This window comes from Musca domestica, unplaced genomic scaffold (genome assembly GCF_030504385.1).
Source record: "Musca domestica strain aabys unplaced genomic scaffold, Musca_domestica.polishedcontigs.V.1.1 28, whole genome shotgun sequence".
NCBI classification, from domain to species: Eukaryota; Metazoa; Arthropoda; class Insecta; order Diptera; family Muscidae; genus Musca; species Musca domestica.
The window spans coordinates 2,483,085-2,555,173 of record NW_026712293.1 but is presented as its reverse complement, the minus strand read 5'-3'; positions in this window follow the sequence as shown (position 1 = coordinate 2,555,173).

Below are 72,089 nucleotides of genomic sequence, written 5' to 3'. Positions count from 1 at the left end.
ATAACGGCTATATTCGGTATTTTTAAAATTTTAACAGCATTTTTTAAGGATTTTATTTTTGAAAATTTCCAAATTCGTTGCAAATGGTGGAGGGTATTAAAAGTTCGGCCCGGCCGAACTTTCTGCTTTTTAACTTGTTTTTTTTTTTTGTTTTACAATTATTTTTATACCCTCCACCATACTATGGAGGGCATATTAACTTTGTCATTCCGTTTGTAACTCCTCGAAATACTCATGTCCGACCCAACAAATTATATATATTCTTGAGGTCCGTTACGATAAATTCCTAATTTAACTACAGCCACGAATTTAACAGAGAAAATAATATAGCTATGTTAGCGTTAACAGAGTTACATAAAAATAGTTTTTTCCTTAATATTTTTGATTTTTAATTACTTATCGTATAAAAACGCTAACAAAATGCATTATATAATCATAATTAAATTATATTCCAAAGATTGTAAGGCTACATACACCCATTAACTCGTAGCACAATACTATGTGTCAGGACAAGTTTACACCAAACTTCCAGGACAATTCTGCCGGTACAATATAGGTACATATGGAAAGCTTATGAAGTCTACTATACATTGGCACTAAGAAAATTAAAGGAAGTCAAATAGTCAAATAGATCTGCGAAATTCACGGCAGCATTTGTAAATGGTCGAATGGTGTTTTTTTTTTTTTTTTTTTCAAGAAAATACATTCTTTATAACGAACTTCCAGATTCTAGACTGTATGAAGAACGAACCAAAATCTGCCAAAATGGGCGGAAGAGTAATAATTCAGAGGGACACATGCTTCCGAAGACAACTAATACATGATACCGACTGTGATTGCAATATTTTCTTGTATCCGACATACACGATTAGCAACGAATGTTGTTCATAAGCAAGGAATTTTGTAAGCCAAGCAAACATCATAAGGAAATCTGTCTAACAATATATTTGATTATATTAAAAAAAGTTCTTAGCTAATAATTTATTGTTTTTACTGTTGCAATTTCTGGAGTTTTGGGATTTGATTAGATGTTAACAGTTGGGTGGTGGGCGTGTGTGTGAGTGCAGTAGTATCCATTAAGAGCTTCAAGTACGGAATTTGAAACAATTCTAGTAAATAATGTCTTTACCGAATACCAAAATAGGGAATATCGGAAAGTAACTCAAAAAAAAAAACAAGTTAAAAAGCAGTAAGTTCGGCCGGGCCGAACTTTTAATACCCTCCACCATTTGCAACGAATTTGGAAATTTTCAAAAAATAAAATCCTTAAAAAATTCTGTTAAAATTTTAAAAATACCGAATATAGCCGTTATTTTGGGGTCTATACGACCTGGACATGCATAGGCATTGTTGGTCATAAGCCATTACCATATTCAAATTCGAAACTTGAAATAAACGGTGATCAATGTAGCTAAAATCATCAAAATACCGAATATAGGGAGGTACCGTTATATGGGGGCTATACGAAGACCTGGACCCGCACAGACAATTTTGTGTCACAGACTTTAGTTCCCATAACGAACTTCAAATACCAATTTTAAAACAATTCCGGTGAATAATGTCGCTAAAATCATCAAAATACCGAATATAGGGAGGTACCGTTATATCGGGGCTATACGAAGACGTGGACCTGCACGGATAATTTTCCGCCTTAGGATGTAGTATCCATTTTGAACTTCAAATACCAAATTTGAAACAATTCCCGTGAATAATGTCGCTAAAATCATCAAAATACCGAATATCGGGAGGTACCGTTATATGGGGGCTATACGAAGACGTGGACCTGCACGGATAATTTTCCGTCTTAGGGTGTAGTATCCATTTTGAACTTCAAATACCAAATTTAAAACAATTCCCGTGAATAATGTCGCTAAAATCATCAAAATACCGAATATAGGGAGGTACCGTTATATGGGGGCTATATGAAAACGTGGACCTACATGGCCCATTTACGAACTTAACCTGCCTACTGGAAAAATAAACATGTGTGCAAAATTTTAGCCACCTATCTCAATTCATTCGAAAGATAGCGTGATTACAACAGACAGACAGACGGACAGACAGACAGACAGACAGACGGACATCGCTAAATCGACTTAGAATTTTACGCTGATCAAGAATATATATACTTTGTTGGGTCTGATATGAGTATTTCGAGGAGTTACAAACGGAATGACAAAGTTAATATACCCTCCATAGTATGGTGGAGGGTATAAAAAAAACCAGTAAAGAAAGTCTTAAAGTCGGGCGGGGCCGACTTTATGATACCCTACACCACTTTGCTAATTTAGTATAGCTCCACATAACAATTAAAAGTTTTTATGGGAGAATTCAATCATACACGCTATGATTATAATTATAATTTAAAGTTCAAAGGACTAAATATGCCGAAGCATTTGTATCTTTTAAATTCGGAATTGTATTGCCCATTTGGTGCACAATTAATTTGAAATCAGATAAAGATATATATGTATATTATATATATATATAAATCTGAACCGATCTCGATAAAATTTTTCAAAGATATTTCTGAGCTGTATTTGATATATTTCCCTGAATATCGTTGTTACGGAGTGCATATTACGTTTGTGGGTAACAAATATAACAAATCGGATGAATAATATATATGGAAGCTATAGCTATATCTGAACCGATCTTCACCACATTCGACATACTGGCTTTTAGACTTAATTCGGTCGTAAGTGCCAAATTCCATCCCATTTGCACAAAAATTAGACGTTTGATGCACAATAAAAGGTAAATCGGACGAAGTTATATATGGGAGCTATATCTTAATCTGAACCGATCTCGATAAAATTTAGCAAATGTATTTATGAGCTGTATTTGATATATTTCCCCAAATATTGTTGTTGCATAGTGCATATTACGGTGGCGGTGGACAAAAATAACAAATCGGATGAACAATATATATGGGAGCTATAGCTATATCTGAACCGATTTCGATCAAATTTGGCATACATATTTTCAGGCCTAATTTGGGTGTATATGCAAAATTCCATACAATTCGGGCTGACATTACTTACCAGTCGAAAATTTTCGTATAAACGCTTAATGGTGTTCTTAGAAGGCGCACTTCTCACATTTTTTAATGTTTTAAAAGCACGTTGAGTTTTCACAATTGACTTCTTCTGTTGAATGTAAATTTCAACTATTTCAGAGCGCTCGCGTGGCGTGCATTGGCTCATGGTAAAAATCTGCTTGGACTGACGCTTCAAACGCGGTATGTCATTAAGCGATGTGACATCCCTGTCAAACGTTATGGCGTTGCCAAATGGGTCCGTCGAATATGGTTAACCCTGTATATGAAAACAAACTAATTTCCTGTATTAGGTTGTGGTGCCCATTACGAAATTCAAATTCGAAATTTGAAACAATTCCTATTAATAATGTTTCTATAGCCATAAAAATAACGAATATGAGGAGGAACCTCATAAAAATAAAGAATATTGGGAGACACCATTATATGGGTGCTATACGAAGCCGTTTTCCTGCAAACACTATTTTCTGTATTAGGTTGTAGTACGAAATACGAAAATTGAAACAATTCCTGTGACTAGTGTCACTAAAATTAATAAAATACCGAATATCGGGAGGAACCGATATATGGGTGCTATACGAAGACGTGGGTCGACGTACATATTGTTTCGGTCGCATGGTGTAGTATTCATTAAGAATCTCAAATACGACTTCAATTAAATTATCAAAATAACGAATAAAGGGAGGAACCGTTATATGGGACTATACGAAGACGTGGACCTGCATATACAATTTTTGGGCCATATGGTCCATTAAGTTTCTAATCCACTAGAATTTTAAACTAGAACCATATCAATTCTAATACACTTGATTTAGAATTCTTGTTCCTGGCGAAATATAAAATAGATAATCTTGTGAAAATTTACTGTCATTTAATTAAATTGCTCTCAAGGTCTTACCCATTTAACAATGAATACATTGTCTGTCGAGAACTAGCCATTTCTTTCTCCAGAAATTTGAAAGAATTCTGCATTTTTCAAAATAGGGGAAAATTGTGTTGCTAATTCGACAATAAAAATTAGACTGAATTGCTTGTTTAGGTTCAACCCGGTCTTATAACAAGAAACAGATTTTTTTGTGAAGCTCCGAAAAATTTGTGTTATTATCAGACAATATGGAACAAGGACTGTGGTGAGAAACTAATCTATGAAACGCAGCAGTCGACATTTCTAACTCTGGTCCAAATGAATTGCCTTTGTGACGAAACAAAGAAAGATACATATGTAGCCGTTGGAAAGGCGACAAGACCACATAGGTAGAATTTATATAAAACTTAAACTGCGCAGTTCACGGCAGCATTTTGTAAGTGGCTGAATGCGTTTTTCTTTGAAAGAAACGAACTACCAAATGACCAAAAACTGCTACAATATGCGGAAAAATAATAATTCTGAGGGACACCCACCCCGACATTATAAATCTGCGTAGTTGTCTTCGGATAACACATGATACCAACTGCGATTGCAATATTTTCTTGTATTTCGACATATACGATTAGCAACGAATATTGTCCATGAGCAGGGAGTTTTTCAGCCAAGCAAACATAAAAGGGAGATCTACATAACGATGCATTTGGCTATATTTAATTCATGTTTTATTTATCAAACATCCGCACCTATTGCACAATGATAACAACATAATAACAACGGCCGCTGCAAGAATGGAAGCAGTGCGACACTAAAAGCACCAACCAACTACCACCAGAATGTTCACAAAACACGGTCATAGGCAGTCCACAAGGCGACAACATAAAAAACCAACAAGTACGCCATTCGTTGGGCACTTAGTAAACAATTTCGGTGGTAAGCCGTTCACAGCATAAGGTAAATAATTCGCAATGACTTAGTAAGACCGGTCACATATAGTGTTCGGTTTGAGGTGCGGTGGGAAGGCTTGCTACTGCAAGGGGCTTGCCAAAGAGTATCTAGTGATTTAATAAATCATCTGCCGTCCTCCAACTAACAAAAGCGTTAGACGGGTCGGTAATTCATTAACACAGGAGTTTCGTCTCGCTGTTTCAGAGGGTTTTCGGCTCGCCGTTCCAAAGGGGTTTCGTCTCGCTGTTTCACAGGGGTTTCGGCTCGCTGTTCCAAAGGGGTTTCGTCTCGCTGTTCCACAGGGGCTTCGGCTCGCTGTTCCACAGGAGTTTCGGCTTCGGTAGTAGAGTAGTCGTAGTTATAAACCGTAGCTAGACCAGTTACCTCGCCCCTGTAGACGACCCAAATAAAAAAAAAACCGAAGCAGCCCCGTTCCATCTACAAAGACTTAAGCATCGGTTGACGAATCTACCTCAACAAGCTTCCGAACCCGAACGAGCCCCGATCCATCTACAAAGCCTAACGCATCGGTTTCAGACTCTGCCTCAACGATTATCTTCAAATCGTCAACAACCCTCATCACCCGAACACAAACATCGTAATTCCTGATCGTAGACAACCGACGACCACAAGATCCCGATTACCTTCAAATCGTCAACAACCCCCATCATCCGAACACAAACGTCGTAATTCCACAACCGACGACCACAAGTTCCCGATTAACTTCAAATCGTCAACGCAAACATCAAGCGAACGCAACATCGCAATTCCAGGTGTTTTTTAACCCGACATCATCATTCCCGATTGTCCAAGAGTAGTACTCCTTTTTGCCTACGATACGAGTAAACGTCGAATTCCCGATCATCAATTCCGCAACACTAATTTGAATTCCTGAACACTTCCGAAGTCCATTCACTAACCCGAGTAGATAAAGATCAGTACAATATCAGATTTATTATTTCATAAGGTTTAGTGGGTCCTTATGGAGGCCCTAGGTACAGATGAGCTTACCTCAGCCGACGAGAAAACCACATTATAATACAGCCAGCAATATTTTTTGTAGAGCTTCAAAATTTGGCACAACAATTTGTACTGAGTCTTGTATGGTTGGTATTAAAAATGAGTCCACGTTTGGTTTGCCACCATATAGCGGTACATTCCCATATTCAGTACATTGATTTTTTTCCATATTTCTCTACGGATTTATCTACAAATTGGTATTTACAGGTCATAATTGTTTCTAGCCCCGGTGGCAGAACTAGATCTATGTTCTCCTATAGCGCACATATGATAGTACCCACCGATATTCGGTATTTTGATAATCCTATTCACATTTGCCCACAAATCTATTTAATTTTAGTATCTAATTTTTAATTTTTTTTTCCGCAGTGGGAATTTTAGACAAGATGCCGTATAAATTGAACTTAAAGACTCTGACAACTAAATGAGATTTTAAAATAACAATGGATAAGTAAACATACAATCACATGCAGTTTGAAATTGCAAGTACTACGAGATGGAATATTATAAGTAACTTGCAGGCAGAGTCTAGTATAGTTAGTATTGAAAACGAGTTCACGTTTTGGTATAACCGCAACGTTATTCTAGGCATTCGGCATTTTTATGTTTTTTTTTTTTTTTTTTTTCATATTTCTCTACGAATTTGTCTAAAAATTGTTCTCTGTAGGCCAAATGTGTTCTAACTCCGATAGCACATGTAATGGTACCCACCGATATTTTGTAATATAATGCTTTTGATAATCCCATTTACCCACGAGTTTTTTTTCAATTTTAGTATTTAAGACTCGCAATAGATAACAATCGCTGTTATATAAAGCTGTCTATATAGGTACCCGTTATGGCATGACCCCATATAACGGCCTCACTCACTTCATGGTTTTGTGATAAGTTTAACTGCATTGTCCAAACTGTCTGATTGAAGTTTAGAGTGGAATTCGCTTGATCAGATACTCTTATATAAAAAAGTTTTCTTTACCCAAAGTGGAGGGTATTTAAAGTTCGGCTCGTCCGAACTTAATGGTTTTTTGCTTGTAAAACTATAACAGGGATGTTTCAGAATTTTAAGTTTTACTTAAAATTTTATTTAATTTTTTTACCACTTAAAACTATGTTGGCAAGTTTGAAGATTTGTGGTTTAATACAAAATACAAAGCTAGTTTACAATCCACAAGTTCACTATTGTATGAAACCGTATATGTTAGAGCAGGTTTTAGCATGTGTAAATAGTTTATGTATTTGTTTTAATTTCACTGATATTTTTTTTTTTTGTTAGCAACAAAATTTTTTATTCAATTGGCGTTTATATTTTAATCGTAACTTGGCCGTTCGAAGTTAGTATTTTGTTTCGGCGGTTTGGTCTGCTAAGGCTGAGTTCTGTTGGACGAAGGAAAATGCTATATTTACTTTGGACCTGCGTACTTAAATTTTGGGTTATATGCTGTAGTACACACGAATAATGTCGATAAAATCATCAAAATACTGAATATCGGGAGTAACCGTAATGTGGGGGCTATACGAGAACGTGGACCTGCGTTCACAACTATTGGGTCGTATGATGCAGTATCCGTTTAGAACTTCAACTACAAAACTTGAGACAAGTCCGGCGAATGATATCGCTAAAATCATCAGAATACCGAATGTCGAGAAGTATCTCATCAAAATACAGATTATTGGGGGCTATACGAAGACGTGGACAAACATACGCAATTTTCTACATGCTGTAGTACACATTAAGACGTTCAAATTCCAATATTAAACAATTCTGGTAAATAATATATTATAAATCATTAACAATCCGAATAAAGGGAGGTACCGTTATATGTGTGCTATAAGAACACGTTAACCCGAATGGACAATTTTCTGTCATATATTGTTGTATCCATTACGATTTTCAAATATGAAATTTTTAACAATTCCGGTAAAAAATGTCGCTACAATCGTCAAAATACCAAATACGAAAACGGACCGACATGGCTCATCAAATTAACCTGTCTACTGGAGAAATACTTATCTGCTCTGTTACTAATTCATATATCGATTTGGTTCTTTTATGTAATTCGACCAGATATTCTAATTTCCAACTGTTATTTGAGTCGTTTCCAATGATTACCTAAAGTACGGTCAGCGACTGAAATGTCGTGTTCAGATGAGGTAGGGACAGAACATGGTAGAAGAATACAGGTAAATGCATCAACGCTTGGGAACATTGATATGTCAAAAAAATTAATGTTATTTAAAAAAAAATAGTTTTTATATGTTTTCTTATACGACGTTAATCGGAGGCTTTTGGACTTTCAACAACTTTTACAAATTTGTATAATGTATCATTCAAAACTTTCAATTCCAAAATTGATATGACAGTTCTTGTTCCAGCAGCTGAGTCGATGCGACTACCTGTCTTCTTCTACCATGGGATAAATGCTCCTATTATATAATAATCTAAGGACAATGCAGAAAAATCGTTGTGGTCGTCGCTAGACGGACTTATGGGTCAAGAATTTAGACAAGACTCAAGTTGTGTTAACATGGTCGCAAATTCTTTAAACGTGAAATTCCATTTGGGCATACATTCACGTAGAGATTCGAAGGATTTAGCTTCGGTTTCCACAAATCGATATGACGATTAGTAACTCGTTGTTTCTAGATATATGGCCTTTGCAGCAAAGCTAACAAAAGGAACATGTAAACATTTAACCTTTTCCATTTTCCAGTTGATGAGTTGTCATCATTTAAGCAGAGAAATTTTTATTTTTAAAAGTAGTACAAACACAGGTAAAAGATGTACGTGAATAATAGAAACCAAAGAAATACAAAATTATTTTGAGATGAAATGAGTGTAATGGTAGTTACCTACTAAGTTTTTAACATTCCTAACAGTGGAATACACAAAACATTGCTGTATCCGCATGATTGTAAAAAAGAAAGAGAGAACGATTTCACTGATCACAATATAATTGTTTGTGCAGCTAAGTATCAGAGCCAATGATTCTAACTTTTTGCAAAAACGGTGATGTTGGAAAATTCCTTGGTACGTATTTTTTTTTTTGTTCGTTCCCACGCGTCTCACTTCCACCCAATGTCGAGTCTACAGTCTATTACAACAGCCGGCAAAAAAAAAAGAATCTAATGTTACACATACTACATTTATATGCAAATGTAAACAAATAAACAATGAAAATATTATGTAAAACAAACTAGGTGCCGTATAAATTGAACTTAAAGACTCTGACAACTAATAGAGAGTTTAGAATAACAATGGATAAGTAAACATAGTATTGAAAACGAGTTCACGTTTTGGTATAGCCGCAACTGTATTCTAGGCATTCGGCATTTTTATGTTTTTTCCATATTTCTCTACGAATTTGTCTAAAAATTGGTATCTGTAGGTCACAATGGGTTTTAACTCCGGTAGCAGAATATGGAATATCTAGATCCATGTTCTCTTATAGCGCACATGTAATGGTTCTTCGAATATGGACAACCCTGTATATGAAAATAAACTAATTTCCTGTATTAGGTTGTGGGGCCCATTACGAAATTCAAATTCGAAATTTGAAACTATTCCTATTAATAATGTTTCTATAGCCATAAAAATAACGAATATGAGGAGGAACCTCATAAAAATAAAGAATATTGGGAGACACCATTATATGGGTGCTATACGAAGCCGTTTTCCTGCAAACACTATTTTCTGTATTAGGTTGTAGTACGAAATACGAAAATTGAAACAATTCCTGAGAATAGTGTCACTAAAATTAATAAAATACCGAATATCGGGAGGAACCGATATATGGGTGCTATACGAAGACGTGGGTCGACGTACACATTGTTTCGGTCGCATAGTGTAGTATTCATTAAGAATCTAAAATACGACTTCAATTAAATTATCAAAATTAAGAATAAAGGGAGGAACCGTTATATGGGACTATACGAAGACGTGGACCTGCATATACAATTTTTGGTCCATATGGTCCACTAAGTTTCTAGTCCACTAGAATTTTAAACTAGAAACATATCAATTCTAATACACTTGATTTAGAATTCTTGTTCCTGGCGAAAAATAAAATAGATAATCTTGTAAAAATTTACTGTAATTTAATTAAATTGTTCTCAAGGTCTTACCCATTTAACAATGAATACATTGTCTGTCGAGAACTAGCCATTTCTTTCTCCAGAAATTTGAAAGAATTCTGCATTTTTCAAAATAGGGGAAAATTGTGTTGCTGATTCGACAATAAAAATGAGACTGAATTGCTTGTTTCGGTACAACCCGATCTTATAACAAGAAATAGATTTTTTGTGAAGCTCCGAAAAATTTGTGTTATTATCAGACAATATGGAACAAGGACAATGTGGTGAGAAACTAATCTATGCAACGCAGCAGTCGACATTTCTAACTCTGGTCCAAATGAATTGCCTTTGTGACGAAACAAAGAAAGATACATATGTAGCCCTTGGAAAAGCGACAAGACCACATAGGTAGAATTTATATAAAACTTAAACTGCGCAGTTCACGGCAGCATTTTGTAAGTGGCTGAATGCGTTTTTTTTAAAGAAAAAACATACTATGTAACGATTTACCAAATGACCAAAAAATGCCACAATATGCGGAAAAATAATAATTCTGAGGGACACCCACCTCGACATTATAAATCTGCGTAGTTGTCTTCGGATAACACATGATACCAACTGTGATTGCAATATTTTCTTGTATTTCGACATAAACGATTAGCAACGAATATTGTCCATGAGCAGGGAGTTTTTCAGTCAAGCAAACATAAAAGGGAGATGTACATAACGATACATATGGCTATATTCAATTCATGTTTTATTTATCAAACATCCGCACCTATTGCACAATGATAACAACATAATAACAACGGCCGCTGCAAGAATGGAAGCAGTGCGACACTAAAAGCACCAACCAACTACCACCAGAATGTTCACAAAACACGGTCATAGGCAGTCCACAAGGCGACAACTTAAAAAACCAACAAGTACGCCATTCATTGGGCACTTAGTAAACAATTTCGGTGGTAAGCCGTTCACAGCATAAGGTAAATAATTCGCAATGAATTAGTAAGACCGGTCACATATAGTGTTCGGTTTGAGGTGCGATGGGAAGGCTTGCTACTGCAAGGGGCTTGCCAAAGGGTAGCTAGTGATTTAATAAATCATCTGCCGTCCTCCAACTAACAAAAGCGTTAGACGGGTCGGTAATTCATTAACACAGGAGTTTCGTCTCGCTGTTTCACAGGGGTTTCGGCTCGCTGTTCCAAAGGGGTTTCGTCTCGCTGTTCCACAGGGGCTTCGGCTCGTTGTTACACAGGAGTTTCGGCTTCGGTAGTAGAGTAGTCGTAGTTATAAACCGTAGCTAGACCAGTTACCTCGCCCCTGTAGACGACCCAAATAACAAAAAACCCGAGCTGCCGAACCCGATGCAGCCCCGATCCATCTGCAAAGACTTACGCATCGGTTGCCGAATCTACCTCAACAAGCTTCCGAACCCGAACGAGCCCCGATCCATCTACAAAGCCTAACGCATCGGTTTCAGACTCTGCCTCAACGATTATCTTCAAATCGTCAACAACCCTCATCACCCGAACACAAACATCGTAATTCCTGATCGTAGACAACCGACGACCACAAGATCCCGATTACCTTCAAATCGTCAACAATCCCCATCATCCGAACACAAACGTCGTAATTCCACAACCGACGACCACAAGTTCCCGATTAACTTCAAATCGTCAACGCAAACATCAAGCGAACGCAACATCGCAATTCCAGGTGTTTTTTAACCCGACATCATCATTCCCGATTGTCCAAGAGTAGTACTCCTTTTTGCCTACGATACGAGTAAACGTCGAATTCCCGATCATCAATTCCGCAACACTAATTTGAATTCCCGAACACTTCCGAAGTCCATTCACTAACCCGAGTAGATAAAGATCACTAAAATATCAGATTTATTATTTCATAAGGTTTAGTGGGTCCTTATGGAGGCCCTGGGTACAGATGAGCTTACCTCAGCAGACGAGAAAACCACGTTATAATACAGCCAGCAATATTTTTTGTAGAGCTTCAAAATTTGGCACAACAATTTGTACTGAGTCTTGTATGGTTGGTATTAAAAATGAGTGCCCATATTCAGTACTTTAATTTTTTTTCCATATTTCTCTACGGATTTATCTACAAATTGGTATTTACAGGTCATAATTGTTTCTAGCCCCGGTGGCAGAACTAGATCTATGTTCTCCTATAGCGCACATATAATAGTACCCACCGATATTCGGTATTTTGATAATCCTATTCACATTTGCCCACAAATCTATTTAAGTTTAGTATTTAATTTTTAATTTTGTTTTTCCGCAGTGGGAATTTTAGACTAGATGCCGTATAAATTGAACTTAAAGACTCTGACAACTAAATGAGATTTTAAAATAACAATGCATAAGTAAACATACAATCACATGCAGCTTGAAATTGCAAGTACTACGAGATGGAATATTATAAGTAAATTGCAGTAGACCCTGCCTGCAAGAAATATAGTTAGAATTGAAAACGAGTTCACGTTTTGGTATAACCGCACCGGTATTCTAGGCATTCGGCATTTTTATGTTTTTTTTTCATATTTCTCTCCGAATTTGTCTAAAAATTGTTATCTGTAGGTCATAATGGATTCTAACTCCGATAGCACATGTAATGGTACCCACCGATATTTTGTATTTTGATAATGCTTTTGATAATCCCATTTACCCACGAGTTTTTTTTTAATTTTAGTATTTAAGACTCGCAATAGATAACAATCGCTGTTATATAAAGCTGTCTATATAGGTACCCCATATAACGGCCTCAATCACTTCATGGTTTTGTGATGAGTTTAACTGCATTGTCCAAACGGTCTTACTGAAGTTTAGAGTGGAATTCGCTTGAATTCAGATACTCTTATATAAAAATGTTTTCTTTACCCAAAGTGGAGGGTATTTAAAGTTCGGCTCGTCCGAACTTAATGGTTTTTTGCTTGTAAAACTATAACAGGGATGTTTCAGAATTTTAAGTTTTACTTAAAATTTTATTTAATGTTTTTACCACTTAAAACTATGTTGTCAAGTTTGAAGATTTGTGGTTTAATACAAATAATTCTTAAGTAAGAAAATACAAAGTTAGTTTACAATCCACAAATTCACTATTGTATGAAACCGTATATGTTAGAGCAGGTTTTAGCATGTGTAAATAGTTTATGTATTTGTTTTATTTTAACTGATATTTTTTTTGTTTGTTTTTTTTTTGTTGTTAGCAACAAAATTTTTTATTCAATTGGCGTTTATGTTTTAATCGTAACTTGGCCGTTCGAAGTTAGTATTTTGTTTCGGCGGTTTGGTCTGCTAAGGCTGAGTTCTGTTGGACGAAGGAAAATGCTGGGGCTGTAAATTTAGTTTGTTTGGAGGTATATTTACTTTGGACCTGCGTACTTAAATTTTGGGTTATATGCTGTAGTACACACGAATAATGTCCATAAAATCATCAAAATACTGAATATCGGGAGTAACCGTAATGTGGGGGCTATACGAGGACGTGGACCTGCGTTCACAACTATTGGGTCGTATGATGCATTATCCGTTTAGAACTTCAACCACAAAACTTGAGACAAGTCCGGCGAATGATATCGCTAAAATCATCAGAATACGGACCGATATGGCTCATCAAATTAACCTGTCTACTGGAGAAATACTTATCTGCTCTGTTACTAATTCATATATCGATTTGGTTCTTCTTTGTAATTCGACCAGATATTCTAATTTCCAACTGTTATTTGAGTCGTTTCCAATGATTACCTAAAGTACGGTCAGTGACTGAAATGTCGTGTTCAGATGGGGTAGGGACAGAACATGGTAGAAGAAGACAGGTAAATGCATCAACGCTTGGGAACATTGATATGTCAAAAAAATTAATGTTATTTAAAAAAATAGTTTTTATATGTTTTCTTATACGACGTTAATCGGAGGCTTTTGGGTTTTCAACAACTTCTACAAATTTGAATAATTTATCATTCAAAACTTTCAATTCCAAAATTGATATGACAGTTCATTGTTCCAGCAGCTGAGTCGATGCGACTACCTGTCTTCTTCTACCATGGGATAAATGTTCCTATTATATAATAATCTAAGGTCAATGCAGAAAAATCGTTGTGGTCGTCGCTAGACGGACTTATGGGTCAAGAATTTAGACAAGACTCAAGTTGTGTTAACATGGTCGCAAATTCTTTAAACGTGAAATTGCATTTGGGCATACATTCCCGTAGAGATTCAAAGGATTTAGCTTCGGTTTCCACAAATCGATATGACGATTAGTAACTCGTTGTTTCTAGATATATGGCCTTTGCAGCAAAGCTAACAAAAGGAACATGTAAACATTTAACCTGTATATGCTAGCTCTCATCTTTCTGATTGTTTTTACTTTTTTCACATAATTCATTATAAATGAGTTTCTTAATATAACATGGTATATATATGGTTTCCAGTTGAAGAGTTGTCATCATTTAAGTAGAGAAATATTTATTTTTAAAAGTAGTACAAACTCAGGTAAAAATAAATAGAAACCAAAGAAATACAAAATTATTTTGAGATGAAATAAATGTAATGTTAGTTACCTAATAAGTTTTTAACATTCCTAACAGTGGAATACACAAAACATTGATGTATCCGCATGATTGTAAAAAAGAAAGAGAGAACGATTTCACTGATCACAATATAATTGTTTGTACAGCTAAGTTATCAGAGCCAATGATTCTAACTTTTTGCATATTCGTCAATTCGTGCCCAATACGAATTGAGACGGCTGCACCATCCTGAACGTAGTTGGACCAAAACTACCCTGGTTTGCCTAGGCAGCCGACGTTTTTCAGCTGCAATGGATGGAGGATGGACTCCGAGTATGGCATTCATACTGTAATAATTAATTACCTCTACGAGTGCATCAGTATGAATGCTATTCAGACCCGCTTGATAGGCTTCATGATCTAGGGGCTCTCTCATATATCGCTGGACCTCTCTCTCTAGATCATGCAGGTACTTCCTGACGCACCTGGGTGAGGGAGTTCTATCCACCATATGGTGGTTAGGGTTACTCCCACGATAACACCCCAGCAGGTGCAGCAACGAAAGCATATGATTATGCTGACGTAAGGGAAGAACCTTCGTCTCCTTATGTAAATGGTCCACAGGAGTCATGAGGAGGAACCCTGTTGCAGTTCTCAGGGCGGTATTCTGGCAGGTCTGAATACTTTCCACTGCATTGTACTCGTATTCGCCGACCAAACTGGAGCCGCATAGCTAACCACAGACCGACCTATCGCTTAATAAGAGATCAACAAGGTTTCTTTATCCGCACCCCAAGTGCTGCCAGCTAGCGCCTTGAGGTTCTTGTTCCTACTTTTCATACATGTATACATGAGACAAGTCCGGTGAATGATATCGCTAAAATCATCAGAATACCGAATGTCGAGAAGTACCTCATCAAACTACATATTATTGGGGGCTATTCGAAGACGTAGACCAGCATACGCAATTTTTTACATGCTACACATTAAGACGTTCAAATTCCTATAAAAAACAATTCTGGTAAATAATATCTCTTAAATCATTAACAATTCGAATAAAGGGAGGTACCGTTATATGTGTGCTATAAGAACACGTTAACCTGCATAGACAATTTTCTGTCATATATTGTTGTATCCATTACGATTTTCAAATACGAAATTTATATCAATTCCAGTAAAAGATGTCGCTACAATCGTCAAAATACCAAATACGAAAACGGACCGATATGACTCATCAAATAAACCTGTCTACTGGTGAAATACTTATCTGCTTTGTTACTAGTTCATATATCCATTTGGGTTTCTATGTAATTCGACTAGATATTCTAATTTCCAGCGGATATTTGAGTCGTTTCCAATGATTACCTAAAGTAAGGTCAGTGACTGATATGTCGTGCTCAGATGGGGTAAGGATAGAACATGGTAGAAGAATACAGGTAAATGCATCAACGCTTGGGAACATTGATATGTCAAGAAAATGTTAATGTTATTTAAAAAAAAAAAAAGGATTTTTTATATGTTTTCTTATACGGCGTTAATCGGAGGCTTTTGGATTTTCAACAACGTTTACAAATTTGAATAATTTATCATTCAAAACTTTCAATTCCAAAATTGATATGACAGTTCATTGTTCCAGCAGCTGAGTCGATGCGACTACCTGTCTTCTTCTACCATGGGATAGATGTTCCTATTATGTAATAATCTAAGGTCAACGCAGAAAAATCGTTGTGGTCGTCGCTAGACGGACTTATGGGTCAAGAATTTAGACAAGACTTAAGTTGAGTTAATATGGTCGGAAATTCTTTAAACGTGAAATTCAATTTGGGCATACATTTCCGTAGATATTCAAAGGATTTAGCTTCGGTCCCACAAATCGATATGATGATTAGTAACTCGTTGTTTCTAGATATATGGCCTTTGCAGCAAAGCTAACAAAAGGAACAAGTAAACATTTAAACTGTATATTCTAGCTCTCATCTTTCTGATTGTTTTTAATTTTTTCACATAATTCATTATAAATGAGTTTCTTAAGATAATATGGTAAATATATGGTTTCCAGTTGAAGAGTTGTCATCATTTAAGCAGAGAAATTTTTATTTTTAAAAGTAGAACAAATTCAGGGAAAAGATGTACGTGAATAATAGAAACCAAAGAAATACAAAATTATTTTGAGATGAAATAAATGTAATGTTAGTTACCTAATAAGTTTTTAACATTCCTAACAGTGGAATACACAAAACATTGATGTATCCGCATGATTGTAAAAACGAAAGAGAGAACGATTTCACAGATCACAATATAATTGCTTGTACAGCTAAGTTATCAGAGCCAATGATTCTAACTTTTTGCAAAAACGATGATGTTGGAAAATTCCTTGGTAGGTATTTTTTTTGTTCGTTCCCACGCGTCTCACTTCCACCCAATGTCAAGTCTACAGTCTATTACAACAGCCGGCAAAAAAAAGAAACTAATGTTACACATACTACATTTATATGCAAATGTAAACAAATAAACAATGAAAATAATATGTAAAACAAAGACTACGGTACAAAGGCTGTTATCTACTTTTTCCGCAGTGGGAATTTTAGACTTGGTGCCGTATAATTTGAACTTAAAGACTCTGACAACTAATAGAGATTTTAGAATAACAATGGATGAGTAAACATAGTCTTCAAAACGAGTTTACATTTTGGTATAGCCGCAACGGTATTCTAGGCATTCGGCATTTTTATGTTTTTTCCATATTTCTCTACGAATTTGTCTAAAAATTGGTATCTGTCGGTCATAATGGGTTTTATATGACTCTGACACGATTTTTTCAATTTTAGTATTTAAGACTCGCAATAGATAACAATCGCTGTTATATAAAGCTGTCTATATAGGTACCCGTCTTGACATGACCCCATATAACGACTTCACTCACTTAATGATTGTGTGCTAAGTTTAACTGCATTGTCCAAACGGTCTTACTGAAGTTTAAAGTGGAATTCGCTACTTTTATATAAAAATGTTTCCTTTACCAAAAGGTAGAGGTTATTAACAGTTCGGCTCGTCCGAACTTAATGCTTTTTTAATTGTAAAACTACAACAGAGATGTTTTAGAATATTAAGTTTTACTAAAAATTTTATTTAATTTTTTTAGCACTTAAAGCTATGTTGTCTAGTTTTGTGGTTTAATACAAATTATTCTTAAGTAAGAAAATTCAAGGTTAGTTTACAATCCTCAAATTCACTATTGTCTGAAACCGTATATGTTAGAGCAGGTTTTAGCATGTGTAAATACTTTATGTATTTGTTTTAATTTCACTTATATATATTTTTTTTTTGGTTGTTAGCAACAAAATTTTTTGTATTCAATTGGCGTTTGTGCTTTAATTGTAACTCGGCCTTTCGATATTAATATGGGTTCGGGCATTTCCTTAATCGAAGTGTGTCGCATTTTGTTTCGGTGGTTTGGTCTGCTAAGGCTGAGTTCTGTTGGACGAAGGAAAATGCTGGGGCTGTAAATTTACTTTGTTTGTATATATATTTACCTTTGAGCTGCATACTTAAATTTTGTGTTATATGCTGTAGTACACACGAATAATGTCCATAAAATCATCAAAATACCGAATATCGGGAGGAACCGTAATGTGGGGGCTATACGAGGACGTGGACCTGAGTTCACAACTATTGGGTCGTATGATGCAGTATCCTGCATCATTCCGGTTGTTGTAGCAGTTTTAACATGTTCCGTTGTTTGTTTCCTGACTAATCCGGTACTTCTTCAATGTCCAGGTTTAGGAATTCTGCTACCTTTATGGGCTGTAGCCATAGATCCTCTGGACGGAGTTGGGTAGGTTTGGCTGGACAATTAAACACGTGCAGCGTATTGTGCGTGCCTGTATCGCACGCTGGGCAGGCGTTCCGCACATATTCGTCAATTCGTGTCCAATACGAATTGAGACGGCTTCACCATCCTGAACGTAGTTGGGCCAAAACTACCCTGGTTTGCCTAGGCAGCCGACGTTCTTCAGCTGCAATGAATGTAGGATGGATGGATACATACTGTAATAATTAATTACCTCTGCGAGTGCATCAGTATGAATGCTATTCAGACCCGCTTGATAGGCTTCATGATCTAGGGGCTCTCTCATATATCGCTGGACCTCTCTCTCTCTAGATCATGCAGGTACTTCGTGACGCACCTGGGTGGGGGAGTTCTATCCACCATATGGTGGTTAGGGTTACTCCCACGATAACACCCAAGCAGGTACAGCAACGAAAGCATATGATTATGCTGACGTAAGGGAAGAACCTTCGTCTCCTTATGTAAATGGTCCACAGGAGTCATGAGGAGGAACCCTGTTGCAGTTCTCAGGGCGGTATTCTGGCAGATCTGAATACTTTTCCACTGCATTGCACGTATTCGCCGACCAAACTGGAGCCGCATAGCTAACCACAGACCGACCTATCGCTTTATAAGAGGTCAACAAGGTTTCTTTATCCGCACCCCAAGTGCTGCCGGCTAGCGCCTTGAGGTCCTTGTTCCTACTTTTCATACATGTATACATGAGACAAGTCCGGTGAATGATATCGCTAAAATCATCAGAATACCGAATGTCGAGAAGTACCTCATCAAACTACAGATTATTGGGGGCTATACGAAGACGTGGACAAGCATACGCAATTTTTTACATGCTATACATTAAGACGTTCAAATTCCAATATTAAACAATTCTGATAAATAATATCTCTTAAATCATTAACAATTCGAATAAAGGGAGGTACCGTTATATGTGTGCTATAAGAACACGTTAACCTGCATAGACAATTTTCTGTCATATATTGTTGTATCCATTACGATTTTCAAATACGAAATTTATATCAATTCCGGTAAAAGATGTCGCTACAATCGTCAAAATACCAAATACGAAAACGGGCCGATATGGCTCATCAAATTAACCTGTCTACTGGTGAAATACTTATCTGCTTTGTTACTAGTTCATATATCCATTTGGGTTTCTATGTAATTCGACTAGATATTCTAATTTCCAGCGGTTATTTGAGTCGTTTCCAATGATTACCTAAAGTAAGGTCAGTGACTGATATGTCGTGCTCAGATGGGGTAAGGATAGAACATGGTAGAAGAATACAGGTAAATGCATCAACGCTTGGGAACATTGATATGTCAAGAAAATGTTAATGTTATTTTTAAAAAAGTATTTTTTATATGTTTTCTTATACGGCGTTAATCGGAGGCTTTTGGATTTTCAACAACGTTTACAAATTTGAATAATTTATCATTCAAAACTTTCAATTCCAAAATTGATATGACAGTTCATTGTTCCAGCAGCTGAGTCGATGCGACTACCTGTCTTCTTCTACCATGGGATAGATGTTCCTATTATGTAATAATCTAAGGTCAACGCAGAAAAATCGTTGTGGTCGTCGCTAGACGGACTTATGGGTCAAGAATTTAGACAAGACTTAAGTTGAGTTAATATGGTCGGAAATTCTTTAAACGTGAAATTCAATTTGGGCATACATTTCCGTAGATATTCAAAGGATTTAGCTTCGGTCCCACAAATCGATATGATGATTAGTAACTCGTTGTTTCTAGATATATGGCCTTTGCAGCAAAGCTAACAAAAGGAACAAGTAAACATTTAACCTGTATATGCTAGCTCTCATCTTTCTGATTGTTTTTAATTTTTTCACATAATTCATTATAAATGAGTTTCTTAAGATAATATGGTAAATATATGGTTTCCAGTTGAAGAGTTGTCATCATTTAAGCAGAGAAATTTTTATTTTTAAAAGTAGAACAAACTCAGGGAAAAGATGTACCTGAATAATAGAAACCAAAGAAATACAAAATTATTTTGAGATGAAATAAATGTAATGTGGAACAGTGGAATACACAAAACATTGATGTATCCGCATGATTGTAAAAACGAAAGAGAGAACGATTTCACTGATCACAATATAATTGCTTGTACAGCTAAGTTATCAGAGCCAATGATTCTAACTTTTTGCAAAAACGATGATGTTGGAAAATTCCTTGGTAGGTATTTTTTTTGTTCGTTCCCACGCGTCTCACTTCCACCCAATGTCAAGTCTACAGTCTATTACAACAGCCGGCAAAAAAAAGAAACTAATGTTACACATACTACATTTATATGCAAATGTAAACAAATAAACAATGAAAATAATATGTAAAACAAAGACTACGGTACAAAGGCTGCTATCTACTTTTTCCGCAGTGGGAATTTTAGACTTGGTGCCGTATAATTTGAACTTAAAGACTCTGACAACTAATAGAGATTTTAGAATAACAATGGATGAGTAAACATAGTCTTCAAAACGAGTTTACATTTTGGTATAGCCGCAACGGTATTCTAGGCATTCGGCATTTTTATGTTTTTTCCATATTTCTCTACGAATTTGTCTAAAAATTGGTATCTGTAGGTCATAATGGGTTTTATATGACTCTGACACGATTTTTTCAATTTTAGTATTTAAGACTCGCAATAGATAACAATCGCTGTTATATAAAGCTGTCTATATAGGTACCCGTCTTGGCATGACCCCATATAACGACTTCACTCACTTAATGATTGTGTGCTAAGTTTAACTGCATTGTCCAAACGGTCTTACTGAAGTTTAAAGTGGAATTCGCTACTTTTATATAAAAATGTTTCCTTTACCAAAAGGTAGAGGTTATTAACAGTTCGGCTCGTCCGAACTTAATGCTTTTTTAATTGTAAAACTACAACAGAGATGTTTTAGAATATTAAGTTTTACTAAAAATTTTATTTAATTTTTTTAGCACTTAAAGCTATGTTGTCTAGTTTTGTGGTTTAATACAAATTATTCTTAAGTAAGAAAATTCAAGGTTAGTTTACATTATGTTGTTATATGCTGTAGTACACACGAATAATGTCCATAAAATCATCAAAATACCGAATATCGGGAGGAACCGTAATGTGGGGGCTATACGAGGACGTGGACCTGAGTTCACAACTATTGGGTCGTATGATGCAGTATCCTGCATCATTCCGGTTGTTGTAGCAGTTTTAACATGTTCCGTTGTTTGTTTCCTGACTAATCCGGTACTTCTTCAATGTCCAGGTTTAGGAATTCTGCTACCTTTATGGGCTGTAGCCATAGATCCTCTGGACGGAGTTGGGTAGGTTTGGCTGGACAATTAAACACGTGCAGCGTATTGTGCGTGCCTGTATCGCACGCTGGGCAGGCGTTCCGCACATATTCGTCAATTCGTGTCCAATACGAATTGAGACGGCTTCACCATCCTGAACGTAGTTGGGCCAAAACTACCCTGGTTTGCCTAGGCAGCCGACGTTCTTCAGCTGCAATGAATGTAGGATGGATGGATACATACTGTAATAATTAATTACCTCTGCGAGTGCATCAGTATGAATGCTATTCAGACCCGCTTGATAGGCTTCATGATCTAGGGGCTCTCTCATATATCGCTGGACCTCTCTCTCTCTAGATCATGCAGGTACTTCGTGACGCACCTGGGTGGGGGAGTTCTATCCACCATATGGTGGTTAGGGTTACTCCCACGATAACACCCAAGCAGGTACAGCAACGAAAGCATATGATTATGCTGACGTAAGGGAAGAACCTTCGTCTCCTTATGTAAATGGTCCACAGGAGTCATGAGGAGGAACCCTGTTGCAGTTCTCAGGGCGGTATTCTGGCAGATCTGAATACTTTTCCACTGCATTGCACGTATTCGCCGACCAAACTGGAGCCGCATAGCTAACCACAGACCGACCTATCGCTTTATAAGAGGTCAACAAGGTTTCTTTATCCGCACCCCAAGTGCTGCCGGCTAGCGCCTTGAGGTCCTTGTTCCTACTTTTCATACATGTATACATGAGACAAGTCCGGTGAATGATATCGCTAAAATCATCAGAATACCGAATGTCGAGAAGTACCTCATCAAACTACAGATTATTGGGGGCTATACGAAGACGTGGACAAGCATACGCAATTTTTTACATGCTATACATTAAGACGTTCAAATTCCAATATTAAACAATTCTGATAAATAATATCTCTTAAATCATTAACAATTCGAATAAAGGGAGGTACCGTTATATGTGTGCTATAAGAACACGTTAACCTGCATAGACAATTTTCTGTCATATATTGTTGTATCCATTACGATTTTCAAATACGAAATTTATATCAATTCCGGTAAAAGATGTCGCTACAATCGTCAAAATACCAAATACGAAAACGGGCCGATATGGCTCATCAAATTAACCTGTCTACTGGTGAAATACTTATCTGCTTTGTTACTAGTTCATATATCCATTTGGGTTTCTATGTAATTCGACTAGATATTCTAATTTCCAGCGGTTATTTGAGTCGTTTCCAATGATTACCTAAAGTAAGGTCAGTGACTGATATGTCGTGCTCAGATGGGGTAAGGATAGAACATGGTAGAAGAATACAGGTAAATGCATCAACGCTTGGGAACATTGATATGTCAAGAAAATGTTAATGTTATTTTTAAAAAAGTATTTTTTATATGTTTTCTTATACGGCGTTAATCGGAGGCTTTTGGATTTTCAACAACGTTTACAAATTTGAATAATTTATCATTCAAAACTTTCAATTCCAAAATTGATATGACAGTTCATTGTTCCAGCAGCTGAGTCGATGCGACTACCTGTCTTCTTCTACCATGGGATAGATGTTCCTATTATGTAATAATCTAAGGTCAACGCAGAAAAATCGTTGTGGTCGTCGCTAGACGGACTTATGGGTCAAGAATTTAGACAAGACTTAAGTTGAGTTAATATGGTCGGAAATTCTTTAAACGTGAAATTCAATTTGGGCATACATTTCCGTAGATATTCAAAGGATTTAGCTTCGGTCCCACAAATCGATATGATGATTAGTAACTCGTTGTTTCTAGATATATGGCCTTTGCAGCAAAGCTAACAAAAGGAACAAGTAAACATTTAACCTGTATATGCTAGCTCTCATCTTTCTGATTGTTTTTAATTTTTTCACATAATTCATTATAAATGAGTTTCTTAAGATAATATGGTAAATATATGGTTTCCAGTTGAAGAGTTGTCATCATTTAAGCAGAGAAATTTTTATTTTTAAAAGTAGAACAAACTCAGGGAAAAGATGTACCTGAATAATAGAAACCAAAGAAATACAAAATTATTTTGAGATGAAATAAATGTAATGTGGAACAGTGGAATACACAAAACATTGATGTATCCGCATGATTGTAAAAACGAAAGAGAGAACGATTTCACTGATCACAATATAATTGCTTGTACAGCTAAGTTATCAGAGCCAATGATTCTAACTTTTTGCAAAAACGATGATGTTGGAAAATTCCTTGGTAGGTATTTTTTTTGTTCGTTCCCACGCGTCTCACTTCCACCCAATGTCAAGTCTACAGTCTATTACAACAGCCGGCAAAAAAAAGAAACTAATGTTACACATACTACATTTATATGCAAATGTAAACAAATAAACAATGAAAATAATATGTAAAACAAAGACTACGGTACAAAGGCTGCTATCTACTTTTTCCGCAGTGGGAATTTTAGACTTGGTGCCGTATAATTTGAACTTAAAGACTCTGACAACTAATAGAGATTTTAGAATAACAATGGATGAGTAAACATAGTCTTCAAAACGAGTTTACATTTTGGTATAGCCGCAACGGTATTCTAGGCATTCGGCATTTTTATGTTTTTTCCATATTTCTCTACGAATTTGTCTAAAAATTGGTATCTGTAGGTCATAATGGGTTTTATATGACTCTGACACGATTTTTTCAATTTTAGTATTTAAGACTCGCAATAGATAACAATCGCTGTTATATAAAGCTGTCTATATAGGTACCCGTCTTGGCATGACCCCATATAACGACTTCACTCACTTAATGATTGTGTGCTAAGTTTAACTGCATTGTCCAAACGGTCTTACTGAAGTTTAAAGTGGAATTCGCTACTTTTATATAAAAATGTTTCCTTTACCAAAAGGTAGAGGTTATTAACAGTTCGGCTCGTCCGAACTTAATGCTTTTTTAATTGTAAAACTACAACAGAGATGTTTTAGAATATTAAGTTTTACTAAAAATTTTATTTAATTTTTTTAGCACTTAAAGCTATGTTGTCTAGTTTTGTGGTTTAATACAAATTATTCTTAAGTAAGAAAATTCAAGGTTAGTTTACAATCCTCAAATTCACTATTGTCTGAAACCGTATATGTTAGAGCAGGTTTTAGCATGTGTAAATACTTTATGTATTTGTTTTAATTTCACTTATATTTTTTTTGGTTGTTAGCAACAAAATTTTTTGTATTCAATTGGCGTTTGTGCTTTAATTGTAACTTGGCCTTTCGATATTAATATGGGTTCGGGCATTTCCTTAATCGAAGTGTGTCGCATTTTGTTTCGGTGGTTTGGTCTGCTAAGGCTGAGTTCTGTTGGACGAAGGAAAATGCTGGGGCTGTAAATTTACTTTGTTTGTATATATATTTACCTTTGAGCTGCATACTTAAATTTTGTGTTATATGCTGTAGTACACACGAATAATGTCCATAAAATCATCAAAATACCGAATATCGGGAGGAACCGTAATGTGGGGGCTATACGAGGACGTGGACCTGAGTTCACAACTATTGGGTCGTATGATGCAGTATCCTGCATCATTCCGGTTGTTGTAGCAGTTTTAACATGTTCCGTTGTTTGTTTCCTGACTAATCCGGTACTTCTTCAATGTCCAGGTTTAGGAATTCTGCTACCTTTATGGGCTGTAGCCATAGATCCTCTGGACGGAGTTGGGTAGGTTTGGCTGGACAATTAAACACGTGCAGCGTATTGTGCGTGCCTGTATCGCACGCTGGGCAGGCGTTCCGCACATATTCGTCAATTCGTGCCCAATACGAATTGAGACGGCTTCACCATCCTGAACGTAGTTGGGCCAAAACTACCCTGGTTTGCCTAGGCAGCCGACGTTCTTCAGCTGCAATGAATGTAGGATGGATGGATACATACTGTAATAATTAATTACCTCTGCGAGTGCATCAGTATGAATGCTATTCAGACCCGCTTGATAGGCTTCATGATCTAGGGGCTCTCTCATATATCGCTGGACCTCTCTCTCTCTAGATCATGCAGGTACTTCGTGACGCACCTGGGTGGGGGAGTTCTATCCACCATATGGTGGTTAGGGTTACTCCCACGATAACACCCAAGCAGGTACAGCAACGAAAGCATATGATTATGCTGACGTAAGGGAAGAACCTTCGTCTCCTTATGTAAATGGTCCACAGGAGTCATGAGGAGGAACCCTGTTGCAGTTCTCAGGGCGGTATTCTGGCAGATCTGAATACTTTTCCACTGCATTGCACGTATTCGCCGACCAAACTGGAGCCGCATAGCTAACCACAGACCGACCTATCGCTTTATAAGAGGTCAACAAGGTTTCTTTATCCGCACCCCAAGTGCTGCCGGCTAGCGCCTTGAGGTCCTTGTTCCTACTTTTCATACATGTATACATGAGACAAGTCCGGTGAATGATATCGCTAAAATCATCAGAATACCGAATGTCGAGAAGTACCTCATCAAACTACAGATTATTGGGGGCTATACGAAGACGTGGACAAGCATACGCAATTTTTTACATGCTACACATTAAGACGTTCAAATTCCAATATTAAACAATTCTGATAAATAATATCTCTTAAATCATTAACAATTCGAATAAAGGGAGGTACCGTTATATGTGTGCTATAAGAACACGTTAACCTGCATAGACAATTTTCTGTCATATATTGTTGTATCCATTACGATTTTCAAATACGAAATTTATATCAATTCCGGTAAAAGATTTCGCTACAATCGTCAAAATACCAAATACGAAAACGGGCCGATATGGCTCATCAAATTAACCTGTCTACTGGTGAAATACTTATCTGCTTTGTTACTAGTTCATATATCCATTTGGGTTTCTATGTAATTCGACTAGATATTTCCAGCGGTTATTTGAGTCGTTTCCAATGATTACCTAAAGTAAGGTCAGTGACTGATATGTCGTGCTCAGATGGGGTAAGGATAGAACATGGTAGAAGAATACAGGTAAATGCATCAACGCTTGGGAACATTGATATGTCAAGAAAATGTTAATGTTATTTTTAAAAAAGTATTTTTTATATGTTTTCTTATACGGCGTTAATCGGAGGCTTTTGGATTTTCAACAACGTTTACAAATTTGAATAATTTATCATTCAAAACTTTCAATTCCAAAATTGATATGACAGTTCATTGTTCCAGCAGCTGAGTCGATGCGACTACCTGTCTTCTTCTACCATGGGATAGATGTTCCTATTATGTAATAATCTAAGGTCAACGCAGAAAAATCGTTGTGGTCGTCGCTAGACGGACTTATGGGTCAAGAATTTAGACAAGACTTAAGTTGAGTTAATATGGTCGGAAATTCTTTAAACGTGAAATTCAATTTGGGCATACATTTCCGTAGATATTCAAAGGATTTAGCTTCGGTGCCACAAATCGATATGATGATTAGTAACTCGTTGTTTCTAGATATATGGCCTTTGCAGCAAAGCTAACAAAAGGAACAAGTAAACATTTAACCTGTATATGCTAGCTCTCATCTTTCTGATTGTTTTTAATTTTTTCACATAATTCATTATAAATGAGTTTCTTAAGATAATATGGTAAATATATGGTTTCCAGTTGAAGAGTTGTCATCATTTAAGCAGAGAAATTTTTATTTTTAAAAGTAGAACAAACTCAGGGAAAAGATGTACGTGAATAATAGAAACCAAAGAAATACAAAATTATTTTGAGATGAAATAAATGTAATGTGGAACAGTGGAATACACAAAACATTGATGTATCCGCATGATTGTAAAAACGAAAGAGAGAACGATTTCACTGATCACAATATAATTGCTTGTACAGCTAAGTTATCAGAGCCAATGATTCTAACTTTTTGCAAAAACGATGATGTTGGAAAATTCCTTGGTAGGTATTTTTTTTGTTCGTTCCCACGCGTCTCACTTCCACCCAATGTCAAGTCTACAGTCTATTACAACAGCCGGCAAAAAAAAGAAACTAATGTTACACATACTACATTTATATGCAAATGTAAACAAATAAACAATGAAAATAATATGTAAAACAAAGACTACGGTACAAAGGCTGCTATCTACTTTTTCCGCAGTGGGAATTTTAGACTTGGTGCCGTATAATTTGAACTTAAAGACTCTGACAACTAATAGAGATTTTAGAATAACAATGGATGAGTAAACATAGTCTTCAAAACGAGTTTACATTTTGGTATAGCCGCAACGGTATTCTAGGCATTCGGCATTTTATGTTTTTTCCATATTTCTCTACGAATTTGTCTAAAAATTGGTATCTGTAGGTCATAATGGGTTTTATATGACTCTGACACGATTTTTTCAATTTTAGTATTTAAGACTCGCAATAGATAACAATCGCTGTTATATAAAGCTGTCTATATAGGTACCCGTCTTGGCATGACCCCATATAACGACTTCACTCACTTAATGATTGTGTGCTAAGTTTAACTGCATTGTCCAAACGGTCTTACTGAAGTTTAAAGTGGAATTCGCTACTTTTATATAAAAATGTTTCCTTTACCAAAAGGTAGAGGGTATTAACAGTTCGGCTCGTCCGAACTTAATGCTTTTTTAATTGTAAAACTACAACAGAGATGTTTTAGAATATTAAGTTTTACTAAAAATTTTATTTAATTTTTTAGCACTTAAAGCTATGTTGTCTAGTTTTGTGGTTTAATGCAAATTATTCTTAAGTAAGAAAATTCAAGGTTAGTTTACAATCCTCAAATTCACTATTGTCTGAAACCGTATATGTTAGAGCAGGTTTTAGCATGTGTAAATACTTTATGTATTTGTTTTAATTTCACTTATATTTTTTTTGGTTGTTAGCAACAAAATTTTTTGTATTCAATTGGCGTTTGTGCTTTAATTGTAACTTGGCCTTTCGATATTAATATGGGTTCGGGCATTTCCTTAATCGAAGTGTGTCGCATTTTGTTTCGGTGGTTTGGTCTGCTAAGGCTGAGTTCTGTTGGACGAAGGAAAATGCTGGGGCTGTAAATTTACTTTGTTTGTATATATATTTACCTTTGAGCTGCATACTTAAATTTTGTGTTATATGCTGTAGTACACACGAATAATGTCCATAAAATCATCAAAATACCGAATATCGGGAGGAACCGTAATGTGGGGGCTATACGAGGACGTGGACCTGAGTTCACAACTATTGGGTCGTATGATGCAGTATCCTGCATCATTCCGGTTGTTGTAGCAGTTTTAACATGTTCCGTTGTTTGTTTCCTGACTAATCCGGTACTTCTTCAATGTCCAGGTTTAGGAATTCTGCTACCTTTATGGGCTGTAGCCATAGATCCTCTGGACGGAGTTGGGTAGGTTTGGCTGGACAATTAAACACGTGCAGCGTATTGTGCGTGCCTGTATCGCACGCTGGGCAGGCGTTCCGCACATATTCGTCAATTCGTGCCCAATACGAATTGAGACGGCTTCACCATCCTGAACGTAGTTGGGCCAAAACTACCCTGGTTTGCCTAGGCAGCCGACGTTCTTCAGCTGCAATGAATGTAGGATGGATGGATACATACTGTAATAATTAATTACCTCTGCGAGTGCATCAGTATGAATGCTATTCAGACCCGCTTGATAGGCTTCATGATCTAGGGGCTCTCTCATATATCGCTGGACCTCTCTCTCTAGATCATGCAGGTACTTCCTGACGCACCTGGGTGGGGGAGTTCTATCCACCATATGGTGGTTAGGGTTACTCCCACGATAACACCCCAGCAGGTACAGCAACGAAAGCATATGATTATGCTGACGTAAGGGAAGAACCTTCGTCTCCTTATGTAAATGGTCCACAGGAGTCATGAGGAGGAACCCTGTTGCAGTTCTCAGGGCGGTATTCTGGCAGATCTGAATACTTTTCCACTGCATTGCACGTATTCGCCGACCAAACTGGAGCCGCATAGCTAACCACAGACCGACCTATCGCTTTATAAGAGGTCAACAAGGTTTCTTTATCCGCACCCCAAGTGCTGCCGGCTAGCGCCTTGAGGTCCTTGTTCCTACTTTTCATACATGTATACATGAGACAAGTCCGGTGAATGATATCGCTAAAATCATCAGAATACCGAATGTCGAGAAGTACCTCATCAAACTACAGATTATTGGGGGCTATACGAAGACGTGGACAAGCATACGCAATTTTTTACATGCTACACATTAAGACGTTCAAATTCCAATATTAAACAATTCTGATAAATAATATCTCTTAAATCATTAACAATTCGAATAAAGGGAGGTACCGTTATATGTGTGCTATAAGAACACGTTAACCTGCATAGACAATTTTCTGTCATATATTGTTGTATCCATTACGATTTTCAAATACGAAATTTATATCAATTCCGGTAAAAGATTTCGCTACAATCGTCAAAATACCAAATACGAAAACGGGCCGATATGGCTCATCAAATTAACCTGTCTACTGGTGAAATACTTATCTGCTTTGTTACTAGTTCATATATCCATTTGGGTTTCTATGTAATTCGACTAGATATTCTAATTTCCAGCGGTTATTTGAGTCGTTTCCAATGATTACCTAAAGTAAGGTCAGTGACTGATATGTCGTGCTCAGATGGGGTAAGGATAGAACATGGTAGAAGAATACAGGTAAATGCATCAACGCTTGGGAACATTGATATGTCAAGAAAATGTTAATGTTATTTTTAAAAAAGTATTTTTTATATGTTTTCTTATACGGCGTTAATCGGAGGCTTTTGGATTTTCAACAACGTTTACAAATTTGAATAATTTATCATTCAAAACTTTCAATTCCAAAATTGATATGACAGTTCATTGTTCCAGCAGCTGAGTCGATGCGACTACCTGTCTTCTTCTACCATGGGATAGATGTTCCTATTATGTAATAATCTAAGGTCAACGCAGAAAAACCGTTGTGGTCGTCGCTAGACGGACTTATGGGTCAAGAATTTAGACAAGACTTAAGTTGAGTTAATATGGTCGGAAATTCTTTAAACGTGAAATTCAATTTGGGCATACATTTCCGTAGATATTCAAAGGATTTAGCTTCGGTCCCACAAATCGATATGATGATTAGTAACTCGTTGTTTCTAGATATATGGCCTTTGCAGCAAAGCTAACAAAAGGAACAAGTAAACATTTAACCTGTATATGCTAGCTCTCATCTTTCTGATTGTTTTTAATTTTTTCACATAATTCATTATAAATGAGTTTCTTAAGATAATATGGTAAATATATGGTTTCCAGTTGAAGAGTTGTCATCATTTAAGCAGAGAAATTTTTATTTTTAAAAGTAGAACAAACTCAGGGAAAAGATGTACGTGAATAATAGAAACCAAAGAAATACAAAATTATTTTGAGATGAAATAAATGTAATGTGGAACAGTGGAATACACAAAACATTGATGTATCCGCATGATTGTAAAAACGAAAGAGAGAACGATTTCACTGATCACAATATAATTGCTTGTACAGCTAAGTTATCAGAGCCAATGATTCTAACTTTTTGCAAAAACGATGATGTTGGAAAATTCCTTGGTAGGTATTTTTTTTGTTCGTTCCCACGCGTCTCACTTCCACCCAATGTCGAGTCTACAGTCTATTACAACAGCCGGCAAAAAAAAGAAACTAATGTTACACATACTACATTTATATGCAAATGTAAACAAATAAACAATGAAAATAATATGTAAAACAAAGACTACGGTACAAAGGCTGCTATCTACTTTTTCCGCAGTGGGAATTTTAGACTTGGTGCCGTATAATTTGAACTTAAAGACTCTGACAACTAATAGAGATTTTAGAATAACAATGGATGAGTAAACATAGTCTTCAAAACGAGTTTACATTTTGGTATAGCCGCAACGGTATTCTAGGCATTCGGCATTTTTATGTTTTTTCCATATTTCTCTACGAATTTGTCTAAAAATTGGTATCTGTAGGTCATAATGGGTTTTATATGACTCTGACACGATTTTTTCAATTTTAGTATTTAAGACTCGCAATAGATAACAATCGCTGTTATATAAAGCTGTCTATATAGGTACCCGTCTTGGCATGACCCCATATAACGACTTCACTCACTTAATGATTGTGTGCTAAGTTTAACTGCATTGTCCAAACGGTCTTACTGAAGTTTAAAGTGGAATTCGCTACTTTTATATAAAAATGTTTCCTTTACCAAAAGGTAGAGGGTATTAACAGTTCTACAACAGAGATGTTTTAGAATATTAAGTTTTACTAAAAATTTTATTTAATTTTTTTAGCACTTAAAGCTATGTTGTCTAGTTTTGTGGTTTAATACAAATTATTCTTAAGTAAGAAAATTCAAGGTTAGTTTACAATCCTCAAATTCACTATTGTCTGAAACCGTATATGTTAGAGCAGGTTTTAGCATGTGTAAATACTTTATGTATTTGTTTTAATTTCACTTATATTTTTTTTTTTTTGGTTGTTAGCAACAAAATTTTTTGTATTCAATTGGCGTTTGTGCTTTAATTGTAACTTGGCCTTTCGAAATTAATATGGGTTCGGGCATTTCCTTAATCGAAGTGTGTCGCATTTTGTTTCGGCGGTTTGGTCTGCTAAGGCTGAGTTCTGTTGGACGAAGGAAAATGCTGGGGCTGTAAATTTACTTTGTTTGTATATATATTTACCTTTGAGCTGCATACTTAAATTTTGTGTTATATGCTGTAGTACACACGAATAATGTCCATAAAATCATCAAAATACCGAATATCGGGAGGAACCGTAATGTGGGGGCTATACGAGGACGTGGACCTGAGTTCACAACTATTGGGTCGTATGATGCAGTATCCTGCATCATTCCGGTTGTTGTAGCAGTTTTAACATGTTCCGTTGTTTGTTTCCTGACTAATCCGGTACGTCTTCAATGTCCAGGTTTAGGAATTCTGCTACCTTTATGGGCTGTAGCCATAGATCCTCTGGACGGAGTTGGATAGGTTTGGCTGGACAATTAAACACGTGCAGCGTATTGTGCGGGCCTGTATCGCACGCTGGGCAGGCGTTCCGCACATATTCATCAATTCGTGCCCAATACGAATTGAGACGGCTGCACCATCCTGAACGTAGTTGGGCCAAAACTACCCTAGTTTGCCTAGGCAGCCGACGTTCTTCAGCTGCAATGGATGGAGGATGGATGGATACATACTGTAATAATTAATTACCTCTGCGAGTGCATCAGTATGAATGCTATTCAGACCCGCTTGATAGGCTTCATGATCTAGGGGCTCTCTCATATATCGCTGGACCTCTCTCTCTAGATCATGCAGGTACTTCCTGACGCACCTGGGTGGGGGAGTTCTATCCACCATATGGTGGTTAGGGTTACTCCCACGATAACACCCAAGCAGGTACAGCAACGAAAGCATATGATTATGCTGACGTAAGGGAAGAACCTTCGTCTCCTTATGTAAATGGTCCACAGGAGTCATGAGGAGGAACCCTGTTGCAGTTTTCAGGGCGGTATTCTGGCAGATCTGAATACTTTTCCACTGCATTGCACTCGTATTCGCCGACCAAACTGGTGCCGCATAGCTAACCACAGACCGACCTATCGCTTTATAAGAGGTCAACAAGGTTTCTTTATCCGCACCCCAAGTGCTGCCGGCTAGCGCCTTGAGGTCCTTGTTCCTACTTTTCATACATGTATACATGAGACATGTCCGGTGAATGATATCGCTAAAATCATCAGAATACCGAATGTCGAGAAGTACCTCATCAAACTACAGATTATTGGGGGCTATACGAAGACGTGGACAAGCATACACAATTTTTTACATGCTGTAGTACACATTAAGTAAATAATATCTCTTAAATCATTAACAATTCGAATATAGGGAGCTACCGTTATATGTGTGCTATAAGAACACGTTAACCTGCATAGACAATTTTCTGTCATATATTGTTGAATCCATTACGATTTTCAAATACGACATTTATATCAATTCCGGTAAAAGATGTCGCTACAATCGTCAAAATACCAAATACGAAAACGGACCGATATGGCTCATCAAATTAACCTGTCTACTGGTGAAATACTTATATGCTTTGTTACTAGTTCATACATCCATTTGGGTTTCTATGTAATTCGACCAGATATTCTAATTTCCAGCGGTTATTTGAGTCGTTTCCAATGATTACCTAAAGTAAGGTCAGTGACTGATATGTCGTGTTCAGATGGGGTAAGGATAGAACATGGTAGAAGAATACAGGTAAATGCACCAACGCTTGGGAACATTGATATGTCAAGAAAATGTTAATGTTATTTTAAAAAAAAAAAAAGTATTCTTTATATGTTTTCTTATACAGCGTTAATCGGAGGCTTTTGGATTTTCAACAACTTTTACAAATTTGAATAATTTATCATTCAAAACTTTCAATTCCAAAATTGATATGACAGTTCATTGTTCCAGCAGCTGAGTCGATGCAACTACCTGTCTTCTTCTACCATGGGATAGATGTTCCTATTATATAATAATATAAGGTCAAGGCAGAAAAGTCGTTGTGGTCGTCGCTAGACGGACTTATGGCTCAAGAATTTAGACAAGACTCAAGTTGAGTTAATATGGTCGCAAATTCTTTAAACGTGAAATTCAATTTGGGCATACATTTCCGTAGATATTCAAAGGATTTAGCTTCGGTCCCACAAATCGATATGATGATTAGTAACTCGTTGTTTCTAGATATATGGCCTTTGCAGCAAAGCTAACAAATGGAACAAGTAAACATTTAACCTGTATATGCTAGCTCTCATCTTTCTGATTGTTTTTAATTTTTTCACATAATTCATTATAAATGAGTTTCTTAATATAATATGGTAAATATATGGTTTCCAGTTGAAGAGTTGTCATCATTTAAGCAGAGAAATTTTTATTTTTAAAAGTAGTACAAACTCAGGTAAAAGATGTACGAAAATAATAGAAACCAAAGAAATACAAATTTATTTTGATATGAAATAAATGTAATGTAAGTTACCTTATAAGTTTTTAACGTTCCTAACAGTGGAATACACAAAACATTGATGTATCCGCATGATTGTAAAAAAGAAAGAGAACGATTTCACTGATCACTATATAATTGTTTGTACAGCTAAGTTATCAGAGCCAATGATTCTAACTTTTTGCAAAAACGATGATGTTGGAAAATTCCATGGTAGGTATTTTTTTTTTGTTCGTTCCCTTGCGTCTCACTTCCACCCAATGTCGAGTCTACAGTCTATTACAACAGCCGGCAAAAAAAAGAAACTAATGTTACACATACTACAATTATATGCAAATGTAAACAAAAAACAATGAAAATAATATGTAAAACAAAGACTACGGTACAAAGGCTGCTATCTACTTTTTCCGCAGTGGGAATTTTACACTTGGTGCCGTATAAATGGAACTTAAAGACTCTGACAACTAAAAGAGATTTTAGAATAACAATGGATAAGTAAACATAGTATTGAAAACGAGTTTACATTTTGGTATAGCCGCAACGGTATTCTTGGCATTCGTCATTTTTATGTTTTTTCCATATTTCTCTACGAATTTGTTTAAAAAGTGGTATTTGTAGGTCACAATGGGTTTTAACTCCAGTAGCAGAATATGGAATATCTAGATCCATATTCTCTTATAGCGCACATGTAATGGTACCCACCGATATTTTATATTTTGATAATCCTTTTGATGATCCCATTTACCCACGATTTTTTTCAATTTTAGTATTTAAGACTCGCAATAGATAACAATCGCTGTTATATAAAGCTGTCTATATAGGTACCCGTCTTGGCATGACCCCATATAACGACTTCACTCACTTAATGGTTGTGTGCTAAGTTTAACTGCATTGTCCAAACGGCCTTACTGAAGTTTAAAGTGGGATTCGATACTTTTATATAAAAATGTTTCCTTTACCAAAAGGTAGAGGGTATAAAAAGGTCGGTTCGTCCGAACTTAATTCTTTTTTACTTGTAAAACTATAACAGAGATGTTTTAGAATTTTATGTTTTGCTTAAAATTTTATTTAATTTTTTTAGCACTTAAAGCTATGTTGTCTAGTTTTGTGGTTTAATACAAATTATTCTTAAGTAAGAAAATTCAAGGTTAGTTTACAATCCACAAATTCACTATTGTATGAAACCGTATATGTTAGAGCAGGTTTTAGCATGTGTAAATACTTTATGTATTTGTTTTAATTTCACTTATATTTTTTTTGGTTGTTAGAAACAAAATTTTTTGTATTCAATTCGCGTTTATGCTTTAATTGTAACTTGGCCGTTCGAATTTAGTATGGGTTAGGGCATTTCCTGAATCGGTGGAACTGTGTCACATTTTGTTTCGGTGGTTTGGTCTGCTAAGGCTGAGTTCTGTTGGACGAAGGAAAATGCTGGGGCTGTAAATTTACATTGTTTGTATATATATTTACCTTTGAGCTGCATACTTAAATTTTGTGTTATATGCTGTAGTACACATGAATAATGTCGATAAAATCATCAAAATACCGAATATCCGGAGGAACCGTAATGTGGGGCTGTACGAGGGCGTGGACCTGCGTTCACAACTATTGGGTCGTATGATGCAGTATCCTGCATCATTCCGGTTGTTGTAGCAGTTTTAACATGTTCCGTTGTTTGCTTCCTGACTAATCCGGCCCTTCTTCAATGTCCAGGTTTAGGAATTCTGCTACCTTTATGGGCTGTAGCCATAGATCCTTTGGACGGAGTTGGGTAGGTTTGGCTGGACAATTAAACACGTGCAGCGTATTGGGCAGGCGTTCCGCACATATTCGTCAATTCGTGCCCAATACGAATTGAGACGGCTGCACCATCCTGAACGTAGTTGGGCCAAAACTACCCTGGTTTGCCTAGGCAGCCGACGTTCTTCAGCTGCAATGGATGGAGGATGGACTCCGAGTATGGCATTCATACTGTAATAATTAATTACCTCTGCGAGTGCATCAGTATGAATGCTATTCAGACCCGCTTGATAGGCTTCATGATCTAGGGGCTCTCTCATATATCGCTGGACCTCTCTCTCTAGATCATGCAGGTACTTCCTGACGCACCTGGGTGGGGGAGTTCTATCCACCATATGGTGGTTAGGGTTACTCCCACGATAACACCCCAGCAGGTACAGCAACGAAAGCATATGATTATGCTGACGTAAGGGAAGAACCTTCGTCTCCTTATGTAAATGGTCCACAGGAGTCATGAGGAGGAACCCTGTTGCAGTTCTCAGGGCGGTATTCTGGCAGATCTGAATACTTTTCCACTGCATTGCACGTATTCGCCGACCAAACTGGAGCCGCATAGCTAACCACAGACCGACCTATCGCTTTATAAGAGGTCAACAAGGTTTCTTTATCCGCACCCCAAGTGCTGCCGGCTAGCGCCTTGAGGTCCTTGTTCCTACTTTTCATACATGTATACATGAGACAAGTCCGGTGAATGATATCGCTAAAATCATCAGAATACCGAATGTCGAGAAGTACCTCATCAAACTACAGATTATTGGGGGCTATACGAAGACGTGGACAAGCATACGCAATTTTTTACATGCTACACATTAAGACGTTCAAATTCCAATATTAAACAATTCTGATAAATAATATCTCTTAAATCATTAACAATTCGAATAAAGGGAGGTACCGTTATATGTGTGCTATAAGAACACGTTAACCTGCATAGACAATTTTCTGTCATATATTGTTGTATCCATTACGATTTTCAAATACGAAATTTATATCAATTCCGGTAAAAGATGTCGCTACAATCGTCAAAATACCAAATACGAAAACGGGCCGATATGGCTCATCAAATTAACCTGTCTACTGGTGAAATACTTATCTGCTTTGTTACTAGTTCATATATCCATTTGGGTTTCTATGTAATTCGACTAGATATTCTAATTTCCAGTCGTTTGAGTCGTTTCCAATGATTACCTAAAGTAAGGTCAGTGACTGATATGTCGTGCTCAGATGGGGTAAGGATAGAACATGGTAGAAGAATACAGGTAAATGCATCAACGCTTGGGAACATTGATATGTCAAGAAAATGTTAATGTTATTTTTAAAAAAGTATTTTTTATATGTTTTCTTATACGGCGTTAATCGGAGGCTTTTGGATTTTCAACAACGTTTACAAAATTTGAATAATTTATCATTCAAAACTTTCAATTCCAAAATTGATATGACAGTTCATTGTTCCAGCAGCTGAGTCGATGCGACTACCTGTCTTCTTCTACCATGGGATAGATGTTCCTATTATGTAATAATCTAAGGTCAACGCAGAAAAATTGTTGTGGTCGTCGCTAGACGGACTTATGGGTCAAGAATTTAGACAAGACTTAAGTTGAGTTAATATGGTCGGAAATTCTTTAAACGTGAAATTCAATTTGGGCATACATTTCCGTAGATATTCAAAGGATTTAGCTTCGGTCCCACAAATCGATATGATGATTAGTAACTCGTTGTTTCTAGATATATGGCCTTTGCAGCAAAGCTAACAAAAGGAACAAGTAAACATTTAACCTGTATATGCTAGCTCTCATCTTTCTGATTGTTTTTAATTTTTTCACATAATTCATTATAAATGAGTTTCTTAAGATAATATGGTAAATATATGGTTTCCAGTTGAAGAGTTGTCATCATTTAAGCAGAGAAATTTTTATTTTTAAAAGTAGAACAAACTCAGGGAAAAGATGTACGTGAATAATAGAAACCAAAGAAATACAAAATTATTTTGAGATGAAATAAATGTAATGTGGAACAGTGGAATACACAAAACATTGATGTATCCGCATGATTGTAAAAACGAAAGAAAGAACGATTTCACTGATCACAATATAATTGCTTGTACAGCTAAGTTATCAGAGCCAATGATTCTAACTTTTTGCAAAAACGATGATGTTGGAAAATTCCTTGGTAGGTATTTTTTTTTTGTTCGTTCCCACGCGTCTCACTTCCACCCAATGTCAAGTCTACAGTCTATTACAACAGCCGGCAAAAAAAAAGAAACTAATGTTACACATACTACATTTATATGCAAATGTAAACAAATAAACAATGAAAATAATATGTAAAACAAAGACTACGGTACAAAGGCTGCTATCTACTTTTTCCGCAGTGGGAATTTTAGACTTGGTGCCGTATAATTTGAACTTAAAGACTCTGACAACTAATAGAGATTTTAGAATAACAATGGATGAGTAAACATAGTCTTCAAAACGAGTTTACATTTTGGTATAGCCGCAACGGTATTCTAGGCATTCGGCATTTTTATGTTTTTTCCATATTTCTCTACGAATTTGTCTAAAAATTGGTATCTGTAGGTCATAATGGGTTTTATATGACTCTGACACGATTTTTTCAATTTTAGTATTTAAGACTCGCAATAGATAACAATCGCTGTTATATAAAGCTGTCTATATAGGTACCCGTCTTGGCATGACCCCATATAACGACTTCACTCACTTAATGATTGTGTGCTAAGTTTAACTGTATTGTCCAAACGGTCTTACTGAAGTTTAAAGTGGAATTCGCTACTTTTATATAAAAATGTTTCCTTTACCAAAAGGTAGAGGGTATTAACAGTTCGGCTCGTCCGAACCTAATGCTTTTTTAATTGTAAAACTACAACAGAGATGTTTTAGAATATTAAGTTTTACTAAAAATTTTATTTAATTTTTTTAGCACTTAAAGCTATGTTGTCTAGTTTTGTGGTTTAATACAAATTATTCTTTAGTAAGAAAATTCAAGGTTAGTTTACAATCCTCAAATTCACTATTGTCTGAAACCGTATATGTTAGAGCAGGTTTTAGCATGTGTAAATACTTTATGTATTTGTTTTAATTTCACTTATATTTTTTTTTTGGTTGTTAGCAACAAAATTTTTTGTATTCAATTGGCGTTTGTGCTTTAATTGTAACTTGGCCTTTCGAAATTAATATGGGTTCGGGCATTTCCTTAATCGAAGTGTGTCGCATTTTGTTTCGGCGGTTTGGTTTGCTAAGGCTGAGTTCTGTTGGACGAAGGAAAATGCTGGGGCTGTAAATTTACTTTGTTTGTATATATATTTACCTTTGAGCTGCATACTTAAATTTTGTGTTATATGCTGTAGTACACACGAATAATGTCCATAAAATCATCAAAATACCGAATATCGGGAGGAACCGTAATGTGGGGGCTATACGAGGACGTGGACCTGAGTTCACAACTATTGGGTCGTATGATGCAGTATCCTGCATCATTCCGGTTGTTGTAGCAGTTTTAACATGTTCCGTTGTTTGTTTCCTGACTAATCCGGTACTTCTTCAATGTCCAGGTTTAGGAATTCTGCTACCTTTATGGGCTGTAGCCATAGATCCTCTGGACGGAGTTGGGTAGGTTTGGCTGGACAATTAAACACGTGCAGCGTATTGTGCGGGCCTGTATCGCACGCTGGGCAGGCGTTCCGCACATATTCATCAATTCGTGCCCAATACGAATTGAGACGGCTGCACCATCCTGAACGTAGTTGGGCCAAAACTACCCTAGTTTGCCTAGGCAGCCGACGTTCTTCAGCTGCAATGGATGGAGGATGGATGGATACATACTGTAATAATTAATTACCTCTGCGAGTGCATCAGTATGAATGCTATTCAGACCCGCTTGATAGGCTTCATGATCTAGGGGCTCTCTCATATATCGCTGGACCTCTCTCTCTAGATCATGCAGGTACTTCCTGACGCACCTGGGTGGGGGAGTTCTATCCACCATATGGTGGTTAGGGTTACTCCCACGATAACACCCAAGCAGGTACAGCAACGAAAGCATATGATTATGCTGACGTAAGGGAAGAACCTTCGTCTCCTTATGTAAATGGTCCACAGGAGTCATGAGGAGGAACCCTGTTGCAGTTTTCATGGCGGTATTCTGGCAGATCTGAATACTTTTCCACTGCATTGCACTCGTATTCGCCGACCAAACTGGTGCCGCATAGCTAACCACAGACCGACCTATCGCTTTATAAGAGGTCAACAAGGTTTCTTTATCCGCACCCCAAGTGCTGCCGGCTAGCGCCTTGAGGTCCTTGTTCCTACTTTTCATACATGTATACATGAGACATGTCCGGTGAATGATATCGCTAAAATCATCAGAATACCGAATGTCGAGAAGTACCTCATCAAACTACAGATTATTGGGGGCTATACGAAGACGTGGACAAGCATACACAATTTTTTACATGCTGTAGTACACATTAAGTAAATAATATCTCTTAAATCATTAACAATTCGAATATAGGGAGCTACCGTTATATGTGTGCTATAAGAACACGTTAACCTGCATAGACAATTTTCTGTCATATATTGTTGAATCCATTACGATTTTCAAATACGAAATTTATATCAATTCCGGTAAAAGATGTCGCTACAATCGTCAAAATACCAAATATGAAAACGGACCGATATGGCTCATCAAATTAACCTGTCTACTGGTGAAATACTTATATGCTTTGTTACTAGTTCATACATCCATTTGGGTTTCTATGTAATTCGACCAGATATTCTAATTTCCAGCGGTTATTTGAGTCGTTTCCAATGATTACCTAAAGTAAGGTCAGTGACTGATATGTCGTGTTCAGATGGGGTAAGGATAGAACATGGTAGAAGAATACAGGTAAATGCATCAACGCTTGGGAACATTGATATGTCAAGAAAATGTTAATGTTATTTTTTAAAAAAAAAAAAGTATTCTTTATATGTTTTCTTATACAGCGTTAATCGGAGGCTTTTGGATTTTCAACAACTTTTACAAATTTGAATAATTTATCATTCAAAACTTTCAATTCCAAAATTGATATGACAGTTCATTGTTCCAGCAGCTGAGTCGATGCAACTACCTGTCTTCTTCTACCATGGGATAGATGTTCCTATTATATAATAATCTAAGGTCAAGGCAGAAAAGTCGTTGTGGTCGTCGCTAGACGGACTTATGGGTCAAGAATTTAGACAAGACTCAAGTTGAGTTAATATGGTCGCAAATTCTTTAAACGTGAAATTCAATTTGGGCATACATTTCCGTAGATATTCAAAGGATTTAGCTTCGGTCCCACAAATCGATATGATGATTAGTAACTCGTTGTTTCTAGATATATGGCCTTTGCAGCAAAGCTAACAAAAGGAACAAGTAAACATATAACCCGTATATGCTAGCTCTCATCTTTCTGATTGTTTTTAATTTGTTCACATAATTCATTATAAATGAGTTTCTCAATATAATATGGTAAATATATGGTTTCCAGTTGAAGAGTTGTCATCATTTAAGCAGAGAAATTTTTATTTTTAAAAGTAGTACAAACTCAGGTAAAAGATGTACGAAAATAATAGAAACCAAAGAAATACAAATTTATTTTGATATGAAATAAATGTATTGTAAGTTGCCTTATAAGTTTTTAACATTCCTAACAGTGGAATACACAAAACATTGATGTATCCGCATGATTGTAAAAAAGAAAGAGAACGATTTCACTGATCACTATATAATTGTTTGTACAGCTAAGTTATCAGAGCCAATGATTCTAACTTTTTGCAAAAACGATGATGTTGGAAAATTCCATGGTAGGTATTTTTTTTTGTTCGTTCCCTTGCGTCTCACTTCCACCCAATGTCGAGTCTACAGTCTATTACAACAGCCGGCAAAAAAAAAAGAAACTAATGTTACACATACTACAATTATATGCAAATGTAAACAAAAAACAATGAAAATAATATGTAAAACAAAGACTACGGTACAAAGGCTGCTATCTACTTTTTCCGCAGTGGGAATTTTAGACTTGGTGCCGTATAATTTGAACTTAAAGACTCTGACAACTAATAGAGATTTTAGAATAACAATGGATGAGTAAACATAGTCTTCAAAACGAGTTTACATTTTGGTATAGCCGCAACGGTATTCTAGGCATTCGGCATTTTTATGTTTTTTCCATATTTCTCTACGAATTTGTCTAAAAATTGGTATCTGTAGGTCATAATGGGTTTTATATGACTCTGACACGATTTTTTCAATTTTAGTATTTAAGACTCGCAATAGATAACAATCGCTGTTATATAAAGCTGTCTATATAGGTACCCGTCTTGGCATGACCCCATATAACGACTTCACTCACTTAATGATTGTGTGCTAAGTTTAACTGCATTGTCCAAACGGTCTTACTGAAGTTTAAAGTGGAATTCGCTACTTTTATATAAAAATGTTTCCTTTACCAAAAGGTAGAGGGTATTAACAGTTCGGCTCGTCCGAACTTAATGCTTTTTTAATTGTAAAACTACAACAGAGATGTTTTAGAATATTAAGTTTTACTAAAAATTTTATTTAATTTTTTTAGCACTTAAAGCTATGTTGTCTAGTTTTGTGGTTTAATACAAATTATTCTTAAGTAAGAAAATTCAAGGTTAGTTTACAATCCTCAAATTCACTATTGTCTGAAACCGTATATGTTAGAGCAGGTTTTAGCATGTGTAAATACTTTATGTATTTGTTTTAATTTCACTTATATTTTTTTTGGTTGTTAGCAACAAAATTTTTTGTATTCAATTGGCGTTTGTGCTTTAATTGTAACTTGGCCTTTCGATATTAATATGGGTTCGGGCATTTCCTTAATCGAAGTGTGTCGCATTTTGTTTCGGTGGTTTGGTCTGCTAAGGCTGAGTTCTGTTGGACGAAGGAAAATGCTGGGGCTGTAAATTTACTTTGTTTGTATATATATTTACCTTTCAGCTGCATACTTAAATTTTGTGTTATATGCTGTAGTACACACGAATAATGTCCATAAAATCATCAAAATACCGAATATCGGGAGGAACCGTAATGTGGGGGCTATACGAGGACGTGGACCTGAGTTCACAACTATTGGGTCGTATGATGCAGTATCCTGCATCATTCCGGTTGTTGTAGCAGTTTTAACATGTTCCGTTGTTTGTTTCCTGACTAATCCGGTACTTCTTCAATGTCCAGGTTTAGGAATTCTGCTACCTTTATGGGCTGTAGCCATAGATCCTCTGGACGGAGTTGGGTAGGTTTGGCTGGACAATTAAACACGTGCAGCGTATTGTGCGTGCCTGTATCGCACGCTGGGCAGGCGTTCCGCACATATTCGTCAATTCGTGCCCAATACGAATTGAGACGGCTTCACCATCCTGAACGTAGTTGGGCCAAAACTACCCTGGTTTGCCTAGGCAGCCGACGTTCTTCAGCTGCAATGGATGGAGGATGGACTCCGAGTATGGCATTCATACTGTAATAATTAATTACCTCTGCGAGTGCATCAGTATGAATGCTATTCAGACCCGCTTGATAGGCTTCATGATCTAGGGGCTCTCTCATATATCGCTGGACCTCTCTCTCTAGATCATGCAGGTACTTCCTGACGCACCTGGGTGGGGGAGTTCTATCCACCATATGGTGGTTAGGGTTACTCCCACGATAACACCCAAGCAGGTAAAGCAACGAAAGCATATGATTATGCTGACGTAAGGGAAGAATCTTCGCCTCCTAATGTAAATGGTCCACAGGAGTCACGAGGAGGAACCCTGTTGCAGTTCTCAGGGCGGTATTCTGGCAGATCTGAATACTTTTCCACTGCATTGCACTCGTATTCGCCGACCAAACTGGAGCCGCATAGCTAACCACAGACCGACCTATCGCTTTATAAGAGGTCAACAAGGTTTATTTATATGCACCGCAAGTGCTGCCGGCTAGCGCCTTGAGGTAAATGCAACAAGGCTTGGGAACATAGATATGTCAAGAAAATGTTAATGTCATTTTTAAAAAAGTATTTTTTATATGTTTTCTTATACGGCGTTAATCGGAGGCTTTTGGATTTTCAACAACTTTTACAAACTTGAATAATTTATCATTCAAAACTTTCAATTCCAAAATTGATATGACAGTTCATTGTTCCAGCAGCTGAGCCAATGCGACTACCTGTCTTCTTCTACCATGGGATAGATGTTCCTATTATATAATAATCTAAGGTCAAGGCGGAAATATCCTTGTGGTCGTCGCTAGACGGACTTATGGTTCAAGAATTTAGACAAGACTCAAGTTGAGTTAATATGGTCGCAAATTCTTTAAACGTGAAATTCAATTTGGGCATACATTTCCGTAGAGATTCAAAGGATTTAGCTTCGTTCACACATATCGATATGCTGATTAGTAACTCGTTGTTTCTAGATATATGGCCTTTGCAGCAAAGCTAACAAAAGAAACAATTAAACATTTAACATGTATATGCTAGCTCTTTCTGATTGTTTTTAATTTTTTTTCACATAATTCATTATAAATGAGTTTCTTAATATAATATGGTAAATAGATGGTTTCCAGTTGAAGAGTTGTCATCATTTAAACAGAGAAACTTTTATTTTTAAAAGTAGTACAAACTCAGGTAAAAGATGTACATGAATAATAGAAACCAAAGAAATACAAAATTATTTTCAAACGTGATGAATGTAAGGTTAGTTACCTAATATGTTTTTAACATTCCTAACAATGGAATACACAAAACATCGCTGCATCCGCACGATTGTTATCAGAGCAAATGATTCTAACTTTTTGCAAAAACGATGATGTTGGAAAATTCCTTGGTAGGTAATTTTTTTTTGTTCGTTCCCACGCGTCTCACTTCCACCCAATGTCGTGTCTACAGTCTATTACAACAGCCAGCAAAAAAAAGGAACTTATGTTACACATACTACATTTTCATGCAAATGTAAACAAAAAAACCATGAAAATAATATGTAAAACAAACACTACGGTTCAAAGGCTGCAATCTACTTTTTCCGCAGTGGGAATTTTAGACCTGGTGCCGTATAAATTGAACTTAAAGACTCTGACAACTAAATGAGATTTTAAAATAACAATAGATATGTAAACATATACAATCACATGCGGCTTGAAATTGCAAGTGCTACGAAATGGAATGCTAAAAATAAGTTGCAGGTAGAGTCTAGTATAGTTAGTATTGAAAACGAGTTCACGTTTTGGTATAGCCGCAACGGTATTCTAGCCCATATTCCATATTCCATATTTCTCTGCGAATTTGTCTAAATTTGGTATCTGTTGGTCATAATTGGTTCTAATTTCAGTAGCAGAATATAGAATACCTGTTTTGAATTTTAAGTTTTGCTTAAAATTTTATTTAATTTTTTTAGCACTTAATGCTATGTTGTCTAGTTTGAAGGTTTGTGGTTTAATACAATTTATTCTTAAGAAACAAAATTCAAAGTTTGTTTACAATCCACAAATTCACTATTGTATGAAACCGTATATGTTAGAGCAGGTTTTAGCATGTGTAAATACTTTATGTATTTGTTTTAATTTCACTTATATTTTTTTGGTTGTTAGAAACAAACTTTTTTGTATTCAATTCGCGTTTATGCTTTAATTGTAACTTGGCCGTTCGAATTTAGTATGGGTTAGGGCATTCTGAATCGGTGGAACTGTGTCACATTTTGTTTCGGTGGTTTGGTCTGCTAAGGCTGAGTTCTGTTGGACGAAGGAAAATGCTGGGGCTGTAAATTTACTTTGTTTGGGGGTATATTTACTTTGGACCTGCATACTTAAATTTTGTGTTATATGCTGTAGTACACACGAATAATGTCGATAAAATCATCAAAACACCGAATGTCGGGAGGAACCGTAATGTGGGGGCTATACGAGGACGAGGACCTGCGTTTACAGCTATTGGGTCGTATGATGCAGTATCCTTTAGAACTTCAACTGCAAAACTTGAGACAAGTCCAGTGAATGATATCGCTAAAATCATCAGAATACCGAATGTCGAGAAGTACCTCATAAAAATGCAGATTATTGGGGCTATACAAGCATACGCAATTTTTTACATGCTGTAGTACACATTAAGACGTTCAAATTCCAATATTAAACAATTCTGGTAAATAATATATCATAAATCATTAACAATCCGAATAAAGGGAGGTACCGTTATATGTGTGCTATAAGAACATGTTAACCTGCATAGACAATGTTTAATTTCAAACTTAATTTTCTTTAAATTGCGTTAATATTTTTCCCACTGAGCAGTGGACTGTATATTTTTTATAGGGTGGCTGTTCGTGGAACAATATTACCTTCGTACAAAGGGTTTTTAGTAGTAGGACGTAATCCTATGCATGTTAGTACTCGTAGAGTCGGTAGAATATTGTAAAGACGGCAATTACAAAACGTCACTCCTTAGGAAATGTCATTACCTTTGACATTATGTACGAAGTACAAAGTCGTATAAAGAGGTAGTAGACAATACCTAAGGAGGAGAAAAATCACCCGTGTTACAAATATGTAATATTAACGCAATTTCATGAAAATTAAGTTTGAAGTTAAACATTCCGGCCTTTGGAACACTTTACCATGTTCCAAATTTTACGTTAATGTTAGTTATTTTCATGTGAGCTCGTAGACCACGATCGTGCTATGCCTCGAGGAAGAAATTATCGTATCATGAAAACAATGGACAAAAAAAATAAAAAAGGTTTTTTTTCAATTTTTCATGCGAGCTCATAGAGCACGATCGTGCAATGCCCGAAAAGGAACCGATCGTAACATGAAAACTGAAAGAATGTGCTCGTAGAGCAAGATCGTGCAATGCCTCGAGAAGGTCCTGATCTTTTGAAGGTTGAACTCGTCGAGTCCAATGTCGCGAAACCACTGATCTCTCCTGGAGGAACTCCAGGGACCATCGAAGACGGATTTTTAATTCACTTTTCTCCGCGGGAAGTTCTGCTACATCCGTTGTGTATGCCGTGGGCTTCAGGGATCAGCGCAGCCATCAAATCAAATCGTAGGAGTGGGAAAGGAATTGAAATGGCCTTCGTACGAAAGTGTCGTTTTCAATATTAAATTTCGCTCTTCACATTCGGTTACATTTATGTGAATTATGAATCGGTGATACAGCAATATAAATAATTATAGATGCGTAGCATCTGCTTTAATAGTTGGCATTAAAAAGATGCCAGATGAACAATATTGGATGCCTCTTTAAAAATTAAATACAGACAGCCGTATAGCATTTGTTTATGCGGATTGAATTCATTTGCGTGACAAATGAAAAAAGAAGACGTAGTCGATCCATATGGTCGTTGACCAATATTTGCGTAGCAAGTAGGAGGATGAAGTGTAGGCGATTGAATGTTTGTGTTTTCCGTGGGAAAACTGACCTATACCTTAAACACGCATGGAAAAAGCGTCCGTAGGGAAAGAGGTGAGCAAAAGTGACAGAAAGTCCCCAGTCTTTTACCTGCTCCTAGTAATAGGTCAACAGGACGGTCAACAGGACGAAGAAAAGGGATCAGGGTCGGCCAAACGAAGATTTGGCAATTGCGAAATGTTGTCACTTTTAATAGAAAATTATGTCAGATTTTCTGCAATTGTCGGCAGAACCAGAGCATTAGTTTCCATTGTTTGCGTAGCATCCAATGGAGAACTGATAGGAATGGGACATTGTTTACGGGAAATTTGTGAAACGGAACCACTAACCCTCGAGATTGAAGCTTGAACGTTATTTGCGCCTATACCCAATCTTTTTTGTATATGTTCAGAAACAAAAGATGCTTCTGAAGCAGGATCTATTAAGGCTCTAGCTGGGTACGTAGTACCTTGGTGTACAATATGCACGATAGCTGTGAATAACAATATTTTTCTGCTTTGGGTGGAATAAAATACCTGTCGGTTTGAAGACCCTGATATAATATTGGTAGAAGTAGTAGGTAGAATTACCTGATCTGGACTTCTAGCATTTGAAGTCGTCGGAAACGATTGAGGCGTGACCTCGATGTGTAACAGCGTGTGATGCCGTTTATTGCTATAGTGCAGTTGTAAGTGCTGTTGCATTTTGAAGATTCATGTCCGTGAGACAAACAATTAAGACAACACAAGTGTTTCTTAACTGTGCTGATTCTTTCAGGAACTGAAAGTCTAAGGAATTTATGACAAACTCTTAGATGATGCCTTTGTCGTGAACAAAGCGCACATGATTTAGGCGAGGATGTAAGAGGTAACTTAAAGAAATGAGGGCACTTGGGCCGTGACGGAATTTGATGTATTCCTTGCACCATTCGTAGAAAGGGAACGTTTATCATTGTTTAGAGGTTCGACGTAATCGATGCCCCTAATGTCACGTAAGCAACTAACAAACTATGTTGTCTAGTTTGAATGTTTGTGGTTTAATACAAATTCACTATTGTATGAAACCGTATATGTTAGAGCAGGTTTTAGCATGTGTAAATAGTTTATGTATTTGTTTTAATTTCACGTATACTTTTTTTTGGTTGTTAGCAACAAAATTTTTTATTCAATTGGCTTTTACGTTTTAATTGTAACTTGGCCGTTCGAAGTTAGAATGGGTTGGGACATTTCCTGAATTGGTGGAAGTTTTTAACATTCCTAACAGTGGAATACACAAAATATTGCTGTATCCGCATGATTGTAAAAAAGAAAGAGAGAACGATTTCACTGATCACAATATAATTGTTTGTACAGCTAAGTTAACAGAGCCAATGATTCTAACTTTTTGCAAAAACGATGATGTTGGAAAATTCCTTGGTAGGTATATATTGTTTTTGTTCGTTCCCACGCGTCTCACTTCCAACCAATGTCCAGACTACAGTCTATTACAACAGCCGGCAAAAAAAGAAAAAAAAAACTAATGTTACACATACTACATTTATATGCAAATGTAAACAAAAAAAAATAAAAAAAAAAAACATGGAAATAATATGTAAAACAAAGACTACGGTTCAAAGGCTGCTATCTACTTTTTCCGCAGTGGGAATTTTAGACCTGGTGCCGTATAAATTGAACTTAAAGACTCTGACAACTAAATGAGATTATAAAATAACAATAGATATGTAAACATATACAATCACATGCGGCTTGAAATTGCAAGTGCTACGAAATGGAATACTATAAATAAGTTGCAGGCAGAGTCTAGTATAGTTAGTATTGAAAACGAGTTCACGTTTTGGTATAGCCGCAACGGTATTCTAGGCATTCGGCATTTTTATGTTTTTTTCCATATTCCTCTGCGAATTTGTCTAAATTTGGTATCTGTAGGTCATAATTGGTTCTAATTTCGGTAGCAGAATATAGAATATCTAGATCCATGTTCTCTTATAGCACACATATAATGGTACCCACCGATATTTTGTATTTTGATAGTCCCATTTACCCACGATTTTTTTTCAATTTTAGTATTTAAGACTCGCAATAGATAACAATCGCTGTTATATAAAGCTGTCTATATATATACCCGTCTTGGCATATACCCATCTTGGCATGACCCCATATAACGGCCTGACTCACTTTATGGTTTTGTGCTAAGTTTAACTGCATTGTCCAAACGGTTTCACTGAAGTTTAAAGTGGAATTCGCTTGAATTCAGATACTTTTATATAAAAATGTTTCCTTTACCAAAAGGTAGAGGGTATTAAAAGTTCGGATTGTCCGAACTTAATTCTTTTTTACTTGTAAAACTATAACAGAGATGTTTTAGAATTTTATGTTTTGCTTAAAATTTTATTTAATTTTTTTAGCACTTAAAGCTATGTTGTCTAGTTTGAAGGTTTGTGGTTTAATACAATTTATTCTTAAGAAACAAAATTCAAAGTTAGTTTACAATCCACAAATTCACTATTGTATGAAACCGTATATGTTAGAGCAGGTTTTAGCATGTGTAAATACTTAATGTATTTGTTTTAATTTCACTTATATTTTTTTTTGGTTGTTAGAAACAAAATTTTTTGTATTCAATTCGCGTTTATGCTTTAATTGTAACTTGGCCGTTCGAATTTAGTATGGGTTAGGGCATTTCCTGAATCGGTGGAACTGTGTCATATTTTGTTTCGGTGGTTTGGTCTGCTAAGGCTGAGTTCTGTTGGACGAAGGAAAATGCTGGGGCTGTAAATTTACTTTGTTTGGGGGTATATTTACTTTGGACCTGCATACTTAAATTTTGTGTTATATGCTGTAGTACACATGAATAATGTCGATAAAATCATCAAAATACCGAATATCCGGAGGAACCGTAATGTGGGGCTGTACGAGGGCGTGGACCTGCGTTCACAACTATTGGGTCGTATGATGCAGTATCCTGCATCATTCCGGTTGTTGTAGCAGTTTTAACATGTTCCGTTGTTTGCTTCCTGACTAATCCGGCCCTTCTTCAATGTCCAGGTTTAGGAATTCTGCTACCTTTATGGGCTGTAGCCATAGATCCTTTGGACGGAGTTGGGTAGGTTTGGCTGGACAATTAAACACGTGCAGCGTATTGTGCGGGCCTGTATCGCACGCTGGGCAGGCGTTCCGCACATATTCGTCAATTCGTGCCCAATACGAATTGAGACGGCTGCACCATCCTGAACGTAGTTCGGCCAAAACTACCCTGGTTTGCCTAGGCAGCCGACGTCCTTCGGCTGCAATGGATGGAGGATGGACTCCGAGTATGGCATTCATACTGTAATAATTAATTACCTCTGCGAGTGCATCAGTATGAATGCTATTCAGACCCGCTTGATAGGCTTCATGATCTAGGGGCTCTCTCATATATCACTGGACCTCTCTCTCTAGATCATGCAGGTACTTCCTGACGCACCTGGGTGGGCGAGTTCTATCCACCATATGGTGGTTAGGGTTACTCCCACGATAACACCCAAGCAGGTACAGCAACGAAAGCATATGATTATGCTGACGTAAGGGAAGAACATTCGTCTCCTTATGTAAATGGTCCACAGGAGTCATGAGGAGGAACCCTGTTGCAGTTCTCAGGGCGGTATTCTGGCAGGTCTGAATACTTTTCCACTGCATTGCACTCGTATTCGCCGACCAAACTGGAGCCGCATAGCTAACCACAGACCGACCTATCGCTTTATAAGAGGTCAACAAGGTTTCTTTATCCGCACCCCAAGTGCTGCCGGCTAGCGCCTTGAGGTCCTTGTTCCTACTTTTCATACATGTATACATGAGACAAGTCCGGTGAATGATATCGCTAAAATCATCAGAATACCGAATGTCGAGAAGTACCTCATCAAACTACAGATTATTGGGGGCTATACCAAGGCGTGGACAAGCATACACAATTTTTTACATGCTGTAGTACACATTAAGACGTTCAAATTCCTATATTAAACAATTCTGGTAAATAATATCTCTTAAATCATTAACAATTCGAATAAAGGGAGGTACCGTTATATGTGTGCTATAAGAACACGTAAACCTGCATAGACAATTTTCTGTCATATATTGTTGTATCCATTACGATTTTCAAATACGAAATTTATATCAATTCCGGTAAAAGATGTCGCTACAATCGTCAAAATACCAAATACGAAAACGGACCGATATGGCTCATCAAATTAACCTGTCTACTGGTGAAATACTTATCTGCTTTGTTACTAGTTCATATATCCATTTGGGTTTCTATATAATTCGACAAGATATTCTAATTTCCAGCGGTTATTTGAGTCGTTTCCAATGATTACCTAAAGTAAGGTCAGTGACTGATATGTTGTGTTCAGGTGGGGTAAGGATAGAACATGGTAGAAGAATACAGGTAAATGCACCAACACTTGGGAACATTGATATGTTAAGAAAATGTTAATGTTATTTTTAAAAAAAGTATTTTTTACATGTTTTCTTATACGGCGTAAAATCGGAGGCTTTTGGATTTTCAACAACTTTTACACATTTGAATAATTTATCATTCAAAACTTTCAATTCCAAAATTGATATGACAGTTCATTGTTCCAGCAGCTGAGTCGATGCGACTACCTGTCTTCTTCTACCATGGGATAGATGCTCCTATTATATAATAATCTAAGGTCAATGCAGAAAAATCGTTGTGGTCGTCGCTAGACGGACAAGAATTTAGACAAGACTCAAGTTGAGTTAATATGGTCGCAAATTCTTTAAACGTGAAATTCAATTTGGGCATACATTTCCGTAGAGATTCAAAGGATTTAGCTTCGGTCCCACAAATCGATATGATGATTAGTAACTCGTTGTTTCTAGATATAAGATATATATATAACAAAAGGAACAAGTAAACATTTAACCTGTATATGCTAGCTCTCATCTTTCTGATTGTTTTTAATTTTTTTATTCACATAATGCATTATAAATGAGTTTCTTAATATAATATGGTAAATAGATGGTTTCCAGTTGAAGAGTTGTCATCATTTAAACAGAGTAATTTTTATTTTTAAAAGTAGTACAGACTCAGGTAAAATATGTACCTGAATAATAGAAACCAAAGAAATACAACTTTATTTTGAGATGTGATGAATGTAAGGTTAGTTACATAATAGGTTTTTAACGTTCCTAACAGTGGAATACACAAAACATCGCTGTATCCGCATGATTGTAAAAAAGTAAGAGAGAACGATTTCACTGATCACAATATAATTGTTTGTACAGCTAAGTTATTAGAGCCAATGATTCTAACTTTTTGCAAAAACGATGATGTTGGAAAATTCCTTGGTAGGTAATTTTTTTTTGTTCGTTCCCACGCGTCTCACTTCCACCCAATGTCGAGTCTACAGTCTATTACAACAGCCGGCAAAAAAAGAAACTAATGTTACACATACTACATTTACATGCAAATAAAAAAAAAAAAAAAAAAAAAAAACTGAAAATAATATGTAAAACAAAGACTACGGTTCAAAGGCTGCTATCTACTTTTTCCGCAGTGGGAATTTTAGACCTGGTGCCGTATAAATTGAACTTAAAGACTCTGACAAATAAATGAGGTTTTAAAATAACAATAGATATGTAAACATATACAATCACATGCGGCTTGAAATTGCAAGTGCTACGAAATGGAATACTATAAATAAGTTGCAGGCATAGGTCATAATTGGTTCTAATTTCGGTAGCAGAATATAGAATATCTGGATCCATGTTCTCTTATAGCACACATATAATGGTACCCACCGTTATTTTGTATTTTGATAATCCCATTTACCCACGATTTTTTTCAATTTTAGTATTTAAGACTCGCAATAGATAACAATCGCTGTTATATAAAGCTGTCTATATAGATACCCGTCTTGGCATGACCCCATATAACGGCCTCACTCACTTTATGGTTTTGTGCTAAGTTTAACTGCATTGTCCAAACGGTCTTACTGAATTTTAAAGTGGAATTCGCTTGAATTCAGATACTTTTATATAAAAATGTTTCCTTTATCAAAAGGTAGAGGGTATTAAAAGTTCGGCTTGTCCGAACTTAATTCTTTTTTACTTGTAAAACTATAACAGAGATGTTTTAGAATTTTAAGTTTTGAATAAAATTTTATTTAATTTTTTTAGCACTTAAAGCTATGTTGTCAAGTTTGAAGGTTTGTGGTTTAATACAATTTATAAGAAAATTGAAAGTTAGTTTACAATCCACAAATTCACTATTGTATGAAACCGTATATGTTAGAGCAGGTTTTAGCATGTGTAAATACTTTATGTATTTGTTTTAATTTCACTTATATTTTTTTTGGTTGTTAGAAACAAAATTTTTTGTATTCAATTCGCGTTTATGCTTTAATTGTAACTTGGCCGTTCGAAATTAATATGGGTTCGGGCATTTCCTGAATCGATGGAAGTGTGTCGCATTTTGTTTCGGCGGTGTGGTCTGCTAAGGCTGAGTTCTGTTGGACGAAGGAAAATGCTGGGGCTGTAAATTTACTTTGTTTGTATATATATTTACCTTTGACCTGCATACTTAAATTTTGTGTTATATGCTGTAATACACACGAATAATGTCGATAAATTCATCAAAATACCGAATATCGGGAGGAACCGTAATGTGGGGGCTATACGAGGACATGGAGCTGCGTTCACAACTATTGGGTCGTATGGTGCAGTATCCGTTAAGAACTTCAACTACAAAACTTGAGACAAGTCCGGTGAATGATATCGCTAAAATCATCAGAATACCGAATGTCGAGAAGTAACTCATCAAAATACAGATTATTGGGGCTATACGAAGACGTGGACAAGCACACCCAATTTTTTACATGCTGTTGTACACATTAAGACGTTCAAATTCCAATATTAAACAATTCTGGTAAATAATATATCTTAAATCTTTAACAATACGAATAAAGGGAGGTACCGTTATATGTGTGCTATAAGAACACGTTAACCTGCATAGAAAATTTTCTGTCATATATTGTTGTATTCATTACGATTTTCAAATACGAAATTTTTAACAATTCCGGTAAAAAATGTTGTTACAATCGACAAAATACCAAATACGAAAACGGACCGACATGACTCATCAAATTAACCTGTCTACTGGAGAAATACTTATCTGCTTTGTTACAAATTCATATATCCATTTGGTTCTTCTATGTAATTCGACCAGGTATTCTAATTTCCAACGGTTATTTGAGTCGTTTCCAATGATTACCTAAGTAAGGTCAGTGACTGAAATGTCGTGTTCAGATGGGTTAAGGATATAACATGGTAGAAGAATACAGGTAAATGCATCAACGCTTGGGAACATTGATATTTCAAAAAAATTTTAATGTTATTTAAAAAAAAGTAGTTTTTATATGTTTTCTTATACGAGGTTAATCGGAGGCTTTTGGGTTTTCAATAACTTTCACAAATTTGAATAATTTATCATTCAAAACTTTCAATTCCAAAATTGATTTGACAGTTTATTACCCCAGCAGCTGAGTTGATGCGACTACCTGTCTTCTTCTACCATGGGATAGATGTTCCTATTATATAATAATCTAAGGTCCAGGAAGAAAAATCGTTGTGGTCGTCGCTAGACGGACTTATGGGTCGAGAATTTAGACAAGACTCAAGTTCTTAATATAATATGGTAAATAGATGGTTTTTTCAAAAAACAATGAAAATAATATGTAAAACAAAGACTACGGTTCAAAGGCTGTTATCAACTTTTTCAACAGTGTGAATTTTACACTAGGTGCCTTATAAATTGAATTAAAAGACTCTGACAAATAAATGAGATTTTAAAATAACAATGGAAATGTAAACATATACAATCACATGCAGCTTGAAATTGCAAGTGCTACCAGATGGAATATTATAAGTAACTTGCTGGCTGAGCATAGTATAGTTAGTATTAAAAACGAGTTCACGTTTTGGTATAGCCGCAACGGTATTCTAGGTATACTAGGCATTCGGCATTTTTATGTTTTTCCATATTTCTCTACGAATTTGTCTAAATTTGGTATCTGTAGGTCATAATTGGTTCTAACTTGGGTAGCAGAATATAGAATATCTGGATCCATGTTATCTTATAGCACACATATTATGGTACCCACGGATATTTTGTATTTTGATAATCCTTTTGATGATCCCATTTACTCACGATTTTTTCAATTTTAGTATTTAAGACTCGCAATAGATAACAATCGCTGTTATATAAAGCTGTCTATATAGGTACCCGTCTTGGCATGACCCCATATAACGACTTCACTCACTTAATGGTTGTGTGCTAAGTTTAACTGCATTGTCCAAACGGTCTTACTGAAGTTTAAAGTGGAATTCGATACTTTTATATAAAAATGTTTCCTTTACCAAAAGGTAGAGGGTATTAACAGTTCGGCTCGTCCGAACTTAATGCTTTTTTACTTTTAAAACTACAACAGAGATGTTTTAGAATTTTAAGTTTTGTTTTTTTTAACACGTTAACCTGCATAGACAATTTTCTGTCATATATTGTTGTATCCATTACGATTTTCAAATACGACATTTATATCAATTCCGGTAAAAGATGTCGCTACAATCGTCAAAATACCAAATACGAAAACGGACCGATATGGCTCATCAAATTAACCTGTCTACTGGTGAAATACTTATCTGCTTTGTTACTAGTTCATATATCCATTTGGGTTTCTATGTAATTCGACCAGATATTCTAATTTCCAGCGGTTATTTGAGTCGTTTCCAATAATTACCTAAAGTAAGGTCAGTGACTGATATGTCGTGTTCAGATGGGGTAAGGATAGAACATGGTAGAAGAATACAGGTAAATGCATCAACGCTTGGGAACATTGATATGTCAAGAAAATGTTAATGTTATTTTTAAAAAAAGTATTTTTTATATGTTTTCTTATACGGCGTTAATCGGAGGCTTTTGGATTTTCAACAACTTTTACAAATTTGAATAATTTATCATTCAAAACTTTCAATTCCAAAATTGATTTGACAGTTCATTGTTCCAGCAGCTGAGTCGATGCGACTACCTGTCTTCTTCTACCATGGGATAGATGTTCCTATTATTAATAATCTAAGGTCAACGCAGAAAAATCGTTGTGGTCGTCGCTAGACGGACTTATGGGTCAAGAATTTAGACAAGACTCAAGTTGAGTTAATATGGTCGCAAATTCTTTAAACGTGAAATTCAATTTGAGCATACCTTTCCGTACAGATTCAAAGGATTTAGCTTCGGTCCAACAAATCGATATGATGATTAGTAACTCGTTGTTTCTAGATATATGGCCTTTGCAGCAAAGCTAACAAAAGGAACAAGTAAACATTCAACCTGTATATGCTAGCTCTCATCTTTCTGATTGTTTTTAATTTTTTTTCACATAATTCATTATAAATTAGTTTTTTAATATAATATGGTAAATAGATGGTTTCCAGTTGAAGAGTTGTCATCATTTAAACAGAGAAATTGTTATTTTTAAAAGTAGTACAAACTCAGGTAAAAGATGTACGTGAATAATAGAAACCAAAGAAATACAAAACTATTTTGAAATGTGATGAATGTAAGGTTAGTTACCTAATACGTTTTTAACATTCTTAACAGTGGAATACACAAAACATCGCTGCATGCGCATGATTGTTATCAGAGCCAATGATTCTAACTTTTTGCAAAAACGATGATGTTGGAAAATTCCTTGGTATGTATTTTTTTTTGTTCGTTCCCACGCGTCTCACTTCCACTCAATGTCGAGTCTACAGTTTATTACAACTGCCGGCAAAAAAAAGAAACTAATGTTACACATACTACATTTACATGCAAATGTAAACAAAAAAAAAAAAAAAAAAAAAAAAAAAAACATGAAAATAATATGTAAAACAAAGACTACGGTTCAAAGGCTGCTATCTACTTTTTCCGCAGTGGGAATTTTAGACCTGGTGCCGTATAAATTGAACTTAAAGACTCTGACAACTAAATGAGATTTTAAAATAACAATAGGTATGCAAACATGTACAATCACATGCGGCTTGAAATTGCAAGTGCTACGAAATGGAATACTATAAATAAGTTACAGGCAGGGTCTAGTATAGTTAGTATTGAAAACGAGTTCACGTTTTGGTATAGCCGCAACGGTATTCTAGGCATTCGGCATTTTTCTGTTTTTTTCCATATTTCTCTGCGAATTTGTCTAAATTTGGTATCTGTAGGTCTTAATAAGTTCTAATTTCGGTAGCAGAATGTAGAATATCTAGATCCATGTTCTCTTATAGCACACATATTTTGGTACCCACCGTTATTTTGTATTTTGATAATCCCATTTACCCACGATTTTTTTCAATTTTAGTATTTAAGACTCGCAATAGATAACAATCGCTGTTATATAAAGCTGTCTATATAGATACCCGTCTTGGCATGACCCCATATAACGGCCTCACTCACTTTATGGTTTTGTGCTAAGTTTAACTGCATTGTCCAAACGGTCTTACTGAATTTTAAAATGGAATTCGCTTGAATTCAGATACTTTTATCTAAAAATGTTTCCTTTACCAAAAGGTAGAGGGTATTAAAAGTTCGGATTGTCCGAACTTAATTCTTTTTTACTTATAAAACTATAACAGAGATGTTTTAGATTTTTAAGTTTTGCTTAAAATTTTATTTAATTTTTTTAGCACTTAAAGCTATGTTGTCTAGTTTGAAGGTTTGTGGTTTAATACAATTTATTCTTAAGAAACAAAATTCAAAGTTAGTTTACAATCCACAAATTCACTATTGTATGAAACCGTATATGTTAGAGCAGGTTCTAGCATGTGTAAATACTTTATGTATTTGTTATACCCTCCACCAAAAAAGGTATGGAGGGTATATTAAGTTCGTCATTCCGTTTGCAACTCATCGAAATAATCATTTTAGACCCAACAAAGTATATATATTCTTGATCAGCGTAAAATTCTAAGACGATTTAGCCCAGTCCGTCCGTCTGTTGTAATCACGCTTCAGTCTAAACGAATTAAGATAGGAAGCTAAAATTTTGCACAGATCTCTCTTTTGTCTGCAGGCAGGTCAAGTTCGAAGATGGGCTATATCGGTCCACGATACCGTGTAGCCCCCATGTAACGGTACCCCCCGATATTCGGTATTTTAATGGTTTTACCCACATTTTTCAACGGAATTGTCTGAAAACCCACACAAGGAGTTCCTTGTGGGTACTTTATACCTCGGCAGAGAATTATTTATATAGGTCCACAATATCGTATAGCCCCCATATAACGGTACCCCCCGATATTCGGTATTTTAATGATTTTACCCACATTTTTGAACGGAATTGTCTGAAAATCCACACAAGGAGTTCCTTGTGGGTACTTTATACCTCGGCAGAGAATTATCTATATAGGTCCACAATATCGTATAGCCCCCATATAACGGTACCCCCCGACAGTCGGGATTTTAATGATTTTACCCACATTTTTCAACGGAATTGTCTGAAAATCCACACAAAGAGTTCCTTGTGGGCACTTTATACCTCCGCAGAGAATTATTTATATAGGTCCACAATATCGTATAGCCCCCATATAACGGTACCCCCCGATATTCGGTATTTTGATGATTTTACCCACATTTTTCAACGGAATTGTCTGAAAATCCACACAAGGAGTTCCTTGTGGGTAATTTATACCTCGGCAGAGAATTATCTATATAGGTCCACAATATCGTATAGCCCCCATATAACGGTACCCCCGATATTTGGTATTTTGATGATTTTACCCACATTTTTCAACGGAATTGTCTGAAAATCCACAAAAGGAGTCCCTTGTGGGCATTTTACCTCCTCAACATGAAGTGTCTATATAGGTCTACGATATCGTATATCCCCCATATAACGGTACCCCCGATATTCGGTATTTTGATGTTTTTAGCCATATTTTTCAACGGAATTGTCTGAAAATCCACACACGGAGTTCCTTGTGAGTACTTTACACGCAGACATAGATTTGTCTTTAAAGGTCCACAATATCGTATATCGGCACCTTCCTATTTTAGATATTTTAAAGATTTTAAAAGAATTTTTATTGGATTTTATTTTTTTGAAAATTTTCTAATTCGTTCCAAATGGTGGAGGGTATTCAAAGTTCGGCCCGGCCGAACTTACTGCTTTTTTACTTGTTTTAATTTCACTTATATATATATTTTTTTTGTTGTTAGCAACAATTTTTTTTGTATTCAATTGGCGTTTGTGCTTTAATTGTAACTTGACCGTTCGAAATTAATATGGGTTCGGGCATTTCCTGAATCGATGGAAGTGTGTCGCATTTTGTTTCGGCGGTGTGGTCTGCTAAGGCTGAGTTCTGTTGGACGAAGAAAAATGCTGGGGCTGTAAATTTACTTTGTTTGTATATATATTTACCTTTGACCTGCATACTTAAATTTTGTGTTATATGCTGTAATACACACGAATAATGTCGATAAATTCATCAAAATACCGAATATCGGGAGGAACCGTAATGTGGGGGCTATACGAGGACATGGAGCTGCGTTCACAACTATTGGGTCGTATGGTGCAGTATCCGTTAAGAACTTCAACTACAAAACTTGAGACAAGTCCGGTGAATGATATCGCTAAAATCATCAGAATACCTAATGTCGAGAAGTAACTCATCAAAATACAGATTATTGGGGCTATACGAAGACGTGGACAAGCACACCCAATTTTTTACATGCTGTTGTACACATTAAGACGTTCAAATTCCAATATTAAACAATTCTGGTAAATAATATATCTTAAATCTTTAACAATACGAATAAAGGGAGGTACCGTTATATGTGTGCTATAAGAACACGTTAACCTGCATAGAAAATTTTCTGTCATATATTGTTGTATTCATTACGATTTTCAAATACGAAATTTTTAACAATTCCGGTAAAAAATGTTGTTACAATCGACAAAATACCAAATACGAAAACGGACCGACATGACTCATCAAATTAACCTGTCTACTGGAGAAATACTTATCTGCTTTGTTACAAATTCATATATCCATTTGGTTCTTCTATGTAATTCGACCAGGTATTCTAATTTCCAACGGTTATTTGAGTCGTTTCCAATGATTACCTAAGTAAGGTCAGTGACTGAAATGTCGTGTTCAGATGGGTTAAGGATATAACATGGTAGAAGAATACAGGTAAATGCATCAACGCTTGGGAACATTGATATGTCAAAAAATTTTTAATGTTATTTAAAAAAAAAGTAGTTTTTATATGTTTTCTTATACGAGGTTAATCGGAGGCTTTTGGGTTTTCAATAACTTTCACAATTTTGAATAATTTATCATTCAAAATTTTCAATTCCAAAATTGATTTGACAGTTTATTACCCCAGCAGCTGAGTTGATGCGACTACCTGTCTTCTTCTACCATGGGATAGATGTTCCTATTATAATCTAAGGTCCAGGAAGAAAAATCGTTGTGGTCGTCGCTAGACGGACTTATGGGTCGAGAATTTAGACAAGACTCAAGTTCTTAATATAATATGGTAAATAGATGGTTTTTTCAAAAAACAATGAAAATAATATGTAAAACAAAGACTACGGTTCAAAGTCTGTTATCAACATTTTCAACAGTGTGAATTTTACACTAGGTGCCTTATAAATTGAATTAAAAGACTCTGACAAATAAATGAGATTTTAAAATAACAATGGAAATGTAAACATATACAATCACATGCAGCTTGAAATTGCAAGTGCTACCAGATGGAATATTATAAGTAACTTGCAGGCTGAGCATAGTATAGTTAGTATTAAAAACGAGTTCACGTTTTGGTATAGCCGCAACGGTATTCTAGGTATACTAGGCATTCGGCATTTTTATGTTTTTCCATATTTCTCTACGAATTTGTCTAAATTTGGTATCTGTAGGTCATAATTGGTTCTAACTTGGGTAGCAGAATATAGAATATCTGGATCCATGTTATCTTATAGCACACATATTATGGTACCCACGGATATTTTGTATTTTGATAATCCTTTTGATGATCCCATTTACTCACGATTTTTTCAATTTTAGTATTTAAGACTCGCAATAGATAACAATCGCTGTTATATAAAGCTGTCTATATAGGTACCCGTCTTGGCATGACCCCATATAACGACTTCACTCACTTAATGGTTGTGTGCTAAGTTTAACTGCATTGTCCAAACGGTCTTACTGAAGTTTAAAGTGGAATTCGATACTTTTATATAAAAATGTTTCCTTTACCAAAAGGTAGAGGGTATTAACAGTTCGGCTCGTCCGAACTTAATGCTTTTTTACTTTTAAAACTACAACAGAGATGTTTTAGAATTTTAAGTTTTGTTTTTTTTAACACGTTAACCTGCATAGACAATTTTCTGTCATATATTGTTGTATCCATTACGATTTTCAAATACGACATTTATATCAATTCCGGTAAAAGATGTCGCTACAATCGTCAAAATACCAAATACGAAAACGGACCGATATGGCTCATCAAATTAACCTGTCTACTGGTGAAATACTTATCTGCTTTGTTACTAGTTCATATATCCATTTGGGTTTCTATGTAATGCTAGGAACACAATTGGAGCGAACGACGAATTTCGCCCTACGCGGCGACAAAATGAGCCGCGAAAATTCGTCGTATGGAACACAATACCGACGAAATTATAAAACAGCTGATGAAGTTGTTTACTTTTTGCTCATTTGTTGACTACAATGAATTATACAAGAACACATAATTCTTTACGTTCTCTATTATAATTTCACTTATGTCCATATTCTCTATTATAAATTCACTGATATCCATCTTCACTCAGGCGCAAGTACACAAATAAATAAACAAATTAATTATGTTTTTTTATACGAGTAACAGATAGTAGAGTGACCATAACAAATTTTAAAGAAAAAAGTAACTTTATTTACTAAAACACATAAAATTCGTACAAGTATGGCCACCTTGTACTGTTTTGTTCGCCGGTCGCCGGCGTATGAAATAGAAATAAAGCTAATTGAGTTCGCGGCGACCGACGAAATTTTCGCCGGTGCCGTGATTGTGTGCACTTCCATATACACATATGTGTTTTATTTTTGACGACGAACATACGCCGCGAAAAAATTCGTCGTTCGCTCCAATTGTGTTCCTAGCATAATTCGACCAGATATTCTAATTTCCAGCGGTTATTTGAGTCGTTTCCAATAATTACCTAAAGTAAGGTCAGTGACTGATATGTCGTGTTCAGATGGGGTAAGGATAGAACATGGTAGAAGAATACAGGTAAATGCATCAACGCTTGGGAACATTGATATGTCAAGAAAATGTTAATGTTATTTTTAAAAAAAGTATTTTTTATATGTTTTCTTATACGGCGTTAATCAGAGGCTTTTGGATTTTCAACAACTTTTACAAATTTGAATAATTTATCATTCAAAACTTTCAATTCCAAAATTGATATGACAGTTCATTGTTCCAGCAGCTGAGTCGATGCGACTACCTGTCTTCTTCTACCATGGGATAGATGTTCCTATTATAATCTAAGGTCAAGGCAGAAAAATCGTTGTGGTCGTCGCTAGACAGACTTATGGGTCAAGAATTTAGACAAGACTCAAGTTGAGTTAATATGGTCGCAAATTCTTTAAACGTGAAATTCAATTTGGGCATACATTTCCGTAGAGATTCAAAGGATTTAGCTTCGGTTCCCACAAATCGATATGACGATTAGTAATTCATTGTTGCAGCAAAGCTAACAAAAGGAACAAGTAAACATTTCACTTGTATATGCTACCTCTCATCTTTCGGATTGTTTTTAATATTTTCACATAATTCATTATAAATGAGTTTCTTTATATATGGTAAATAGATGGCTTCCAGTTAAAGAGTTGCCATCAGTTAAATAGAGAAATGTTTGTTTTTCAAAGTAGTACAAACTCAAGTAAAAGATGTATGTGAATAATAGAAAACAAAGAAATACAAAATTATTTTGAGATGTAATGAATGTAAGGTTAGTTACCTAATAAGTTTTTAACATTCCTAACAGTGGAATACACAAAACATCGGTGTATCCGCATGATTGTGAAAAGTGTGTGAGAACGATTTCACTCATCACAATATAATTGTTTGTACAGCTAAGCTATCAGAGCCAATGATTCTACCTTTTTACCAAAAACGATGATGTTGGAAAATTCCTTGGTAGGTATTTTTTTGTTCGTTCCCACAAAACAAATTTGTCATAGCCGCCAATGGTATTCTAGGCATTCGTTATTTTTATGTTTTTTTCATATATATACGTATTTGTCTAAAAAATGGTATTTGTAGGTCATAATGGGTTCTAACTCCGGTGGCAGAATATGTTCTCTTATAGCGCACATGTAATGGTACACACCGATATTTTGTATTTTGATAATCCTAGTCCCATTTACCCACCATTTTTTTTTCAATTTTAGTATTAAAAATTCGCAATAGATAACAATCGTTGTTATATAAAATTGTCTATATAGGTACCCCTTTTGGCATGACCTAATATAAAGTTCTCACTCATTTTATGGTTTATTGATAAGTATATGTCTAACAATACATTTTCCTTGTTTTCCTTTTTACACCCTCCACCTTGAAAAGGAGGGTATATTAACTTTGTCATTCTGTTTGTAACATCCCTATATATTCTTTGTAGACGCCATAAAATATATATTTTCATGATCATCAAAACATTCTAAGACGATCTGAAGATGTCCGTCTGTCTAACGAAATCACGGTACAGACAACATTATTTTATGTAGAGCTCAAAATTTGGCACAACAATTTGTACTGAGTCTAGTATGGTTGGTATTAAAAACGAGTCCACGTTTTGGTATAGCCGCCATATAACGGTACATCCCGATATTCGGTACTTTGACGTTTTTTTTTTTTTTTGATTTGTCTACGGTCTACAAATTGGTATTTGTAGGTCATAATGGTTTCTAGCTTCGGTGGCAGAACATTGAATACTAGACCCATGTACTCCTATAGCGCACATATAAAGGTATATATATAAAGGTATCCACTGATATTCGGTATTTTGATAATCCTATTCACATTTACCCACGATTTTTTTTTTTTTTCAATTTTAATATTTACGACTTGCAATAGATAGCAATCGTTGTAATATAAAGTTGTCTATATAGGTACCCGTTTTGGCATGACCTTATATAACATCCTCACTCACTTTATGGTTTATTGATAAGTTTAACTATCCAAAATGTCTTACTGGTATATGAAGTTTAAATCAAGTATCATCATAGGGAATTCTGTCTAACAATGCATTTAACTATATTTAATTCATATTTTATATATTACCTTGTGTTCTTGTTTTACTCCCTCCGCCTTATAAAGGAGGGTATATTAACTTTGTCATCCCGTTTGTAACATCTCTATATATTCGTAGTAGACATTATAAAATATATATATATATATATATATATATATATATATATATATATATATATATATATATATATATATATATATATATATATATATATATATATATTCATGATCATAAAAACATTCTAACACGATCTAACGATATCCGTCTGTGTGTATAAATCACGGTACAGCCAACCTTACTTTATTTGGAGCTTCAAAAATTGGCACAACAATTTGTGAGGCAATTGAAGATTGCCCCTCACTTCTATTAACTATTACATGGACCCGGTATTACGCAGCCAAAAATGGTGAGGTGGGCCCGTGGTAAACGAGCACTCGAATAGGTCTGAGGCTTCATAATTTTGTGGTAAATTTTAGGGCCTAGAACCATGCTTACCGCTACAGCAGAAAAATGTTCTTTTAGACCCGCGGACACAGACTTCGAAGGAGAAATCAGGTACCCCAAATCGATCACTCGCGCCGACACTGAAAAACGTTGCGTGCTATCATAATATGAGGCGACGGAAAACTGGTAGAACATATCTGGACCCACAAGTATAGGACATAGCTTAATGCTGTCAGCCACTGACCGACAAATTTTGCTGTGTCCTGCATATGGCCCAAAAGGGCTCTGACAGGTATGCGTAGCCCATTTATAAGCAACATCGTAGGTCCGAGCGTAACTCCGTGCTAAATGGCGGATATTGGCCGATTTTCAACGCATGGCGAAGCCTCACTGGTTTTGACCTGTTGGGGAGTGACCGATGTACCTGGGCGTGTGGAATTTAAAGAAAGGGACGCATGTTTTGACGATTTACGCTTTCAGATCTTCTTGGACGGCCTAGTATGCGTGGAAGTACTTGGCTGGGGAGCGGAGTACTTGGCTGGGACGGAGTCCGATTGTTGGAAGAAGGTTTGTGGAGCAATGTGTGGTGTTGCTGGTTGTAGATTTTGCAACAAAGCCGACTGCGACAATCTCGAAGAGAATGCGTTGGCGATAGACAGTTGCCGCAGCATTTATGCAGGGCGACTGTTCGCAACCTTTTTTCAATGCTTGCCGCCGTAGTGAACACATGCCTTGTTCGAGTCTCGGTTTTTACGACAGGATGCCGTGGTCTCGCCACTGGTTCTCCTGAAGGAACTTCAGGGACCGACATAGGCTAATTTTTTGTTTCCTCCGAGGGAGGTGCAGCTTCCGAAGTCCCGGTTGCAATTGATTCATCGGGGATGGGACAGTAATGAGGTCGAGCTCCCGTTCCTCATCGGACATGGGGACGTCGTCCTCATAGTTAGGCAGTGTTTCAGCCATCTTGCCTAAACCTTCCATCTTCTGTGAAAAATAGAGAAGGGAACCCTTATCTGACAAAGACTGATACTCATCCGCAAAGTGGACTTTTGAGATAAAGCAGCCAGCGGCTAAGCGCTTTTGTCTCTTAACTGGCAAGAGCCTTCTCATTGTAAATGTGTCGACCTCAATGAGCAGGATAAGTCCGGTGGAAAAATTTAAAAACATAGGAGAGGACTCGAAAATCTCTATCTAACGAAGAGAAATCTTCTAAGGGGTCACAATTATTATTGAACAAAGAGGCATGGGTCTTGACAGCTCGCATTTCAATTTCAGTGTCAGGCAGAGGAAAGTTGGATAAGTTCCAATGAGAACTATTTTGGCATAGCCAATGTATGTAGTCCATGCCACCAAAGATTAGTCCATTCAGAGCGCACGTGATGTCAATTACATACGTCTGTTATCTCCTGAATTTTCCAAACACGGTTGGCAACAAATGTCGTCCACGTAGTCCAACAATATTTTTTTTTGAAATGAAATGTCAATTTCATATATAATATTTTTTAATAATAAACGGACCGCAAATTTCCAACCGTGGTAAAGAAATTGTCCTTTGGGTCAAAAAAAGACATGAAGTTCGGCGGAACAACTTGGCGTATGATCGACCCACCGAGGAACTTGAATGGAATGTACATCCTGGTAGCAATCCACAAACTTTTGCCAATCACGTTCTGTCATGGACAGAAGTGCATCATCCCAACCGATTTTATCTATCCAGATCTTCTGAATATGTAACTCCCAACCGATTTTATCTATCCAGATCTTCTGAATATGTAACTCAGCTGTCACAATTAAAGGGCCTTACCAACCTAAAGGAACGAACAGTTTGGCAATAGTGGACAAAGTTTTGTTAGTGGGCTTTTGTGGGGAGAGGCATTCGCACTAAAGTTAAAAAAATCAAGGTGAGCATTCCAACGTATACCTAACGGCTTGGAATTGCCTACTTCCACATATGAAAGAACTTTGGAGCTTAGAACTTTGCAAAATAGAACGGTCATTTGCTGTCCACTTCCTCAACTCAAATTTAGCGGCCGAAAGGACAGATCTTAATTGATCGCTAGAATTTAAAGCTGTACCCAAGTCATGGTATGCACCTCGTCGATGTACATGCACCTATATATATGTGCAGCGAGAGGATATTCATCGTCAGTATCGTCAGCTAACTGTAAAGGCGTTCGTATGGCTCAATAGGGGCGCATTTTACGCCGAATATCACCGTCTGCAACTCAAAATCTTGAAGAAGTTTTTGAGAAGAATATATATATATATATATATATATACATAAATATATATTTATATATATATATATATATATATATATATATATATATATATATATATATATATATATATATATATATATATATATATATATATATGTATATATATATATATATATATATATATATATATATATATACATAAATATATATTTATATATATATATATATATATATATATATATATGTATATATATATATATATATATATATATATATATATATATATATATATATATATACATATACATAAATACAAACTTCATGTTATGAAAGAAAACCTAATAAACAGTAAACAAATAAACTAAGTGGACAAAACAGGCATAATAAACTCTTTGATATTATCAAAAAATTCAATAATTGAGGGGGAAGATTCAATTCTATTCGAAAGTAAAGAACAAACAGTATAATTCTCTAATGTAAAAGTTGCCACTAGCAATAAATCAATAGATTACATTGTCAGTATACCCTGAACAAATAATGAATCATGTAATACACTTATTATTTAACCTCTCAAATTTAATAACCTTCTAATCAAAATAGTTTTTTTATATGTCAAAACTCCAATTTTGGTATAGAAAAACATTGAGTAAATGAACCATTTGAAATCATAACGATGTAAAAAATATAAGAGATGACTTATGTTTATTTGTTTCTTGCGTTTTTGGGTTTCGTTAGGATAGCTTGGATTAGAACTGTTGTATTTTGCTCCCCTGAAATACAAGAGCGCACAAGACGTCCTAAAGTTCATATTTTTCAGTTTCAAACACATATGTTATGCATGTGCAATGAACTGGAAGCGGATATCGCCTGCTTAAGAATAAGATGCTGATACACGCAAACTTCTATGTCATCTGGAATTCAATTGTGCTAATGTGCAGCAATACACCGTATATATATATATATATATATATATATATATATATATATATATATATATATATATATATATATATATATATATATATATATATATATATATATATATATATATATATATATATATATATATATACATATATATATATATATATATATATATATATATATATATATATATATATATATATTCATGATCAGCATAAAATTCGAAGTCGATTTAACAACGTTTGACTGTCTGTTTGTTGAATTCATGATACTGTCCATATTACTTCACGTACAGCTTAAAAAATTTAGCAGAACAATTTGCATGATGACTTAGATGATTTGAATTAAAAAATTAGATATATCAGTCCACATTTGGTTTTTGTCACACTTTTATTCGGATTTGTTTAAAAATTGGTATTTGTAGTGTAACGACGAGTTTCCTCCGGTCGCTGGAATACGCTGGGGGTAGGGTTGGTCACAGAAAATTTATATTGAAGTGACTGAGAGTGCAAGAGGTAGTTTTTCGTTTAAGAATTTTGTCGGATATTCAAGTCCCTCAGCAGCACTTGAATTTCACCCAAATTCTGTTTTTCCCTAATATCCAAGGCCCAGGACGGCACTTGGTTTTTCCCTTTAACTCGAGTTTATTTCTTTTAATATCCAAGGCTCTCGACAGCACTTGGATTATCACTTAGATTCTGAATTATTTTCTTTTTATATCCAAAGCTCACGACGGCACTTGGATTATCACTTTCATTTCGAATTATTTCCTTTTAATATCCAAAGCCCACGACGGCACTTGGATTATCAGTTAAATTCCGATTTATTTCTTTTTATATCCAAGGCTCTCGACGGCACTTGGATTATCACTTAAATTCTGAATTATTTTCTTTTTATATCCAAAGCTCGCGACGGCACTTGGATCATCACTTTCATTTCGATTTATTTCCTTTTAATATCCAAAGCCCATGGCGGCACTTGGATTATCACTTAACACGGCTTTTGTTTGACGTTTTTGGTGACCCACGAGGGTGCGCTAAGACCTAGATTCTCTCTTTTCCCACTCACCTGGTAATATTTATTAAAATTAAAATACCAAAAATAATGCTAAATATAAATACGTGTTTAAACCCTGCAAGACTATGTGTTGTGGGTATTGTAAGTTTGATTGGGCCAAAAACTATGTAACACTTCAAAATTTTGGCTTCCCACAAAGAAAAGTATATATTGATCTTCCAATCTCGCTGAGCTGATCTAGCTATGTTAATTTGCAATCACGCTACAGGTCACAATTATAGACCAATCGACGCGGAATTTAGCATGGGGCTAGAGCTTAAGACTGGGCAAAAGCTTTGGATGGTAATCAGATAGTATTGAGCGGGTGAAATAGACCATAAGTTTTTTCCCATTTTCAATTTTCCCATTAAACAGCGAATATTCTTAATCCCGGTGAAATTACAAATTCTATAAGAATATGCATTACCATGAAAACTCTTGGAGATGACAGGTTTTTGAAAAAAAAAAAACTCTTTCAAATTCTGCGTTACTAAATGCTAAAACTAGACGCTTCATAAGAAAAGAAGACGATTGCTTGAAAGGGTTTTCATTTAAAGCATTTTTAAATTCTTATACACATATCCAAATATAAATCGTTGAGTTTATGTTTGCCCATTCATATGTACTTAGCTTTTGCCATTGCTTTTTTAAAATAGTAATTTCGATCAAAATGTTCATATAATTTAATTTTTCGAATTTAAGAAAAATTGGATTTATAAAAAGTACTAAAATCTATGAACATTTAATAACTCTTTAATATTGGTGGGTGCGGGCATATCCTGGATGGCCGCTACCTTATCCGGATCAGTATGAATCCCCTCTCCACTGACGACATGTCCTAGATACTTAGTCTACCGCTTGTAAAACTTTCATTTCTCTGGATTAATTCTAAGATTTGCTGCTCTAAGTCGGCGGAATACTTCCTTCAGATTTTTCAGGTGCTCTTCAAATATTTCCCCTGTTACTATGATATCGTCAAGGTATGCAAATGCATGAGGTTCCAATTCCGGCCCAATGACGCTGTCCAGAGCTCGTTGAACAGTGGCCGGTGCGGAGTGCAGACCGTACGGCATCACTCTCCATTGACACAAACCGCGCCCTGCTACCGTAAATGCTGTGTACTTCTTACTGCTTTCCTCCATTGGAATCTGCCAATATCCATCTTTTAAATTAAGGCTACTCACGTATCGGGTTGCTCTTAGTTTGTCAAGTATGGACGAGATTCTTGGTAGTGCATAGGCATCTGGGTCAGATTTACTATTCAGATGCCGAAAGTACAAATATAGTCTCCATATGCCATTCTTTTTCCTTGCTAAAGTGATTGGCGACTTGTAGGCACTACGGGACGGCTCAATGTATCCGCTCTCTAAAAGCTCATTGATCTTGCTATCAATAACAGCTTGCATCGCTGGATTTCTTGACGCGTATTGCATCTTAAAGGGTCGGTCATCTGTCAGTACAATCTTATGCTTCGCTGCCGTTGATAGTCCATGCATGTCTCGAAACTTCTGTAGTTCTTCTTCCAGGAAAATGTGTATTTTGTGCTGTTCTTGTGGACTGTGGTCGCCTATTAAGGCTTTACTCGCTTCTTCTGAGAAATCTGATGGATCGCATGAACTTGGTGATGTTGGAGTGTTCTCAGTAGAGGTGAGGTGCAGATTTCTTTCAACTCCACTGTTACCTGTGGTCTGGGAGCTATCGAAGTTACAAATGAGCCCGGCACAAGTCATCTACGCGTTACATTTGACCAACCAATCAACAACATTGTGTGGTCTTCAGGTCCCGTCGGCCACAAATCCAACAAAGCAAGATCGGCTCTCGCTCACAATAATACGCAAAATGACCGTCTTCCCACAACGTCGACAGGCTGTTCTTGGGTTGATTGGTGGAAGTTGACGTTGCTGGCTTTCTTCTGGATTCATCGGGCTATGCTGTTCCCTAGTGGGCGGAGCAAGATGTGGTATAGATTCATGTCCTCGTACATTTCAAGTAGGTCGGAAATCCCTCCTCCGGATATACCATTGGTATTCAGGGAGTGCATTCTGGAAAATCTTTTCCACTTTCTGATCCTCCGTTAGGTTGCATATGGAGCGAGAAATTCTTAAAAGACACTCTGGTTTCTGCCGTCTTTTGCGAATCTCATCATCCGGGTGCTCAAAGTAACGGAGTGGCAAAAAAACTGCTGGTAGCACATTCTCCTCCAATGCGTACATGGTTGTAAGCTCTTCTATTCTTTCCAGGAAATCCCAAGGCTCAC